We start from the raw sequence: 72,089 nt of genomic DNA, 5'->3' as shown, positions 1-72,089 counted from the left end.
TATGACTCAGGTATGGCCAATGAAAGCATAGTAATTAGTCCACAATATCCAAGCTACACCAATGGGGTCACAGGATTTTGGCTAAGCTGACACAGTAAGCTTGGAGCTGCCAGGAGACATCTTCCCTAACTAAACAGAAAAAAAACTCATCTGCAACATAAAGAAATGAGGCCAATGACAAAGGACAGTAGAGCTGAGAGAAAGAGAAAGCCCTGACAATAGCATTGGATCCTTGATCAAGCTGTACCTGAAGATGTCCCAAGTACATGAGCTTATTGATTATCTGTTAGGTAACTGGCCATTGCCTAATAGCTGGATTAGGTCTCACCTTTTCCTGCACTCCAGAATGAAGTCTCCTCTTGTTGGCATTGGATTGGTGGCAGTGACCTTCTGTTGACAGATGTTATACCTTTCTAAATATGTAATACTAAAATGTTCTTTTTTATTTTACTTTATGGAGTTGGTAGATGCTGATTGATTTAGTTGTTTGATTTGTGCTAGTTGCCTATAAAGTTTCCAAGCAGGAAATGTATTATTCAGGATCTTCTAAACTTGTCTGACTATACAACTCTTTTATTAAAAAGCACTTAATAGAAACTATTTTTCTATTAACTGTTTTTTTTCCTATTAACTATTTTCACTAGTTGTTTTGTTTTGCTCCACTTGGCAAAATAAAAAGATCGGAAAACTTCCCTCCCGAATTTTAGCAATATATATCTTACTGACCCATGATATATAATAACCTGGGAAACATTCATCTAAAATGTCTGCCAAAAGTATACCACAGGAAGTTAAATCCAATGTCAATTAAATGTGTTCAAAACAGATATCATTATGGTTAAAAGGTACTTCAAATGAATATCAAAAATAACTTCACAGTGGAGCATCTTAGCAGGTATAAAAATAATCCTTTTAAATTGCAAATAATGTACAAACATGTCACTCCTCAAAAAATTAGACAGGAAGAGTTCATGAAAGTATACCTGTTGTTTAAAAATCTATTTATTATTAAAGACTTTGGGCTTCATAAATCGTTTTCTTGCTTTAATAGTTTCAACAATCATCCTTTAAAAACCCAAAATAGCAATTTTCTTTTATTTTAGCAACTTCAGTAAAGTCAGAGCAAAATATTAATACACAGTCTAAAATTTTTCATTCCTGTGGTCAGAAAAATTGTATTTTACCCACAAGTGGCAATAATGCCAGTAATGGCATAAGTCTCTACACTTCCCTTCTGATACAGTTTAGATTTTAAGTCTACATTACTAAATGTTTATAAACTTATTTACCTGCATCTCTTGGTCCTTGCATAAAATTATAAAACAGTGATACCGAAATATTAGTGTGGTCCTTAAAGGATTAAAAAAATGACCTTGATAGTATTATAGAATCATGGTATTGAACAATAATTCAGGAATTTCTTGGTTCAGCATTTCTCAACGGTGTTTCTATTAAATGCTGTTCAATAAAAGAGCTGTAAAGTCAGGCAAGTTTAGAAGATACTGAATGATGTATATTCCCCTTGGAAATTCACAAAACATATTGGCACATTAAAGGTTCTGAGAAGTTCTGCATTCGTTTTTAACTTTTAACTCTTTAACTTAGTTTAAAGTTTCTTAAACTTTCTTTAGCATTTAACATTCATGGATAAAATGTACTTTGGGAAACAATGATCAAATACAACCTATTTTATTTGTTGAAAAACTAGGACCAGAGAAAGATTAAGAGACTTGTTTAAGATTACCCAAGTAGACAGTAGCAGTCAGGACCAGAACCCAGACCTCCTGAGTACCTAATATAGGGCACTTTCTATTATCATTCTATCACCTCATAAAAATTTAGGAAATTATTAACGAAAAGCCTGTTATGAAAATGAAACAGAGAAAACCCAAGTAGATATAAAGTGTGTTCTTATCAATTCCCATGCCTTTCCAAGTTGATGTTATCAGAACATTTTTTAAAGCATAAACAAAGAAAGGAGATTTGTAATTGGTGGATGGTGTGAAGAAGTTGCTGTTTCCTCCGGCTCGTGTTATTCAGATTATATGTTGTATGTACAAAAAACTGGGACAAAGATGTTAGCTTCTAAGTAACACACTGAAGCCCTCTGTATCTAAGGATCAAGTTATAATGGGTTGGACTAGTGTGAACTTGGATACTCTGTCAGAGATTATTTTGGGCATGTGTCTAACAACTCATTCATAGAATGCAAAATAATACACTATACAATATAAACTCCACACAAAACATATTGAGTAATCCCTAATACCTTAAAACAGATTTTTCATTTAGAAATCTCTTAACTTGGATTTAATAAACATCAGTTTAAAAAAACACTCTTTAAAATTTTTTAAAAATAATTGTCATGTAGCATTAGTGTCCCATATCAGAATAGAATTAGTCACAACTTCCTATTAGTTTGGAATATTGTGAAATGGTTAATTACAGTGTATCTGAATGATTTCCATTGGTCCCTTGAATAAGTCCTTAGTGATTTATTTTGTACCAATGGGATAATAAAAAGAAAAATAAACATAGTTCCAATTTGATTGTTCTTTTTATTTTGTAGAAATTACTTCTGAGAGATAGGTATCAAGAAAAATTTGTAAAAGTTTTTAAGAAATACATCTCCAAATTATGCCACATAAAAATCTTGTGGTAGTGAGAAAATAGAATTTCGGAAATCTTCATACTATTCACGTAATTATTAATATAATTGTTAGAAGTGGTTAGTGACACTTCGTTCAAAAAATGTGCAATTTAATATTTGAACTTCTAGCACACCCCTCTTCTTTTTGTTGTTGTTGTTGGGGTTTTTTTGGGGGGGAGGGTTTGGTCTTTTAACTCTTTTTCTTTGTGAGAACAATTTGTTTTCCACTCAGACTATTTTTAAATTACAGAGGAAGAATCACATGTTAAAATTTCTTTATAGACTCATGGTACCTCTCTATTTACTTTTATACAGACTGAATCCTGTTCTTGTTCCTCTAAACTTTGTTGCAGACAGAATTCTAATGGCCTCCATGGTCTCTGCTCCCTAATGATTCTCCCATGGTTATACTAGTTCCATGGCAAAAGGATTTTTCAGACATAATTAAGGGTACTAATCAGTGGCATAAGATAGAGTATTTAGGTAGGCCTAACCTAATCACATGAGCCATATAAAAACAGAGTTTTCTCCGGCTGGTAGTAGAAGTGAGAGAGCGATTCCGAGTGTGAGGAGGATTTGACATGCCATTCCTACCTTTGAAGATGGAGCAGGCCATTGGTGAGGAATATGAACAGCTTCCAGGAGCTGAGAGCTGACAGCAAGGAAATGGGAACCACAGTCTGACAACCACAAGGACTGAAACTACCAGCAACATGAGGGAGCTTGGAAGAGGATTCTTCCCCAGAACCTCTAGGTAAGAGCCTAGTCAAACTTATACATGACTTCTTTAAAAATATGTTAAGGAAATCTCTACCAATTCTTATAGTATTGTTTATTTCTTTAAGTCAACAATAGATTTTAAATTTTGTAAAATGCCTAGATGCATCTACAGTGACATTCTTATCATTTCTTTCCTTTTATCTTATTAATTTGGTTAGTTATTATTGTTTTCTTATTGACTGTCCTTGTATCCCTGGTACGAATCCAATGAAAGCATAGACTATGACTGCAATAATGTGCTACTAGGTTCTAATTGTCAATATTTTATTTAAGGTTTGTGCACTAATGTGTGAAATTACCCTGTAGCCTTCCTTTGTGATGCTCGTTTTGTCAGATATATTAACTGATGTTAATATACCTATTCCAACCTGCTTTTATGCTTATTGTTTGCATGATATATTTCCATCTACCCATTTGCTTTCAATCTATCTGCAGATAGTATACAGTTCAACTCTTGTAGATAGTATATAGTTGAGCAAGTCTTGCTTTTTTAATCCATTCTGATAATCTCTTTTAATTACTGTTTAGTCCATTAGTGTCTAATACAATTATTAATATGGTAGGATTTAGATCTATGAATGTGTATTTGAACATCTCTTATATTTAACATTTCTTTTTACTTCTCTTCTAACTTCTTAAGATGTATACTTAAGCTTACTAATTTTCAGCCTTTTTCTTTTCTAAAGTTCCCTCTAAGTAGTGTTTTACCAAATGTGATCAAAAACATATGGTGAATGTTTAAATAAAAAAAAATATTACAGTAAAAGACACATTGCCATTAATCTCCCTCAAAATACTCCCCCTTGCTTTGAACACACTTATCCTGTCATTCTTGACACTTTCTGAACCAGTTCTGGAAGTCCTTTTTCATGAGTGTCTTTAGTTATGCTGTCATGGCTGCCTCCATGTCCTGAATGGATTCAAAACATTTACCTTTCATAGTCATTTTGACTCTGGGGAGGAGCCAGAAGTTGCACGGTGCCAGATCAGGTGAATAAGGTGGATGAGGACACACCGTAATGTTTTCATTTGACAGACATTGCTGTACCAGAAGCGACGGAGCCTTTCTTTTTTTTTTTTTTTTAAATTTTGTTGGGGAAGGGGAACAGGACTTTATTGGGGTACAGTGTGTACTTCCAGGATGCTTTTTTCCAAGTCAAGTTGTTGTCCTTTCAATCTTAGTTGTGGAGGGTGCCGTTCAGCTTCAAGTTGTCCATTCAGTCTTAGCTGTGGAAGGCGCAGCTCAGCTCCAGGTCCAGTTGCCGTTGCTAGTTGCAGGGGGCGCAGCCCACCATCCCTTGCGGGAGTGGAACTGGCAACCTTGTGGTTGAGAGGACATACTCCAACCAACTGGACCATCCAAGAGCTCAGCGGCAGCTCAGCTCAAGGTGCCATGTTCAAACTTAGTTGCAGGGGGTGCTGCCCACCATCCCTTGTGGGACTCAAGGAATTGAACTGGCAACCTTGTGGTTGAGAGCCCACTGGCCCATGTGGGAATTGAACCGGCAGCCTTCGGAGTTAGGAGCATGGAGCTCTAACTGCCTGAGCCACCGGGCCAGCCCCACGATGGAGCCTTTCTGTTGTGATCAAGAAATACAGTAAATGCTGCTGCCCAGTGCCATCCAATGGAAAGGCAGGGATCTTCAATATGGGAAGCAGCGCATCAAACCTTAGTAACAGTGTGTGACAAGTTTCAACTTGTTCAGTGCAGTCAGTTGGGTGTGAACTATGGTTGAGAGCAGGTGTGTTTTAAAGTGTGCTGTAAATCATCTTCCATCATGACAATGCTCTGTGTCACACATTGCTTCTGGTATATGGCAATTTCTATCAAATAAAAACATTATGGTGTGTTCTCATCCACCTTATTCACCAGATCTTGCACCATGCGACTTCTAGCTCTTTGCCAAAGTCAAAATGATTCAGGACATTGAGGCAGCCAAATCAGCACAACTAAAGACATTCACAAAAGAGGACTTCCAGAACTGCTTCAGAAAGTGACAAGAACAATGGGATAAGTGTATGTGAAGCAAGGGGGAGTATTTTGAGGGGGATTAATGTCAATGTGTCTTTTATAGTAATACATTTTTTTTTAATTTAAACATTTACCGTATTGTTTGATCATACCTCGTAGCTGCATCCCAACAGTTTAAGATATAGTATTTCCATAATCAATTTATTTTCTAACTTGCATTTTAATTTCTTCTTTATCCCAAGGATTATTTTAAAGTGTGTATCTTAATTTGCAAATATATGGGAATATTTTCAGCCTTTGTTATTTATTTCTAGCACACTTGTGATTAATGAAGATATTCTGTAAGATTTGAAATCTTCAAAATTTGGTTGACACTTCTTTTATGTACCGTTTAGAATTCCTTTAGTGTAGGCCTACTAATGGTGAACTTTCTCACTTCTTACCTGGAAATGTCTTTTCAGAGCTAATAGAGGAATGCGACTTGTTCCTTCTATCCTTTTGCTCTGTAGGCTTAGCATGGAGCTTCCAGATGCAAGGTCACTCACAGTCCTAGAAAACGGCCGGTGTTCCAGCCCTCCTGTCTGCACTCCTAGAAGCATGAAGAAGGAAAGAGAGAAAGAACAAAAAGCACAACGAAGCTGTCTGTCTCTTTTTAAAAGAACTTTTCTGAATGTTTCGACCTAACAACTTCTACTTACATCTCATCAGCTAGAACTTCGTTACATGGCCACACTGAGGAAGGTGGGTTACAAAATGTAGTCTTTAAGCTCAGCATACGCTGTTCGAGATGAATCTGAGTATTGTTATTACGAGAGAAGGGAAGAATGAATTTCAGTGGGCAGACAATAGTGTTTGAAAAATTCATGGTTTTGGCTTAATGTAGCAATGGAGCTACACGTCACACATATATCATGATGTCATACATTGGGGAGATTGTCAGGTTGGGTCCCGGTAGAAAAATTTCTCTCTACACTCTCCCATAGTAAGTAGGGAAGGATGCTCATGGGAGGGAACACAGCAGACAGATCGTGGCCTGGCTTCGGGACCATTTACACAGAAGTCCACCTCTACTATACCTATTTGCAGTGTCTAGAACCCCGTTCATGGAAAGGTCATAGTAGAATGCTCTCAAGATGTAGCTCCCTCTATCTTCCTTTATTTCAAGCATCAAGGAAACAGTTTTCTTGAGTTTTAAAGAATCAGCTATGCTCCTGTTTGAAGAATCTCTGAATATTTTTGGATCCCATATAGGACAACTTGGGTAAACTTAGGGAGAAGACTAATTTCGCTTCAGTTTCCAGTAGAAAAGCTTTTGGAGCACTAAGGCAACTTGCCCAGGTTATTTTATCACCATTCGTGTTTTTCTACCACAGAATAAGTTATAAAACTGTGTTGATTACAGACACGGAAGAGTGCCATTATCAACCAGCAAGGACAGGCCACAATGACAATATCCCAGGTATGACTCCCAATCATCCCTGCCTCCTGGTATTCATGACCTTGGGTATCCCTCTCCCATAATGGGAGCCACAGAATATAATAAGAGTGTGACTTCTGACCCTAAGTCATAAAAGGTGTCGCAGATTCTATCTTGCTCTTTCCTGAATCCCTTGAGCCGGGGGAAGCCAGCTGCCATGTTGTGAGCTCATACAAGCAGCCTTATGGAGAGAAGAACTAAGGCTTCTTGCCAACAGACTTGTGAATGAGCCACTTTGGCAGTGGGTCCTCCAAACTGTGAAATTTTCAGACAACCACAGCCCCCGTCAATACTTTGCCTGCAACCTCATGAGATATTCTAAGCTAAGCCATCCTGTTGAGACACACCATTATTGCTTACCCACAGAAACTATGCAATAATAAATGTTTGTTTTCTAAGTCACTAAGTTTTAGGGTCATTTTTTTTACTCAGTAGATAATGAATACACCAAGTTTCATACGCTTTTCTTCCAACAGAATTGCTGAAAAGTACATTTCCAAAACCTCTCTCCTTAATGGATCTTTTCTAATTACTCTAACCATAAGATTGTTGCCCCTCACCCAGATTCTACAAGTGAAGGTTCCTCTTCCTGAATGAGGGTCTGCCCTCACTATGTGCTTGGTGACTACCTTCCCCAATAATGCCCACTCAGTGGGAAAAGTCTGGCCCAGAAAAGTATCATCCAGAAACCTGAATCTTACATAATTATCTCCCTATGATCATCTCTTTTTTTCTTCTCTGTCAAAAGATAAGTATAATGTGAATACATTGTTAGAGGCGGGAGCACATGTGCCATTATCCTTGGTTCTGAGACATAATTATACTCTAAAGCAGTTGTCCCCATTTGGTTACTGGAATAACCTAGAGTTTTATCAAATACAGACTCCAGGCCTAGGCCTCATTCTAATGGTGCTAATTCAGTGGATCTGAAATGAGGCCCAGGAATCAATGGATTTGTTTTTTGTTTTTGTTTTTTAATTGCTAAATTATTCTGATGATCATTCACTGTTGTTTTTCCTACTAAAACCACATGATTTCGTTATGTTTATCTGTTTCTTCCCTCTGGAATATAAGCTCCATGAAAGCAGATATTTTTGTCTATCTTGTTCCTGATATACCCCTGGCAACTGTTACTGCGCCTGGCACACAGATGATCAATAAATGTTGAATAAGTAAACAATAATTTTAGAAGTTGATGAGTGCTACGGAAAGAATTAGAGCTGGGTGCGGAAGATTGAAGTGCATCACGGGTGGACACTATTTAAAGGGTTACAGAGGGGTAGACCTCACTGAACAATGACTTCAGGAGGTTAAGGAACGTGCTGCATGGATATCTGGAGGGAGAGGGTTCCAGGCAGAGTGAAAGCAGTACAAAAGGCCTTGAGTTTGGAATATTCCAGAAAAATGAAGTAGACCAGAGTGCCTGGAGTGGAATGAACAAGGAGAGTACTAGGAGGTAGGAAATCAGAGACACGAAGAGGTAAATCAGATCATGTATAGTCTTTTATGCACACACACACACACACACACACACACACACACACACACGGAAGAACTTTGGCTTTTATTTTAAGTGAAGAGCTATTGCAGTGTTTGAACAGAGGCATTGCATTTTTAAAGAATCATTCTCGCTCTTTGGGTTGAGAACAGAGTACAGAAGGGCAGGAAGGAAGTATGGAGACAGTAGAAGGTAAGCTAAGCCTTATTGAAATGACTTAAAGCAAAAATTGGAAGAAAGAAATTGGATACGATGAGTGAAAACAACCTTCTTGAGCTTTTGCTGAAAGGGGCAACAGAGAAATTATTCAAGCAAAGGTTTTATTTTTTAAGATGGTAGACGTAACAGTGCATTTGTATGCTAATGGAAATGACCCCATAGAGAGAAACGCATGGGTGTTTCCCAAACCTGGGATTCTAAACTCTACAAGAGACAAAGAACCAGTGAAAGAGAAGGAAGGGAAGACCTGTAAAGATATAAGGGACTCTGAAGAACAAGTCACCGAGAATACTTTTACGTAGAGACACTAGCTTCAAATTGCAGAGAATTATGTGTCAGGAGAGAATGGTTTCCCACAGAAGAGTTTGCCAACCCTTTTCTCAAATCTCCATGGGGGAGGTATGGTTGACCTTCTAGTTCATATTAGCACCATTTCCCCCTTCAGTTTATTTTATTCTCTGGTAAACAACATGGCTTATATTCACATTTAATCCTAACTCTCCACTCCCTACGCTATATTCACTCAGCAAGGCACATGCCGGCTGCTCTCTTTATTTTGCAAATACCATAGCAGAATTAAATGGGTGGGTTATTTGCCTTATCTTTCTATTCAAGAGAGAGTTAATTATCTACATCAGAGTTTCTTAACCTGGGCAGTCTGACATTTGGGGCTGGATATTCCTTTTTTGCGGTGAGCGCAGTCCGGTGCGTTGTAGGTGTTGAGCAGCGTCCTTGGCCTTTACCCTCTAGACATCAGTAGTACCTTCCGTTTGCCCCCACCTCCTGCTCAGTGTGACCAAAAAAAAAAAAAAAAAAAAAAAGTCTACAGGCATTGCCATTGCCAACTGTCCATGGGGTAAAAATAGCCCCCAGTGGAGAACCACTGATATAGATGTAAAATTTCTCAATACATGAATAGATGCTGGTGGTGTTCATAATACACGGGATAAGCTGAGGGCTTATTACCTATGTCTTTATTCTGTGTTTTTATCCTAGACATCATTGTTAAACCTTTACTGCTTACCACTATTCTCAAAAAGAATGCAATAACTTCACCCTCGTTTTAAAAACTGATACCTTTCTACAAATGAATGGACTGAGAAAAATGAAGAAATGAGAACAGGTGAACTATGGAAACTTAAAATACTGTTGGTGCGATTTTGTCATCTGAGGCTTTTCAAAATATTTGCCTCAAGCATCATTCAGAAATTTTTTTCTATCAACTGATAGCTAATAACCTAAAGTTGGCCTTATTGCATCGGGTGCAGAAGTGTGTATTACTTTGACTTTGACTTATCAAAAAAAAACGACCAACCAAACAAACAACAAGAACAAAAAATCAGAACCAGAAGAGCTTCATCAAGCTTGGAAAACAACACATTTGAATTCAAAACCTAGTACAAAGTTACACTAGTTAAGAGTGGGATTGGCACAAAGATATACAAACAGACTAGTGGAACAGACTAGTCAGAAAAGTTTATGGCCTGTATCAATGTGAGTCTATAAAGGAATGAATAGTTTTTCAATAACTGGAACATCAGATATTGGATGTTCAGAATAGTTTTTCAACATTGGAACAAAAGAGGCTATTCAAATGACCAATTAGCATATGAAAACATGTTCAATATAACTATTTGTCACAGAAATAATTAAAATATAACACACTTACCAGAATGCCTAAAACTAAAAAGATTGCTGATATCAAATACTAACGAGGATATGAAGCAACAGTTGACACTCTTATATGTTACTGATTGGAAGGTACATTATTAGTTCAACCACTTTGCAAAACTTGCAACAGGAAAACTGATGGCACTATGCACTAAAGTGAAACAATACACCTATCCTACAATCCAGCAATTGTGTCCTAGGTACATACCCACAAGAAATGAGTGCACTTATCCACCGAAATGTATACTTTAAGAATGTTGACAGCAAAATTATTCATTACTCGTCAAAACCTAGAAGCCCAAATGTCCATCAGTATAAGAATGAATCAATTATGGTATAGTCTTATAATGGAGTACCACACAGTAATTTAAAAAAACCACCTAATGATACTTGCAACAAAATAGATTACTATTACAGACATTATATTGATGTATTTATATGAAATTTAAGATCGGGTATAATGATAGAAGACAGAATAGTGATTACCTTGATGGTGGTATTGACTAGGAAGGGGCATGAGGAAACCTTCTGGAGAGATGTTAATAGAATGTTCTATAAATTTATATGGATAGTGGTTTCATGGCTCCTATAGCGAATACAGAGACCTCTTTTGAGTTTTGCTGCAAAGCAGAGAATCAGGGTAGTCAGTAGCTGGCAGAGAAAGTGGGGTTAGAAGTTTCCTGGAAAATGGGGACATAACCTATTTTTATGCTCATAGGAATAATTAAGTAGCAAGGTACAACTGATGATGATGATGAGAGGATGATGAAGTAATGTCAGGGTGGGAGGGGAGGAGATGTTTGGCCCATGTGGGGGAACGGGAAGTCTTAACGTAGCAGACAAGCAGCCAGTAATTGTATAGGTGGGTTGATGTTGTGATTGGAGCCTGGGATAGTCCTTTTCTGATTGTCTCCATTTTCTCATAGAACTAGGACGCAAAACTGTCAAAATGAGGACTGAGCAAGTGACTTAGAAGTATGAGAAGGGAGAAGGGGAAATAATCAAGGAAGTAGCACAGTGAATGGACCAGAGATCTATACAACCATGAGGTAAAGTATCACCGTAAGTTTACGGTAATGAAGTTAGTTACTGCGGTGGTGTTTTCCTCTGGGTATGTCCAGCTACACAGGTGCAAGCACCTGAAACGTGGAGCAATGGATTTAACTGGCTTTGTAGTTTTGCCAGAGTAAGTGTAAATTTTGGGAGTGAGAACATATGTACCTGGAAATGTTATTTTTACCAGTTGTGGCATAATTAGTGCTAGCCTTTTTCCATGGGCAAAACTAGGAGATAATCTTAAATATTTTAAAATGAGTTCATATTAGTATTTATAATTTCTATTTAATATTACAGGGATATTTCTGAACTTTTGGTTTTATAACTGTATCTTTTTTCTCTGGCAGTGAAACTCTTGGGTCCTGATTAATTCTAATACCACTATTACTATCAGCAATAAAATGACCTAGTTAAGTTTTAAGATTTCTCTGCAATAATTTTTGTTTTTAGAATATATCCTATTAAGGATGTACAGATGGAATATTACGTTCATCGTTCACTTGGAATAATTATTTTCTCTGTATGGGTCCTACCAATCATGAAATAAGAATTAATTGCTGGAGTTAAATTTGGATGTTTACATTTCATATGCCTATTTTTTTAAACAAAACACATTGGTAAAAGAAAGTCAAAACTATATAAAAGGTTATACTCAGAGCAGTCTTGCTTCTATCCCTCTCTCCCCATGCCCTCTTTGTCCCTTACAGGTAACTGTTTCATTACTCTGTAAAGCAAAGAATTAAACATTTATCCTTACCTTTGGGGAAGAATTCATTTATCTCCTGTTGATGAGGGAAATTTCTTCTTTATAGAAAAATGTCAGCTAATAAATGTAGAAATTATTCTACTGAAAAAACTTTTTGCAAATCTGAAATAATTTAGACAAGGATATTAAACCATTGGGCAAAAGGTTGTTGAAGATGATATTGGCACAGAACCAAAGTATCATCTCACAGGTTACTTGCTTATTGCAAAGGAAAAACATATCTTACAATTGAGAGATCTGGCATTGTAGGATCTTAGCCACGTGATCAAACTTGACATTATGTACTCACTGATGGGATGCAATACAAAATACACAGCATTTAACCATGAAGCACTCTTGACAAAAAAAGTTTAACATGATTTAGCCAAATCTTTGGGCTAAACTTCCAGTAAATGGAAATATCGATGATAAAAGAACAAGTTAAACAATCAGACAAATCCAGAGTGTGGGCCATCCTACAAACAACTGATCTGATTTCTTCGAATAGGCAATGTCAAGGGGGGAAAGTGGCAGAGCTGTTCTAGGTTAAAAGAGAATAAATGAGACCAGATTTTAAAAAAAACATGACTCACAGACAGTAAGGTATACAAACCAGGTACAAAAAGTGCAATATTTTGTGATATTAAGCAACTCATTACTACTCTTAACGTGTGTGTAAAAAGGAAAAGTAACACATGTGAAGTATGTTACTGATGTTTTGAACTGGCAACGAGATGGACATTGAACATTAGCATTGCAACAGGTTTTATTTATATAAACCATTTAATAACACTTCATTAAAGTTTCAAAACACTAAAATTTTTTAATTTAAATTTTTATTTAAAATTGAGACATTAGATTTGTATTTTGCCTTTTGAGTTTTAATAATTTTGAATATTTAAGACAACTATTTTGAAAACAAAAATATTTTTTCATATTTATTTTATTTTACTTTTCGATTAAATATATTTAAATATACATGTGGAATACATTTTTAATAATTCACAGCACTGCCAACAGAAATTATGAGAAAATTCTTATTATAAGAATGTAATTAATAATTTTGCTAGAATGAAGGCAAGACAAATAAGAAAGCTTCTTCAAATAAAGATTTGAAAAGAAAAAATAAGCACAGTGGAAGAATAGCCAAATACATGGAAAATAGGATCAAAATAAATAGTATTCCTGACGGAGAGACCTGAACAAAAGAAACAGAAGCATTAATCAAAGATAGATGTCTTTATCACTCACCGAATCATTGCTGTTCAACACCCGGAAATGTGCAATAATTAAATTCATTATCTTTGACATTTATTTTGTCATATAAAAGTCATACTGCTACACATCTTTTTCAATGTTATTGTAATGAAAATGTATTTGCCAAGGTAAGAGGGTGGAATACATTTTTAATTTATTAGCTTGATTCCAACAATTTAAATATTGAGACATATTATATGTGGATCTCCATTTGAACTCTTGCCTTGGGCCCTGTAAATATTAGGGGTAGGCCTGACTGCAATTTTAAATAGCAAGAAATATTAAGCAATACCTATAAAGTTTTCAAAGAGAATATCCTGTAACACTAGAATTATAAACCGTTGCTACCTATTCAGGTTTCCTTTATATGTAAAAACAAACATAAAGATCATTTCAGCTATGCAAAGGCTGAGAAAGTATACCATCCATGAATCCTTGGAACAGTCACATAAAGATGTCCACCAAATGATCCCAAATTAAGAGCTCTTTCAAGATTGGGAGATTTCTGGCAAGATAGAAGTGTAAATGCATTCCTACTGCTCAACTCTCGACTCCAGCCCAAATACCAACTACCTCCTCCGAGTAGGAAGGCCGAGTGTGTGAGCTAAACCTGACGTCTGCTCAGATGTCTTCAGAGAGTGAACTCAGGACTTTCCCTTCCTGGCCAGATGACACCTGGGGGTCTTGTAGAAAGAGCAAGAGCCCTGCGATGAGGATTGAAAAGTCACTGATAAATGATATCAGATCTTATGACTATTCCTTTTCACATCTCTGGTCCTTGGTGAAAAGTGAGAACTGAGAGACTGACTGAATCCTTCCTGCCCCAGAAGCTGAGAAGTCAAGGGAGCTGAGTTCTCAGGAGGAGATAAACAACCTTCTGGCTTGAGTACCAGCAGGTGGCAAGACAGAAAACGCCAGTGCCTCTCACAACTAGTGGAGTTACACTAGAGATACACCAGCAGCAGACTTGGGGGGGGACACTGCAGAGGCAAAGGAAAATACCCAGGCCCCTCACCTGGCAGCCTGAGGGAGGAAGAGCAAGCAGAAGACCCAGAACCAAGATCATCTCCTGAAACTGAACTACTCAGGGGCAAAGACGTCACCTTAAACATACAAAATGAAAGTGTGTAAGGAAATCTGATTATAAATCACAAACCATGGATCTTAAATTTTTTAATTAAGTAGATAAATCCAAGCATAAAAAGATTACTATTTTGACATCCATTAATTAAAAATCAAATCAGAGGCCTGTCTCAAAACACTCAGCAAGCACGCAAAAGAATGGAACTTGAGAGAAAAGATGACAACTAACCTGTAGAGATCCAAGGACATCTCTCAAAAACAAACAAACAAACACTACAGGAGTGTCAGCAGAAGTTAATGAAATACAGATGAAGGAAAGATGATAATTAAACAAATTAATAGAAGGAAACTTAAATCTGTAGATTGAAGGGGTAAGGAGCCCATTAGGATTGTTTGAGAAAAATATACACACCTAGATTAGCTTCATAAAACCCCCTATTTCAAGAATAAAATCACACAAGCTTCTAGGCTGAGAGAAAAAGAGAAAAAGAACCATCTCCTCACCCCATCCCCCACAAAGATCAGTATTGAATTTTTTTACAGATCTCTAACATACAGGATAAAGTCAGCTTAGCTTCTTTCTTAATCAAATTTGAGTCTTCTCTTGAGTATGTGGCTAAGATGGTTTAGATAGCTGGTATAGTCTCTGAATATTTCCCTACCTGGGAATATTTTTTCACTCAGTCAGTGAAGGATACGTTGGCTGGGAAACACTTGTATAGTACATAGCGTGCCAGGACTGCTCTGAGCACTTCAGAAGTAGTAACTCTCTTAATCCTCATAATGACCCATGAGGTAGATGCCGTTATAATTCCTATTTTACAGATGAGAAATGGAAGTACAGAGAGGTTAAAAGGCTTGCCCAAAGTCACAAGCTGGTAAGTTGCAAAATCTTCTCTGCTGTGATCAGCCAATGTGCAATATAATATTAAAAGCCATCAGCAGAATAGAGACATTATATAAGTAGCAGTTCACGCAGATACAATGGTTACAAATCTGTAAGCACTAATATGTATAGATTTGACTTCAAAAAAATTCAATTTGTAGATGAGACTAAGCACCACAACTCATGTCATGAAACGATGTACTTGTAAAAGTATTTATAAGGCAAAACAAATAGTTAAATAACACTTAGAAAACAGCAAAATGACAGCAAAATGGACTAGGGCTATAAATATGCGGAAGAGTAAATATTAATAAGCCAAAGAGTCAATCCAAATACACATATGAAACTATTTTCAAAACATTACAGAGACATATCACTTTACATCCATCAGATTGTCAAGAATTAAGGGCCTCTTAACACCTTACCAGTCTATGGCTGACAAGGCCTGTTGTAAGCTAGCCCTAGACTAACTACCTCTCCTGCCCGCCCTTTCCACTCTTCTATCACCGTCCCGAAGTCACAGTACCTAGCTAGTCATCTTCAAAAACAAAACACACTGTCCCCTCTGCCTGAAACATTCTCTTCTTAGATAATACCATGCCTGCTTTCACGCAAATCTTTACCCAAAAGTCAACTGCTCAGAAATTGGTCCCATCACCCAATTTAATATAGAATTCCTGTCCCATAATGCTCCATCTGCTTATCTTACTTTATTTTCCTTTAGAACCCTTATCAATTACCTAGTGTAACTGTTTGTTTTATTGTATTTGTACAATATTTATTAGATTGTATTAGTTTTAATGTGTTTGTTCATTGCCTGTCTCCCCCAGTAGACTCTAAACTCCATGAGCGCTGGAACTTTTTCATTCGAGTGCATGAAATAGTATAAGACACATGGCAGAGATACTCAATAAATATTTGCTGAATGACAATGAACAAACACCTAACACTAGTAAAGGTATTAATAAAATGGAACTCTTCTACACTTGTGGGGGATATGTGGATTTTAACAGCATGTTTGAATTATGTAAAATTATGCATGTGTAGGACAGCAATGGGTCACCACCCCTATAACCTAAATAAAGCTCCAAAATATAAGGACATGTGCATTAGAAAGATGTCTATAATGACAATACTTGTAGAGGAAAAAAACTAGAAATATGAATGCTCATGACAAGGATATGGTTGAATAAAATGTGGCACATACACAGCATAGATTGTGCAGGCTTTACAGTAACTGAAATGAGATCTGTGCCTGTTGACTTAGGAGGATTTGTACTACAGAGTAAGCAAGAAAGGCAAAATTCAGATAAATATATATAATGTGAGTCCATATTCTAAAACAATGACTAAACCTCCACTCTATACGTGGTACATATTTAAGCAGAGGGAGAAGTATCAGATTTTTAATAGTGGTTATGTGGGATCTGGGAATGGTAAGGAAAAAATTCTTTTGAAAAATGTCCACAGCAAAATAAACACAAGACATGGACCCCTTATGTACAATTTTATATGTGAAAAATACTGCAGATTGTCTATCTAACAACCATTCCCCATCATTCTTTTTTGCTATCAATGTCTACCTCTCGATATAGAAGCAGAAAATGCCAGAAGCACTCTTTCCCAACTTCCCTTGCAGAAGAGACATGACTATGTAAACTGACAAATGGAAAATAAAAATCTGCTAGGGTCTCCTGGGAAAGACCTTTTCTCCTTGAAAAGAGAGACACAAGGAGTACTACTTTTCCCTTTTTTCCTGTTTTTGAACATATTTATCTGAGGAAGTTATGGCTGCAAATGTGAGAGCTATCTGGCGACTATAATAGAAAAGCCAAGAAAATCAAGAGAAGCCAGTCCAAAGCCCTGACTTTACTAAGCGGCTGTAAATCCTGTAACTGTCAACATCTAGTCTTCTTGTTATGTTGCAGACTTAATAAACTTCTAATGTTGACATTACTTTTAGTCTAATATTTAGGTCAACTGCAGTCCAACACATTAACTAGCTATGTTTATGTGATTATGAATACATGAAGATTTGATCAAAATAGTAACCGCGGTCTTCATATGTTGATAAAATTGTTTGGATTTTAATAACCAAATATCATTTATACAGTCAGATCAAATAATAAAGCTGATTTTATTATTTTTAAAATGATGACTTTGAGGTCAGGCAGTAGCTAAGACAAAACAGAAATATTTAGATGTTGTAAATGTGATTATAAAACACAGGGCAAATTGTCAAAATTACTACTCATGAGAAAACAGACACTGTAATAAAAGTACGGAAGCAATCTAGCTTTGTCAAAAGACTAAACGGTAACAGTTGAACCATTTTCTTAAACCAGAGGGGCTAAAAATATTACATGTTATGGAATGGTTCACACTGACAAAGAACGAAGAGTACAAGGATGTTTGGAAACTTAAGATATCGACTACAAGAATCAAAAATAAAATACACATTTTAGAAAGACAAAATAAAAAAAGTTAAAGCAAAACACTGAAAAAAGTAGCAATCAAGCATTAAAAAAAAACCCTAAAAGATACCTATCACTGAAGATATAAATTATAACAATAATCTTTTGTATTAAAGACAGAGGATCTCAGAAAGGATTAAAAAGGACCGAATCTGGATTCCAATTGAAAATAATAGGCTGAGAATAAATTTAACTCCCTTCCTTCCCATAATCTTAATGAAGTAACAGTGAAGAGGAATTGGGCCTCTGATGTGAAATAACTTTGCAAATCAGCATCTTTCCCTCTCTTCCAGGCAACTGGTCAAAGCAACAATATAGGGAAAGGGAAATCCTGTGACCTTTCTCATTGAAATATAGGAGAGGTATAATCCAGACACCAAATCACAGAGTTCCGCCCAAAGCACCTGAGACCATACAGAAGAAATCAGTAAGACAGTCCAGTGGTGGCAGGTCTCAGAGAGCAGTAGCCAAGATACACTTGTACCCTAAAATGCCTGTCCTTGACAACAGCCAGTGCAAGAACTAAGTGAGGGCTGTCACAGGCAAAGGCAGTAAATAGCTGAGGTGGTATCAACAAGGCCCAGCAACAGAAAATGTGAGAAATGCCAGAAAAGTACACTTACATTTCAATTCACTTAAATAACTTTTTTAAATGAGCACATCAGAAATACTACCAGAAATAAAATGAAAAAGGAAACAGCAAAAGTGATCAACAAATGAATACTCCTTCAGAGAATATGAAAATTATAGTAAAAAAGAATAAAATGGTTATGTTCTTCAGGCTATTCTGGCAGCAACTGAAACCTGACTAACTTAAGTAAAAAAAGGGCGGGGGATTTATTTGTTCACAGAATGTAGAAATCATTGAACAAAAATTATGAAGAGCAGGGAAATACACAGGCTTCAGGAACAACTGGAAGCAGGAACCCAAAGACACCAGGTCTCACATTCTTCTTGAATCTGTGGTGAGTGCACGTGTGCAAGCACGCATACACACACACACACACACACACACACACACACACACACAGCCCTTACAATATATCCAGTATCACTCTAAATAAGAGAACATTAAAACTATACCAAAATAGCATTTCTTCTCTTTCTATTGGCGAATATTAAAATATTAACATACTCTGTCAATGAGGCCAGAGGGAAACAGGCACTCTCATACACTGCCCGTGGCAATGCACACTGACTGATACAAACCTTAAGGACTAACAAAACTACATACACACTTACCTTTTAAGCAAACAATCCCATTTCTAGTTGCTTAACCTGAAGATACATGAAAATTTAACTATACAAGATTATTCATTACAGCACTGCTTGTAATTGCATATATTGGTACGCGTATAGTGATACACTCGTATAACAGAGTGGTTGAATCAACTATGGGACAGACAGTGGGGTGGGTACCTTGTAGCTGTAAATAAGATCTCTGTGAACTGATGGGGAACAATTTCCAGAACACATTGTCAGGTAAAATAAAGTACCAAAGACGTCTGTAGCATGTTACTCTCGGTGTAAGAAAGAAGAGGAAATACGAAAATATACGTGTATCTACACTTTTGTGCAAAAATAAAGGAAAAGACCCAGAAGACGCAGGAGTTTGGTTAACTACAGGAAGCGGGTAGGAATGGGGTAGAAAAGACAGAAGGAATTGGGGGAGGGGAGGACGTCATTCTTCTGAGTATTAACTTTATAAATGATTTTGACTTTTGGAATCATGTTTGTGTTTTACACATGCAAAGAAAAGAAAGGGAAGGAGGGAGGGGGAAAAAAGAGAGAAGGGGAAAAGAGTGGGAGAAAAAAAGGAGGAAAAGGAAAAGGGAAAGGAAGGGAAGGAGAGGAAAAAAGACAAAAGGAAAAGAAAAAAGGGCAAGAAAGGAGAAAAATAGAAACGATAGGGGCAAGGTGACCTAAAATATGAACAGAAACAAATGAACAAAATGATATTTCAAACAATAACATAGCTACACTGAAGGAACTGACATTTTGAACACAGTATCTGAACCAAAATGAACTCTAAAAATATCTTGAATTCTTAGGTTTCTTTTTTGCAAAGACATAGGCTAGCAATTATGAAACTATTTTCTATTTATTCTAGGATTGAACAAGTAAATATATTGGTGATATCCTGCTTTCTCACTACACACAGCAAAGAATTTCACATATGGACAGAACAGAAAGAGCCCTGTGATGTTGGGTTGGAATTAAGAGATATCAGTGTCAATTCAGGGGTATAAGGTATAAATTATTATAGAAATAAGGATGTGTGTATGTATATATGCATCAATTTCCTAGCTCTGTCTGCTGTGAGAACTTAGAAGCAATGACACCCTGGTAGCAATGAATACACCAACTGCCCAGATCTTGGTTACTAAATTCCATTCTCCATTAAAGGAATCAGGGCTCCATGGAGATACCATGTTTCCCTGAAAATAAGACCTAGCTGGACCATCAGCTCTAAAGCGTCTTTTGCAGCAAAAATTAATATAAGACCCAGTATTATATATTATGTAAGACCCGGTCTTATTTTAATATAAGACCGGGTCTTATATTATTTTTAATATATTACATAATTATATATATTATATATATAAAATGTATATTTTTTTTGTTCCAAAAGATACATTAGAGCTGATGGTCCGGCTAGGTCTTATTATTGGGGAAATATGGTATCACCAACTTCAGGGCTGAAGAAGAGAGTACAAGATGAGTCAAGATATGCCTGGGACTTACTTTTGTACCCCAAAGTCAATTCCATCAAAGAATGATGCTACTATGTCAAAAGGACAAGCCAGCTTGAAAGGGCTCTCAATGGCCAAATTTGGGACACTATGAACATCAAAATAATGACGGTAAAGGATTATCATCAATTGAATAAAACAGAAACCATGAGTCCACCATAAAATTAATTATATAAATAAGAAGCTCTTCCTTACAATAGGAAATCAACTAATACAGAAGGCCGATGGAAGTAGAAAAATCACCATTTGTCAATCAAAACTGAAGGCCATCAGTGAGTACTAAAACTTTGTGGGTAAATTAGTAGAGAAACAGGAAGTATCTGTAGTTAGATACTTATTAACTACAAAGGGAAAATTAGTGTATTTATAATGGAGAAACCGACAGACATCACCTTAATTGAGTGATCAGTTACCATCACCAGTAATGCACCCAATTGGTATCATGTGCTCCCTGGCGTGATGCCCTAAGAAAACCACTTCTGTTCTTGCCAAAAAATTCACGTTAACCTGATTCTGATCACAAAAAAACACTACTTAAACCCAAACTGAGAAATAGTGTACAAAATATTGGCACGTACTCGCCAAACATGTTAAAAAAAAAAAAAAAAGAGGACTCAAGGACCTGTTCCAGATTAAAGGAAATTAACAGGATGACAACTGAATGCAATGTATAAACAGGTTTCCATTTCCTATCAAGGAAATTATTGGGACAGATGGTAAAATGTGAATATCTATAGATTATACTAATGTATTCATACTAATTTCCTGATTCTGATCATTGTATTACGGTTATGTAAGAGAACGTCCTTCCTTTTAGGAAATATGCACTAAATATTTTAGGACACACACACTGAAGTATTTAGGACAAAGAAGAATGTCAGCTTATTCTCAAATGGTCCAGAAAAAAAATTGAGACAGATACAGTAAATGTGCTAAAATGATAACATTTGATGAAACTAGGTGAAGGGTATATGAATATTCTTTGTAATAGTCTCACAACTTTTCTGTAACTTTGAAACTATGACAAAATAAAGTTAAAAAAAAAAAAGCTTATCTGGAGTTCACACATAGATACTCTACTATCTGGATGGAACCTACTATTTATGATTCTAACCTACACTAAAGCCATATGGACTTCAGGAAGTGGAGAGAAGCAATAGTTCTTAGAGGGAAGGTTTCAGGGCAGGTAACACTAGTGATGTCTACTGCAATGAGAAATATTAGCCATTTCTCTATATGATATAGCATACAATTAACAATTGTCACCTTCTAGCAACAAATAACTGCATTAAATTGTATAAGGCAAAAACTGTTAGAAATACAAGGGGAAAATGAACTTATCTACAATCTATTAGAACAAAAGCTACATCAGGTGAGAGTTTTTGTTCTGCTTTGTTAGTGTTAACTAGCCTGGCATATAGCACACATTTAATAAATGCATTTAAACATTTACATTATACAACCTTACAGACTATCATCATCATGAGGGTGGAACCATGTCTATTTTGTTCTCCAGCCTATTCAACACTTAGCAATGGCTAGTACATAATAGGTGCTCAATAAATATTTCTTGAATGGCTAAATACGGTCTGTTCTTTTATACCTGTGGGAGACTGAGTAGTAAGAAATGTCTTTAAGAATAGAATTCCAGTGGAACAAAAATATTAATGTACATAATCTCTACCTACTTTTTAAATTTGTAACTTGATACCACACTTGGGTAAAAGGAATATAGGCTCTTTTATTACACAAAGGTTAGTATTTATGTTACTATAGATGATGTGGGTTTACTGTAATGAATTGTGTGACCTTAAATGGGCAATTAGTCTTGCAACATAATTATTGCCCCCCATCAAAAGAACATAGTCCATAGAGTACCTATCTAAAACCAGCATTATTTCTTTTGGCAATGTCTTAACTACTGAGTTTCCCCGAAAATGAGACCTAGCCAGACAATCGGCGCTAACGCATCTTTTGGAGCAAAAAATAATATAGTAATATATTTAATATAATAAATGTAATATAATATGTAATATAATACCGGGTCTTATATTAATTTTTGCTCCAAAAGATGCATTAGAGCTGATTGTCCAGCTAGGTCTTATTTTCGGGGAAACGGTATTTAACTTATTAAGAGTTAACAGTGCCATATGGAAAGATAACTCATTCAGTTATCTAGAAATATATTTTATATTTGTTAGATTAATTAAAAGTTAAATCATGCTAAGTGAAGTAAATCAGAGAACGACAAATATATGATTTTACTTACATCTGGAATCTAAAAAACAAAATAAAAAAGAAACTCATAGATACAAACAACAAACTGATGGTTATCAGATGGGAAGTTGCGGGGCTGGATGAAAAAGGTGAAGGGACTAAGTAGTACCAATTGGCAGTTAGAAAACAGTCAAAGACAGGGATGTAAAGTATAGCTTTACAAAGTACAGGAATATAGTCAATAATACTGTAATAACTATACGTGGTGTTAGGTAGGTGCAAGACAGATCAGGTGGGATCATTTCATGTTACATTAAATGTCTAACCACTATGCTGAGTACCTGAAACTAATGTTAACACTAAATGTGAACTGTAATTGAAAAATTAAAATAAAAAAATAAAGAGGAAAAGAATTAATCAACTGTAAACAAACAACGGAGGCTTTAAAGAGCCATTTTTATAGCAATGTGGGAAACTGGTTATAAATTGCTCTATAATTTTAATAGGATCCCATTACCAAGGGTACTTTTCATGGTATTTTTTTAAAATTGTGACTGACTAGATAAAGATGGAGACCAGAATAAAAAAGGAATTAGACTAGCAGAGGAAAACCTCAGAATGCATTCCCATATGGTAAAGTTGAGTATATCTTTATGAAACTTGTTTTGGTATACACATAAACTGAGCCACAATGTAAAGCTTAATTTTTATTATAGGTTGCAGTAAGAATGTTTTGAAAAATGATTTTTATGCTCTTTCAGTAGAACCTAGAACCATCTCTGCAGATTTGGTGACATTCCATTCAGGTACATGTCTTTATCAAGCTCAACTTTCACAAAAAGAATGGCAATCTTATTCTAAACTCTGCCCTTAATGCATATGATTACACAATAACTAGTTCTTCACACTTGTCAGAAAGTGAAACTCGCTACTTAAAACTGATTATAAAGGACTGGCTCTCACTGGGCACAATACCACTGGTATTATTAGGGATGAGCAACACAGACAGATGCACACACCTAAGAGCCAGTATCCCAAATGACATCCAAATATGCCAAACATACATATAACATTTTAAAAAACCTGTAATATTGAAATTGAGCCTCTATTATCTAACATTATCTAACACCAAGTAATTTTTGCAAAAATTTAATATACTCTGAATTTTCCAGAAATACATGAAAATTTAGAAAAGATATACTTTATCCGAACTCTGTTAAGTTTATTGTTCACCATTTCAGAGTAACTTAACTGTTGTTACATTCACACTGATACTAGTGTAGGTTCAATTATCAGACTACTTCATTATGTAGTTACACTTGGGCTACAGTAATTTTACTAAAAACTACTTCCTTCTAATTTCCCCTCTCTTATTATCCTATTATTATCTCTATTACTCTCTAGTTAAGCAATTTGTTAATATTTTTTTATTTAAAAAAGTGGCTAAGCAAGTTGTATTACCAATGAATTTCACTTCAGAATAATAAGCGTGTACAATGATACATTTGATTTTACATATGGGCTGTTGTATCTGACCGATTTAAGAACCACTGATTTAAGGATTTATGCACCCCTTACCATCCCCCTAGATCAGAGGCCCTTAATTTGGGAACACAAGGACACTCTGCCTAACAAATCTATGGAGTGGCTTCAGATCAACAGAATTCCCAAATAGTACATACAATTATACACACACACACACACACGTATATATATAATATCAACCACCCTGGGGAGACAACATATAACTTTATTCCATCAAAACTGTTAGATTAAGAACCATCACATTATACTCTGCGACTGTATGTAAAGGGCTGGATTATAAACTTGAATCTCCAAGTATGGCCGAGACCCCCACCCAATTACATTTGTGGAAATGTAGTATGCATCACTTCACCGGACTGCACTGACAAACTTTTAACTAACTTGAATAAATTTATACATCTAATAGCTAGCAAAACTAGAATCTGAACTCAGATTGTCTGACACCAAAGCATGTGTGTGCTTTTCTGGAGCAGGTGGTTTTTTTCTTTCATCTTACTGTGGACTATCTACTGGATACTGTCTTCCTTCAGCATAGCCTGTTAAATAACTTATAGCAAAAATTATGCCAAACAAATGGCAGTTGCCCAAGCATAGTATTAGCATTTTTGAATGACTTGCTTTTCCCTTTCGACTGGTCACTAGAATAGGCTTTATGGAATGTATTTTGCACACTAATCTTAGTTTTGGCTTAATCTTTTCTCACATTTTCTCCTTTTACTTTTTTACTTTCTGTAATAAAGGAACAAACATGCATATCACATGTAATACAGGAAATATACTAGGCAGACAGTCCTAGTACAGAGTGAGAACAAGCTTTGTTGCACAATTCAGAAACCACTTTGCAATCCTTTTTATAATTGAAAACACCAATTATTTTGATAACAAGTACATATACATAAGCTCCAGTATTTTCCAGTTTGAGAGAGCCCTGGTTACGTTGGCTTTCTTAAGAGCAGTAAAAGAAGTCTTAACTTGCAGATAAACAATGAGCATTTGAGGACATGTGCAAAAAGTAGGGAGGTCAGGTATGATGTCTTTTAGCATAAGAAGCCAAACAGTAACGGGGACAAAGGAGAAACGGCAGTGTACTCAGACACTAAGTGGAAGGTCAGAGGAAGAAATAATGGATAATGATGTGAATCACTTAGTTGATTGTACTGATGATAAAACACCAAGTGGAAATGGGGTTAGGGGTTTACTGAAAGGGAAATGGAAAGAGGATACGGTATTTGTTTTTTATCAACACCATCACTACAAAACATTTAGAGTAAGGGGCAGCAAACTTTTTCTATGAAGGGCCAGGTAGTTAATACGTTAGGCTTTGCAGGCCAGTTCCCAGCCAACTCTGTCACTGCAGCCAACTCTGTCACTGCAGCACAAAAAACAGCCAGGGAAATACGTAAACAAATGGGTGAGGCTATATTTTAATAAAACTTTATTTATAAAACAGAATGCAGAACAAATATGGCCTGTGAACTAGAGTTTGCTGACCCTTGACAGAGAGGTCTAATAGGCAGGGAGAGGAAGGTCATGGCTGAAGACAGATTTGGAAGTCACTGTCACAAACAGTGTCAGGATGGATAATCCAAGAACAGCAGAGATGGAAGATACAAACATTTAAAGACAGAATAAATAGCAACACTTTAAAAAAAACATGAAGAGGAGGTAAATAATTAGTCATTTCCCAAAAGGAGAAAAAGTGTGTGAAATAGGAACTTACGATTCCCTTAAATATCATTCTGGCTCAATTACAAATTCCTATATTTGGAGAAGTGCAGGAAGCTGCAAAATTTAAAGCCCCAAATGTGTATGAATGCATCAACACTCTGACAGAACAAGACAATGCAGAGCAGAGTCAACCTGGGACAAACCTCATGCCACACGTATCTTACAAAGTCCTCTAAGTCAAAGAAAATGCAGGAATCACTCACAAACCATTCACCCAAAACAGAGTCAAAGGTTGAAGACAAAAATAAAGCAAAAAAAATAACGTCCTTATAAACAAAACAAATGCCAAGGTAAACTGGCTACACAGTATCAAGATGTGTCTGGGAAATCTTCTCATTTCAAAAATTGTGAAGTTCATTACAATAAGGCTTAAAAACAAAACAAGGTCCAATATCATTGTATTTGATTCAAGCTTTTTCAATGTTTACAGATAAAATAGAATTACTAGCTTATTGCTTGTCTTTGGGAGAAGTACAGTCTGGCAAATAAAACTATTTTACTTGTACTTATAACAATGTTGGCTCTTTAAAATAAAGCAATTAAAACCCAATCAAAAAAAAAATCACGAAGGCCAAAACTGTAAAACTTATAAAGTAGCACTGTAGAACACAATTATAAAACTGATTTTGATTCATGCATATGAATTAAAAGTCTGGGTGTGGAAAGGGTAGAGAGTAAGTGCCACTTAGTACTGCTAGAGAAAAGCTGTTTTCTTTACACATACCAGTAAGTACAGTGCACACAGATAAGACTACATGTACTGGAGGGCTGTAAAGGCAAAAAAAAATTAAAAAGGGAGGGAGGAAAGGAGGAAGGGAGCATGGGAGGGGGGAAGGAGAGGGAAAGGGGAAGACAGGCAGTTCTCCAATAAGGTATGCATTCATGTAACAGACCACTAGACAATTAACAAAAAAAAGTTCTATATGTGCTTTGACATGTAAAATATCAACGATTATTACATGAGAAAACAATGCTAGCAAAATTACATGTCCAAAGAAAAAAGTTATACACACATGCACACACACATATATCTATCTGGTGTATGCACAGAAAATGTATAGACATTTACAAGAAATTTGAGTGGTACCTTGAAAAAGAGTAGGAAATTTTGAAGGAGACAGGAAATTTTCACCTTCTACTCTGCTGTAGTGAAAATACAATAAGCATATATATTATGTTTGGTCAAACATTAAAGAAAAAAAATCAATCAGTATTTTGGGAAAGTGGCTAAAGAGAGAATTTGCTATCTATAAAACCACACTAAGGCAGATATAATCACATTTAATGTTTCCCCATACTCAAAAAGTATGTTAAACAGTAAATTTTTTAAAAAGTACAATCACATAACGAAAAAAGAGCCACAAAACTTTACTTGGAAAAATCAAGAGTCCAGTAATATTAAGTAGAAATTAAGTCATGCAAAAACTGTAATTTGCATGTGAGGGTTTGGCCGAGTCCTCCTATAATGTGATCTGTTTACATGCAATGTTACAGCTCTAAGGGTCTTCAGAGCAAACAACCTCATTTTGTATTTACCTCTAAACGAATCCTTAAAAATATAAACCCTAGGACTTCTATTTCAATAACAAAAAACTATTTGTAGAACCTTATGGACTTATTTTGAATGTCTGCTTTTAAAACTTTAGAGCAGGGGCCAGTTCATTTTGTTTTCTGCCCACATCTAGAGCATACCGTGTTTCCCAGAAAATAAGACCGGGTCTTATATTAATTTTTGCTCCAAAAGACGCATTAAGGAGTATTTTCAGGGGATGTCTTATTTTTTCATGTACAACAATCTACATTTATTCAGTCATGTCATCTTCTTCTGGAACATTGTCATAACATTACGAAATGCATCAGTCTGGCTGACGATCTTAACTGGGGCTCATTTTCAGGGAAACACGGTAGTAAATAGAGGTACTCAATACATTATTTTTTGGGAGAGAAGGTAGGAATATGCGTGCATGTGAAATGCAAAACTATGAGGAATTACAGGTTCTAAAGGGGCGAAATTAAAATGAGGAAATTGGTTCAATTGAATTGGAAAAGACAGTCCCATGATTGCATTCCCACAATTCCATTTTTTGCTTCTAGCAGTGGAACAGTCACAAGAATATTAAATTCTAAAACTACCTAAGGTATTAGGAAGGCTGCCTAATGCCAACTTTGCAATTTATAGCAAGCAGGATACCACAGAATGTTACTGAAAGATGCTACAGATAGGACTAAAATTTTGACACCAAGTCCATTAGTTGTGAGGAAATGAGAAGTGGAGTGATAACAAACCAGTTGCTTTAGAGATTAATGGGCCATTGAGCGGCTTTGGCTATTAAGGAAAACAACCTAAGAGTAGTGTTTCTCAAACAAACTGCACTCTGTCAAAAACATACTTTTGTAAATATATGAAAAAAAAACCAATTTCTACAAAAATGATCATACTTTAATGTCATAGCAATATAAAATTGCTGTATAAGTTGCTAGACACTCAATTTCTGTATTAGTCCACAGAGACACTGGATAGCACTGACCTACAGTGTTTTTAAATGTGAATCTGACCTAAAATCTAGAGGGTCTGACTGAGAAAATTCAGTTGTTTTCTTCTCCTACACAATAATGAAGACAATCCATAATAATTAAAAGGTAGCAGAGACTTACCATTATCTTGTTTTAATTTTGAAATGTAACACTGCCTTAGTAAATTAAAATTATCCTTTTTAAATGCAAACTTTAGCATTTAAAAATCTCAACTCCTATCAATCTGAAAATTTTATTTTGCCGTATATCCTAGACGATAATAGGATATAGACACTTAAAATTGTTTATGAAAATATTCACTTCACCTATATGCCGATAAACTCCTTTACCTGTCTCCATATTCTCAAAACTACCCCCAAATGATTAGTTTAGTTCATTGCCAACAGAGTGAACCTAGGGGGACTCTCCATTTAAGTTTCATTACCTAAGGAAGAAAAATGAAATGCTTATATGCCTAGCCTATAAACTGACTACAATCTAGTACAATTTACTATAGCCTATCCGATAGGAGCTACAATATTTAGAGTATTAATGTGATTTACAGGACTTCTGGAACCAAATTTCCAGCATTCAAATCCACACTTTGCAACTTACGAGCTGTAAAGTGACTTAAATCCTCAGTTTGTTTATCTGCAAAATGGGGATAATAGCACCTACATCAAAGGATTCTTGTCTAGGTTAAAGTGCATGTAAAGTGCTTAGAACACTGCTGGCAGATAGTAAATACTATGTAAGTGCTATGTAAGTGTTGTAATTATTGAATTCCGACATAGTATGCCTCAAACCCTTCTGTAGAATTGGGATTAACAATTAAATTGATTAAATGTAATATATCACATCCCCACAATGAACTACTATTCATCTGTTAAAGATTATCTTCTCTATTATGAAAATATATTTATTTATAATATCCTGTTGGGTAGGGAGAAAAAAAGTTAGAAAATCAGGTACAGTCTAATCTTACACTGAGAAAAGATGCTAATGAAATTACGAAAAGTTGAAAGTCACTGTAATCCTTAAGTGGCATGTGCCAAAAATGACTCAGGTAATTTACCATTTCTCCCCACCAACTGGGAAAAAGATTCAAAATAAAACATTGTGATTCTAAAATAGCAATGATAAGAATAATCAGAGGCTATAAATTAGGGTTTTTAAAAATTTAGAACTGTGTGCATTTAATGCATTACTCTTCCTTCACCCCCAAAAGCTGATACTTCTTAAAATGGTCTGCATTTTAGAATTCAGGAAATAGAGCATTCATTTCTAATAGATATACTAACTCCAATCCCACTGACCACACACCACCACCACTTTTAAGCTCTTGAAGTGCTCACAACTATACATATCAACACAGACAATAAATCACCTTAACCAATCACCCAAGCTTAAACAGCAAATATTAGATAAATTGAGATTATAAACACAAGAGGCAATATTTCTAGAACACTGAACAAGAGGAGTTTGTGTATTGAATACTCAGCTGATAGCTTGTGGTACCCTTTAAACTGTTTTAAAATTCTTCAATGAAATCAATACTATTAATTTCATGTTTATTTTTAATAGAATTTTTGTTAAGCTTTTCAGTTTTTAAATGATTGAATTCATATTCACCATTTAAAGACAAATTTTCCTCTCAACTAATGATTTTCAGCCTACCTATAGTTCAGCTTACCCTTTTTTCTATGATAGCCATATTTTATTTCACGGTATCTGAAATATGTAATTGTGTATTATAGGCAAAATGTTTTCAAATTTGCTTTCAAATTACTACAAAGAGAGTAGATCAACTTTTCAAGTTTACATAAAACCATACTACACCAATTTACTAATATAAGTCTTCATACCTGTTTGTTCCATTCTATTTAGACAGCAACACTAACAAAATTCTTAATGCATATGCCCCTACCAACCTGTATTCTTTCCCTATGCTAATATTTTGACACTTACAAAAGAGCATCTCAATTCAGCAACCAAGTTTTACAACTACTATTCCTACCAATCAAATGGTGATGCACCAAGATCACAATTCTCATAAGTTATAACATATTAAGAGTACATGATTCATCTGACTGAAGGACTATGCCTTACTTTATAAAAAACAAAGATAGCGACATCAAATTAATTCCATATGATGCTACCTATTCAATTTATTAAAAATTAATAAACATAATAATCAAACTAGTGCTCCAAACTTATGCTGTTCACAGGGAAGACACTACAAGAGAAGGTACAATAGAGACTGCCTTGCAATAAGAAGTACAAATTCCTTCTGTAGAGATGGTGAAATAAAAGGACAAATCTAGTTGTCTAAAAGACAATTCACTGTACACATTTTATTTACAGTTTTGTACACTGTCTTAATATGAATGGGACCGCTTTTCTATTTGAGCCATTTTGTAACCAAAGCAAAATAACCTACGTAATACAAAGTGTTAAAATACAACATAAAGATACAAAAAACAGATATACTAATTCTAATTAGGAATGTAATTATGATGTTACATTTTTTATAATCCACAATTACGTTCAGGAAATCACACAAACATAGATCACTGATTTGAATGAAATGCATAAATTTGTAGCAAAGCTTTGTAGTTATAAAAAAACAAAAAATTACCAAAGAATGCACAAAATTAATGTTTATTCCACCTTTGTGTCATATTCCTGGATCCTTCACCAATGTTACATGAGGAAAAAACCAAAAGCAAAACAAATGAAAAACTGAAATCAGAATCACTAATGTTATCAAGTAGGGAAACAAATAAATTAAAATCTAGCAGCCATCAGCAAGAATACAGCAAAGACACTGCTGTAAAAAGAAACAAAGAAAATTGCTAGAAAACTGTATGCATTATACTCTTTCAAACCAGCAAAATATGCTCCTGCATACAATGGAACATAAACAGAATTCTTTTCCTGTAAGGTATAAAATGCAGGTTCTTTTTTAATATTGTGGATGAGTAAAATGTGTTTGTAATGGTAATTCTACTAAGCTATTACAGAGTGGGCCAGGAACACATTTATGGATTCTGGGGATGATGTGTACGGTAATTCTTTGATTGGGAAAGTAGACACTCTAGCCAAAATTTTTAAAAAAATGAACACAGAAGTACAAGACAAAGGCGAATGAGACTTCTCTTATATCTTAGCAACATTTAGATGGAAATCAAATTTAAATGCAGTCCACTCTGCTTTTGAAGAGGCTTTGGTTCAGCTCCCAAATCTCGATTGCTTGACGCAGTCTCCTATGAGAATACTCAGAAGGTGTCTTCTTAAACAACAAACCTATTTTTAGTGGTGGAGCCGCTCTTAGTAGCTGTGTCTGCATGGGACTGATAACCAATTACTATCTTTGGAGGAAGTCCTAACCTTTCCTTGTATACCCTCCTAGAAGAAAAAGAAAAAAAGTGGCCATTAATTTTTATTCTCATTCTCATTCTCTCTCTCTCTCTCTCTCTCACACACACACACGCACACACACACACACACACACACACATCAAATTCAGTACTAATATACTTTATATTAAAAAAATACTTAGACTAGAGTGAAATAGGAAATTACACAATCTTTTCCTTTCAGCAAAATTTACTCTTCATTTTCATAATAATCTTAATCACTTAACCAGTATTTGAAAGGTTACTATGTATCATGTAATGTCATAATTATTAATAAATCAACAATAAGCAAAGCAGAGACAGTCCCTGGACTCCGTGTTCATAGTGTTTTTGATTATTTACAAAGAAAGATTCACAAATACATATGGTGAAGCTATAACACATATAATTAAAATCAAAAACAAAATCCAATACATGAACATGTCTATTTTAATTCTGATCTAAAATGCTACAATTATTTTTTAAATATAAACCCTAGTAAATACTATTATGTTACTGCACAATTATATTTAGCATACCAATTACTGACAAGATTGCAGACACAAAATTAAACACGTTGAAGGCAATCTATGATATTTTCAGGATAATTTAGAACATACATGATTTCTGCCTTATAATACTAACTCTACAACCCAACTTTCAAATAGTATTTTAGGAACAAAATGTGTTGAGTGCCAAAGAGGTTAAGTATAGGCGCTGTGATATTTTATAACGAGGAGGAGCTAATCTCATCTGTGAAATCAAAGAAATTTCGCCTTTAAAAATCATGAAGCCAAAAGTATAATGCTAAAGTAGTGAAGCACAGCTGAAGGCTGAGGAACAAAACTAAGGCTGTGTGGCTACAGCTAATAAGGAAAGTAAGCATGACAGCCAAGACGACAAGGTAAAATTTGGGACAGATCACAGAGAGTATCACAGCTGAAGTCAGGAATCTGGTTCTTTATTCTAAGAAAAAATAATAAATTTCAAACATAAACACCAAAATTAAGATAAAAATAAAGGGATAAACATTTTTATGGAGCTAAATTCTCCAATATGACACTAAGACAGTTGTATTCATACTCTACCCTTCAGAAGATTTCACTACTTCCCTCGATTAAGGCATCTAAAAATAATTTTATAACTAAAATTATAACCATTATCAGACTTAAATTATGATATAATGTATTCCTTTCAATTATACTTAATCGTTTAAAATGCCAGAAAGCAAGAGCACTGAGCCATGTAACTTGGATGGGTGGGGGAAACAAAAATCTGTCCTTAAAAAACTGAAGTAAAATGTTTTATAAAGATTTCAAAAGTTTTAATATGGACGCAAATACAAAATGTTCTGAGGAAAGAAATTCATACTTAATTTCTTTAACTCATTTTCAAATAAGTATGAATCTCCCACAATAACTTTTGATGCTGACAGAAAGATTAGGAGTATGATGACAAATCAACAGTCAACTCCTTTCTTTTGTAGAAACATTCTGTAGAACAAAACCTGTAAAATTCCCATACCTTTTAAGTTAGAAAGGATTCTTAGGAGAATTTATGTCTGAAAAATCTTACACAAAGGGGCAGGCAAATCAGCATTTTATGACCTACGAGCAGTATTTAATTTTAACACAAAAACTGAAATAAAATTTTATTAATGTAAATGTAGTAAAAAGAAAATCCTAGTTGACACTGACTGATGTTTGGACAAAAGAAAAAACAGGCAATTTTTGCCAAGAATAATATTTACCAAAAAAAGTTTAAAGTTTACACATGTGCATTTTAAATATGGACAAAACCAAGAGAGTGTCACTTAAATTGCAGTAAAAACTTTATGTACAGAGTGCACACATGCTCAAAATAGACATATAATATTCATTGAAAAACGTTCCATTATTATGAGTATTGTACAGTAGCACATTTTTTTATTAGCACCTTTTTAAAGCAGAAAAAACTTATATTCTCATTTGATAAATAAAATGGCTACATGCTAAAAATAGGTAAGTGTTTATATAAACAATACAAGGAAAATAATGATCTTACAAATCCAAGTATTTCTAAAGCTATAAATAAAAGTACTTCTGCATTTAGTTATCTTAATATTTTAAAAGAAATGCATTAACAGCAAAACTTACCCTATATGTGTAACAGCGTCTCTGTTTTCACACTCAGTAGTCCATATTGCTATCTTATCACCTTTAGTTCTAACATTAACAACAGCTCCACATACATCATCACTGTAGTCATCAAAAGATTCTCCAATAAGGCACAGCAGCTTAAAAACAAAACCCAATCCCTAATTACATCCAATAGATTATAAACAGCTTATTCAACTGCAGAGGTCTCTTATACATTTGCATATACAAAAAAATGGAAAAATAGTTTTTAAATCAAGAGCTGGCTTTCTGAATGTCTACATTATATTTATGTATATAGTGCTTTGTCTTGACTTGTAGAAGAATTCATTTGTTTCTTTAATATCAAGAACATTAACAGCTGTTTTAACGCTCTTGGCAAACTGGGCAATTGATATCAGGACACGTATAAAAGATGAGTTATTTTGTTAATATTCACTTGCTATGCTGCTGCTTAGATTAATTACCTCTTGCTCTTATTTTTCATGAACTTTTTTTTAATTGCAGTAAATATACATAACATAAAATTTACCATCTTAACCATTTTTAAGTGTACAGTTCAGCAGCATGAAGTATATTCACAACATTGTGCAACCATTACCACTATCCATCTCCAGAACTTTTGTCATCTAGCAAAACTGAAATGGCTTTCTAATGTAGAATTCTAAAATGGCATTTATTGATAATCTCTCTCAAGAGTAAAATTAAGTCTCTTTTTTACAAAATAATCATTCGCTCAGATAGTTATTGTTGAACTTAGTAACTGCTAACTATAAACACTGTGCCAAGCACTAGAGATGTAAAGAGACTACAATTCCTGCTCTTAAAAGGTTGGGGTTTAGAACCTTTCACTATAGAAACTGCCTATTATCTCATATTTAAAGTACGTCTTACAAAGCCAAAAGTTCCAGGTTATGTCACAATAAATATGCTGAATATCAAGCTACAATTTCATTGTTTGCTTCATTGATCTAAAAAGTTTAGTATACTAAGCAATAACCTAAGAGGGTTGTGAAAACATACATTATACAAAATGTGAGGTTCTATAATTTTGAAGTTAATGAAATGAGCTTGCTGTGGAAGGCTGAGAGTCAATTGCCAATCACTTTATATCTGATTTGTAATGTGACAGGGGGTTTCACTGTACTAGTATGGAAAATATACAGGATTCACATGATAGAATAAAATGAATTGTTCACTTCGATTTTCTAGAGTGGGCACCCTTATCCCTCATTAAGTAACCAATGTAAAATGTAATGTAACTTAAGTTTTAGTATTCCAAAACTGATAATTTTAAAACCTTACTGTCTCTAGCCAAAAGCGATCGAGGTCACTTCGTCTCTGCTGTTTATTCAATGTAATTAGCCATCGTCCTCCTCGTTTGTTTTTCTCATCTTCCCACATAGGTTCAATACCATCCTAGGAGGTGAGAAGACAGTATTAGACAGTATTGTTACTTTAACTTGAGAGATCACTAGAAACAGGAAGCAACACCCTGTCAACTTTTGACTTCATTCCCCATAAAACTGTCATTGATGCAGTGGAAAAAGGATACAGTAGGATTTAAGGCCAGAGACATGGGATTACAGAATTAAAGTCCTGACTTAGGTACTTATTAGCTGTCAAAGCATGAGTTTGATTTAATTTAGAGTTTCTTAAACATTCCAAGTAATGTAGCTTTGAGAAGCTACCTACACTTCTATACGTAGAAAATCCATGCAAAATTTATGTACAGCTTATGCAAATTCAGCAAATTAGTGACTGCCCTATCTTCTATCATCTGACAAAAACTATTTATAAATCTGAAGGATCCACATTAAGAATTCCTGACAATTCTGGACGTCGGTCTACTCAAATATATAAAGAGATTGGACTGAAATCAATCATAGCATGTGCCCATTGAGTAATATGCTCATTTAATTTCAATTATTTATACTAAAATAGGACAAAATGTATTTATGCTAATGCCTAATAAAGCTAATTTAATTTTTTGTCAAGCATTAGAGCATTAACTATTCTAAGTTTGTGGCAAGATTTCTCAACAGGGCCAGCCTGGTGGCTCAGGCGGTTGGAGCTCCAGTGCTCCTCACTCCGAAGGCTGCCGGTTTGATTCCCACATGGGCCAGTGAGCTCTCAACCACAAGGTTGCCAGTTCAACTCCTCGAGTCCCGCAAGGGATGGTGAGCTGCGCCCCTGCAACTAAGATTTAACACAGCACCTTGAGCTGAGCTGCCTCCTGGATGGCTCAGTTGGTTGGAGCGCGGGCTCTCAACCACAAGGTTGCTGGTTCAACTCCCGTAAGGGATGGTGGGCTGTGCCCTCTGCAACTAGAAACGGCAGCTGGACCTGGAGCTGGGCTGTGCCCTCCACAACTAAGACTGAAGGGACAACAACTTGAAGCTGAACAGCACCCTCCACAACTGAGATTGAAAGGACAACAACTTGACTTGGAAAAAAGTCCTGGAAGTACACACTGTTCCCCAATAAAGTCCTGTTTCCCTTCCCCAATAAAATCTTAAAAAAAAAAAAAAAAAAAAAGATTTCTCAATGAATACCTGAATGGTCTAGTCTTATAAAAAATACGTGAAATCACCAATTAAGCATACCTTAAAAAGTGAGTAGTCACAGCCAGGCATTAAATTACTAGACAACTGGATATGGTTGTACAGACTAGGTAAAAGAAAAGGACAATTATAAACACAGAATATATAACATTGAGTTTAGGTGGTTATATCTACAGTTAGAAAATAAGATAAAAATACAGATTTTTCTATAGTCAATTTCTGAAATGGACTAAACATATCTTAATAATGGTCAGCTCAAGAATCAACATCTGATGATTTTCAAGAAAATTTTAATAATTTTATTGACAAAAATATATTTTGATGTATTAGCTCAATGCATACATAGGTACACCTAAGAAACAGAATAGAGGTATGAGGTGGCTTTAAGTAGATGAAAAATTTATGAGTCTAACGAGTTTTAAATACACAAAAAGACAAATCAAGAGAAAGCAAGATGAATTTTTTGACCATCAGCACTGCATGACTGAAATAAGCCAACATTATTATCCTTAAAGGTATCCAAGAGTGGAGCAGACAATGGTTCCCAAATACCACAGACTGTTACTAATCAGTGAGTATAATAATCATTTTGAGAGCTTAAAAAACAAACAAAACCACTAGTTCGAGGCCTCACTCCTTTGGATTTTAAACCCTTAAATGTGGGGTGGAACCCTGGAATCTGTATTTCTAAATGTAATGGCGCATTTAACAGAATTTTACTACAGATTGGATGAATCCAAAAGGATTCAATGGTTGTTTACTAATAAATTTGCCAGAAAAAAAGTGAGACACTAAGAAGTGACTTAGATATTTACAGAAAGCTGAAGGATTCCTTCATAACTCTAAACTATGGTATGAAAATCTACTACATAACGACATTGCTTACACATAACTGAAGTGTAGGGCAATGTTTTAATTAGAAACACAATTACGTAAACTGATGAAAGCCAAACAAACTAAACAAATGCAAATCTGATTCAGTGGGAGAAATGGTTCAAGACTCTCTTGCTCCTCCTCCATAGACGGGAGACTTTTTATGTTTTAGAGGACTCTTGAATAAATTAGAGAAGAAACCCACGATGTTTTGATGAAGGACAAAACAGAATAACCCGTTAGACAACCAGACCTATGAATTACTGGGGGCTTAGATGTAGTTCTATTACTTAAAAAAAAAAAAAAAAAGTCAATGCTTTCAGTAAAAAGCAACCATTCAAAATGGCTAGCTCACAATTTATAGTTTTAATTATTCTATACTTTTTTTTCCCCAGTGATTCAAATGTATACTAAATGCCCATTATGGGCACAGCACTAGAAATATACAGAAGAATTCTGCTCTGGAGGAAGTATACATATATAAATATTCTGACTATAACCTGTTCTTTTGTGTGGGCAGAATACATTCAGGGGGTTACATTAAAACATAAGAGTAGCATCAATTATTCAGTATATCTGAGATTCAAAAATATACCAGATGCAACAAATCAGAATATTTCAGATAACTGCTAGATAATGTACAGCTTTTAAAAATGTTTTTAACAAATTTTATCTTCCACGTTCTGTTTCTCCCTTAACATTTTCAAGTATGACACACTAAATTAACTTTGTTCTTAGAAAATCAATATTCCAAATCTTCTTGAAAAAGACTTTACAATTTTATATTATATTTTGAAGTCATACAAAGGTTTATGACTCCCAATCTTAACTTTTTGCTAAACCTGAAACATCTTGAAAAAAAATTTCAACTACTCTTGAAGTTGATCACAAAGTATAATGAAATTAATAAAAGATCACTATAGAAACTGTCATCTTTGACAAACCCTTCAGCCTTTGAAATCTCAGAATTTCTGTAACAAGAAATCCCAGATGTTAATACTGAAAATAATTTGCAGAAATGAAGACCTAACAAAGCTCTGGAATATCCCATTATAGGGCAAATGTATCTAGGCAACCAAGAAAGGTGACAAGCTCCAAGAAGTTGTCAAAAGTTCTAGGGGCAATAAAGGGTTCTCAAGCGAAGAATATCTCAGGACAAGGAACAGAGAACATGGAGGGTTAAAGGATGACAGTTCTGAAGCTTTCTAAAACTGATGAGGAATAATCACCAATTCAAACAGTTGTTGAGGAGAGGGACAAACAAAAAGGTAATTTTATAGACGAATATTAACTTTTCATCTTTATTTTCATTTTGTAAATGTGAGGTAAAATGAAAAATTACACACTAATAAAACAACAAACATCCTAAAATGAATGGTTACTTACGCCCAAAAGTCTTCAACAGTATCAAACTTAGAGATCAGCCGAAGGTTTGCTTGCCAAGTTTTGCTTTTATCATTTTTAAAAAACCAGAGTGCCCATCTAAAAATAAAAAGTCAATATGAAAAAATGGCAATATTACATCCACGTTCATTGCAGCATTCTTCACAATAGCCAAAAAGGGGAAGCAACACAAGTGTTCATTGACAGATGAATAATAAACAAAATGTGGTGGAAACATACAGTGTAACTAACATTAATCAGCATTAAAAAGGAAGGAAATTCCGACACTTGCTAAACATGGATGAACATTGAGGACATTTTGTTAAGTGAAATAAACAAGTCCAAAAAGACAAATACTATGATTCCTCTTGTATGAGGTACCTAGAGTCCTCAAATTCATAGACAGAAAGCAGAATGGTGGTTGCCAGGGGCGTGAGGGAAGGGGAATGGGGAGTTGTTTAACAGGTAGAGTTTTGTTTTGCAAGATGAAAGGAGTTCCAGAGACTGATTGCACAACCATGTGGATGCACTTTACTGAACTGAGCACTTAAAAGTTAAAATGGTAAATTTCATGTTTTGTGTATTTTACCAAAATTAAAAGTAAATAAGTAAAAAATTTTAAATGGTAGTTGTTAGTCAAGTGGCAGAAAATAAGTAGTGTTCTCTATTTCTTTCATTTAAAATAGATATGTATTTTGAGCCTAATAAATAAGATTCTCCAGAGACTCATTGGAGGCTCATCCCTCAGGGGAACCTACAGAAATTTAGTAGAGGGATAATTACAGTGTGCTAACTGCTACAACAGTCAAGCACAGGTACTTAAGAAAAACACAGCAAAAACACTTACAACCTGAAAGGAAAATGGGGAACAGCAAAGGTAAGTTTTCAGAGAAACCAAAGAATATAAGCCGAGAGGAAGAAATGGGAGTACTAGAAAGGGAAAAATTATTAAATGTGACTACTCACACACAAATGGGAAAATAACAAAATAAAGCAATTTATTGAGTAATGCTACCACAGATGTTCTACAACAGGTGTGTAAGCTTCTGTATATCTGTATATACTTCTGTTTTAAAAAGTTTTACTCTAATACCTTGAAGATAAACTCATGTCACATCAAAGTCACACTTAAATGTTATCATCCCAAGATGATTCACCTTCAGTAGAATTATATTCTCTGAATTATTATACCAAAAGTAATTCAAAAGGAAATTTCACTTTCGTATCGATAAAAATGTTGTCCGAAGACAAAGTTTCCAAATGGATGTAGTTCATTAACTCTATAACTAATGCTTAATAATCTCAGACAGAAAAATGAGATATATCTTATCATCTACTTGATAATTTTTATTTGTCAATCTACTATAAAAGAAAATAATATAAAAGGCAAAGGCAGAAAATCTATTAAACACACACAAATATTATCCAGCTATAAAAAAGAAAATCTTGCCATTTGCAACAACATGTATCGATCCCAGGGCATTATGCTAAGTAAAGTAAGTCAGACAAATACTGTACAATATCACATGTGGAATCTTAAAAAAGAGAGAAAGTTCATAGAGAACAGATTAGTGGTTGTGGGAGGGGGCAGTGGAGAAGGTCAAAAGGTACAAACTTCAGTTATAAAGTTGGGAAGATAACATCTTAAAAGTTCTCATCACAGGAAAAAAAATTTTGTAACTATGTTTGGTGATAAATGCTAGCTAGACTTACTGTTTTGATCATTTCAGAATACATACAAAATACCAAATCATTATGTGGTTGGTACACCTGAAACTAATATACTAATGTTATATAATATGTCAACCACACTTCAATTTAAAAAATAAAATTAGTTCAGTCTTTTTCTTTACTTCATTCAGCCATTAAACACAAAAACATTTATGCCAAGAAAATAACTAGAAGACTAAGCAAAAATGTACAAGAATGGTCTTAATTTTGGAAAATTTGCAAACATCTTAAAGTGACTCTCAACAGGGATTTCCAAATCAGCAGTTCTCAGAGTGTAGTTTGCAGACCACTAGAGGACCCCAAGACACCTTTCAGCAGCTCTGATGAGTAAAATCTATTTTCCTAATAATGTCAAACCATTTTATTTTCCATTGTGTTGACATTTACATTAATGGTGCAAAAGTAATGATGGTGCTTTAGCAAGAAGGATACAGTGGAACCAAATTGTACAAATATCCACTGTAGCCTTTATTATTACCAACTAGCACAGTAACGTCAGTTTCAGTTAAGAATCCCATTGATGAAGCAGTAAAAACCATTGCTTTCAATCTGTGTACATACGTTTTTCATATTCTGTACAAAAAATACATCCACTGCATACCAAAATACAATTCTTAGGCAATTCCATTTTGAAGCGAACCGGCCACTTTTTTCATGAAATACCATTTTTACTTGAAAGAATGGCCAGCTGATAAACTATTGTTATTTCTTGAAAAATGAACAGCGTGAGCCTGTTGGTTAAAATTTGAGCTTTCAGGAGAAAATCAGAATTTTGGAAAGCCTTGCATGTGTCACTGAGAGCCTGACAACTTATGAAAATGTAAAGACATTTCTGATGAGTTTAGAAGTGACATTAATAAATGTTATTGTTTTTACACTGTATAATAAAAAATGTCAAGTATTTGGGAGATCTACATAACTCATTGAACCAATAGTTTCCAAATGACCAGTATATTGCAAAATTGTGTTATTGGTAAAAAAAAAAAAAAAAGTCAATTTCAGTTGCAAGATAGACCAATGGATTCTAATGTAACAAAGCAGGAAAAGTTCTTGGATATGGTTTCAGGCTCCACATTGCAACTAACCTGTAACAAATCTAGTATCAACGGAAAATATCCATAGTTATTTTGAAAGACTTAAAAGTTTTCCTCCCTTTTCCAACCAAGTAACTGTGTGAGGTCATATTTTCTTATACTTTGAAACAACTTATTTCCAGAGCCTGGATGCAGAAGCAGCTATGAGAATCTAGCCAATTTCTAAGTCACTTGAAGAGATTCACAAAAATACAAAAATGCTCTTCTTCCCACTATATTTTATTTTGAATAACACTTTTTCATAAACCCATTTAACATGTAATGGATACTTTAACTGAATATATAATTTTAGTTTTCTCAGATTTATCTTCTAAGAAATGAAAATAGGTAAAAATCTTCATAACCAAAGCTCTGTGGAATCCTCCATAATTTTTAAGAGTATAAATCAGTCATAAGTCCAAAAAATTTGAGAACTGCTGATTTAAAGGAAACCAAATATATTAATGCAAGAGACTACTATGCAGCTGTTAGGATAATTGTGTGGGTTCTCCTAAAACTGACATGAAACTCAGAAGCCATGAAGGAAAGGTGATATTTGACTACATGAAAATAAAAAGCCTCTAAAAAATAAGTCCATACACAATGTTAAAAAACAAACGATTTTGATAACTCCTTTTCAACCTAATTCCCCTCTTGGATAGGTTAGCATCCATAATATACAATGCTTGGAAATAAACTCCAAGGATAACCCAAGAGAAACAAAATAGACTTAAGAACTAAGCAGACTGTCCACAGTTTGTTTAAAAACACAAATGCTCAATTTCAATATGAAATTGTTTTGAAACTTCAATGAAAGAAATGTAAATTTAAAACAATAATAGTTTTCTCAAATCAGACTAGGACCAATCGAATTGGCAATAATTAGAAAGACTGAGTGTTGGCAAGGATGTAAAAACTAGAAACTCTCAAATTGTTAAAAGTCCAAGCTGGTCAAGAACGATAATTTGGCAGTAACTTACCCTATATATTGGGTACAAAACATACATTATAGCACTGATTTGTAAATAGAAAAAAAAGATCATTATACCTATTTAATGTGAAGCCTGGTAAAATACATGACTTTATATTAATTTACTACAAGGCAGTAGTTTACAATAATAATGCAAAATCTGTACATACAGAGTTAATAGTATGGCCATGGTATAAAAAAAAGTATATATATGCACATTAAAAAGTTTTAGAAGAATACAAATCAAATTTAACACTGACCACTCGAGGAGCAAAGAAAATGGGGAAGAGAATATCTGAGAAAAGCACAGAACTTTTCCTTTATATACTTGTACTCAGCTAATTTAATCATTCTTATAATTATTAGAGGCTATTTTCAAGAATGCAAAATAAATTTTGCAGTATTTTTGAAAAGTGAGAAAACTACCAAAATCTGAACCATAAACCATCTCAGAATATTTTTCCAAATGATATTTATAACTTCTAGAAGTAGAATTGGTAGATCTAAGACGGCACAGTATACCAACACTGTGCTTGCCTCGTCTCCTGAACACGTTAAAATTACAACTAAAATAAACAACAACCAACCTGGAGAACCAACTGAAGTCTAGCTAAACAGAAGATTATAACTAAGGATATAAAGAAGCCACATCAAAACTGGTAGGAGGGGTGCAGACGTGAAACAAGCCAGCTGGAAACCTCTATGTGGCATTTGAAAACTGAGAGGACTATCTCCACCACAGAGGTTCCCCCCAGAGGAGTGAGGGATCCTAGCATCACACCAGGCTTCCCAGCCCAGAGTGCTGGTGCTGGGAAGAGGGGCCTCTACATCTGCCTGTGAATAACAATGGGGAGTCTGATCATCTCAGCAGGAGAGAAGGCTGTGGGAAACCCAGATGTCCTCTTAAAGGGTCCATGCACAGACTCACTTGCTCACAGGCAGAGGGACAGTGACTCCAGGGGCATCAGAGATATACAAGGAAAGACTGAGCTGTGTGGCTTCAGGGTGAGAATTCAAGGGATAGTTCCCTTGAATTGTGGGATTTTTCTCCCATGCAGCCAGCAGGCAGGTGCCATCTTTTCTGTGTTGAGCCCTCCCCCCAACGCCATGGCCAAATCTTAGAATCTGAGTTGGTCTGGTGAGCTCTGCTTGCTCCACCCTGGTGACTCAATGGGACCCCACCCCACCCAACTCTGTTTAACACAGAAGGCTTTATCAGTGGCTGAAGCTTATGGGAGCCAACCACTGACAGCAAACCTGGACGTGTCCTGGCTTTTTACAGAGCTACCCCAGGCCTGGTACTGATAGTAGCTGCCCTCAGTTCAAAGCATGGCCTCTCCCAGGCGTCTCCAAGTTCGGCACAGGGACCAACCATGGATTGTTTTGTAGTTCCTACCAGGTAGTCCCTGGCCAGTCACAGGCAGTGGCTGACCTTGGATTGCACTGGAGCCCCTCCCTAGAGGCCTTGAACCAACATACTTGGAGGCTGGCTTCACATCACAGCAGAGCACCACCCATTTAGCCCCACAAGAGGCACACATAAAGGGCAATCTCAACAGGCACCAGAGCCTGCTGGGGTAAATCCCACTCTATGGAATAAACCCCCTGCATAGCGGCCCATAAGCTGTGATGTAACCAAACCCCACAGCCTCAGGGTCAATCCCACCCACTGATGTGCCAACAGCAAAAACGGCTCAACTACAACAGGAGAGCACACAACCCACACAAGGGATACTCCTGGAACACCTGGCACAGGTGACCAGGAAAACTGTTGCCTCACTGCATAAGGCCACCACTAAGACTGGGAGACGGAGCAGATCTACTTAATACATAGAAACAAACAGAGGCATCCAAAATGAGGAAACAAAGGAATATGTCCCAAATTAAAGAAGAGGAGAAAACTCCAGAAAAAGAACTAAATAAACTCGAGGCAAGCAACCAACCAGAGACAGAGTTCAAAACAATGGTTATAAGGATACTCAAGGAATTTAGTGAGAACTTCAACAAAGAGACAGTAAGCATAAAAAAGGACATAGAAACCATAAAAGAAAAGCAGTCACAAGTGAAGAATACAATAACTGAAATGAAGAACGTAGTAGGAGGAATCACCAGCAAACTAGATGAAGCAGAGGATCGAATCAGTGATTTGGAAGACAAGGTAGCAGAAAATATCCACTTGGAACAGCAAAAAGAGAAAAGAATCCAAAAAACAAGAGGAGAGTTTAAGAGGTCTCTGGGACAACATCAAACATCCCTACATTTGTATCAGAAGGAGAAGAGAGACAGCAAAGAATTTAAAACCTATTTGAAGAAATAATGACCAAAAACTTCCTTAACCTGGAAAATGAAATATACATACAAGCCTAGGGAGCACAAAGAGTCCCAAATAAGATGAACCCAATGAAGCCAAAACCAAAATACCTCATAATTAAAGTGCCAAACGTTAAAGACAAAGAATCTTAAAAACAGGAAGAGAAAAGCAGTTAGTTGCCTACAAGGGAGCTCCCATAAGACTGTCAGCTGATTTCTCACAGAAACTTTGCAGGCCAGAAGGGACTAGCACGAAATATTCAAAGTGATAAAAAGCAAGGACCTACAGCCAAGATTACTCCACCCAGCAAGGTTATCATTTAGAATCAAAGGAGAAATAAAGAGCTTCCCAGACAAGGAAAAGCTAAAGGAGTTCATCACCACCAAACCAGAATCACAAGGAATTTTGGAGAGACTTAACATGGAAAAAAAAAAAAAGATAAAAAATATGAATAAAATGACAATAACTGTGTATGATCAACAGTTTAAATGTGAATGGATTAAATGCTCCAATCAAAAGATAGGGTGGCTGAATGGATAAGAAAACAAGACCCTTATGTATGCTGCCTACAAAGGACTCACTTCAGATCAAAAAGTCCACACAGACCAAAAGTAAAGGGATGGAAAAAAAAAAAAGCTGGAGTAGCAATACTTACACCTGACAAAATAGACTTTAAAACAAAAGCTATAACAAGAGACAAAAGAAGGACCCAATAATCCCACTTCTGGGTATTTATCTGAAGAAACCCAAAACACTACTTCAAGAGGATGTGTGCATCCATTATGTTTATTGCAGCATTGTTTACAATGGCCAAGACGTGGAGGCAGCCTGCATGTTTGTCAATGGAAAAATGGAAAAAGAGGTGGTACATGTATACAGTGGAATATTGCTCAGCCATGGAAGGGAATGGGTTCTTGTCATCTGTGGCAGCACGGATGGACTTGGAGGGTATTGTGCTCAGTGTCAGATAGAGAAAGACAAATGCAATGTGAAATGTGATTCTGTTTATAAGTGGAATCTAAAGAACAAAATAAACAAACAAAATAGAAATAAACTCACAGAAATAAAACATTTTGATGGTTGTCAGATGGGAGGAGGGCTGCGTGGGTGGGTGAAAAAGGGGAAGGGATTAAGTACAAGTTGGTAGTTACAAAATAGTGATGGGGATGTAAAGTTAAAACACAGAGAATATAGTCAATAATACGGTACTAACTATGTATAGTGCAAGGTGGGTACCAGACTAGTCAGGGGGATCACCTCTTAAATTATACAAATGTCTAACCACTATACTGTGCAACTTAAAATTAATATAAAATTATATTGAATGTCAACTGTAATTGAAAAATTAAAAGGGGGGAAGGTGAAGGGCAGTAAGAGATCCAATTTTCCAAGGAGATGTAATGTCAGCATGGGGAATACAGTCAATAATATTGTGATAGCATGGTACGGTGTCAAATGGTTGCTGGTCTTATCACAGTGATCACTTCTTTAGGTATATGAATTTTGAATAACTATGGTGTACCCCTGAAACTGATATAATGTTGTATGTTAGCTATATTTTTAAAGAAAAATCTTTTTTAAAAAGCAGAAGAATAGAGAAATTATAGAGAAATTGAAATCCTCAGAGACTTCATTTAAGGATTTAATCAGTTTGTTTTCTGATGGGGACACTTTTCAGAAATCTCAAGATTTCACTCAAGCTATGAGGAGTACCTGCCTTTATTACTTCTTCCTACGATAACAGCAACACTAAGAACTGTGTTCACATACAGCCAGAAGGCATACAAAGGTAGCTTTTTAAAGATACCACTGAAAAGATGAAAAAATACTAAGGATTTTGTTGTTATTGGTTAGGTTGAACTATATGAAATTCCCACTAATCAATTGTTCCACTTAATACCTTTGGTACAGTGTTTTCCTGAGGAAGGATTTTACCCTTTATGGAGTATTAGACCTTTGATCCCTCACTCACTCGCTGACAATCCCCAATGGCTAAAGAACTGATACTTTCCTCACTAAAGGATATACTAAACCATAGATCTCCTATGAAAAAATGACGTAAGACACGTTTGGACTATTATTTCAGTAGGTCTATGATAATGAAGAATAGATTAAAAATATCCAGGTTATAAAGGGAAAATATACTTTTCAGATACATGAAACTAAACTATAGACAGGCTTATGGAATCTTTAAAGTAAATAGAGTAAAAGGTGGGAATGGGGGAATGAAAGAAATTGAAATACTTAAATACCTTCAGAAGTCAATTCGAATTTACTTTCCTCCAGATTATAATACAATGTTTACGTGTTGCCATTTTCTTCCCACCATCAACTCTCAATGAATTCACGTTAATTTTCATTATATAAACCAGAAAGGCAATTAAGTAGAATTACAAACATACTGGGAAGGGGTAGCGTGAAATTGGGGAAACCTCCAGAGTCCAAATCTCCTAGCTCTCTCTTTTCTCCTTTATAGTCCAACTTCAAGTTGCCTATTCTTGCTCTATATATTTTTGTATACTTTCTATTCACCCTTGAAACTACTCCAATCTTTTTTCCATTATATACACGCTATTAAACTTTCTCCTATGTTAGCAAGGACTTTTTTAAATCATTCAATTCAATGCATATTTGACCTTCTGTGACATACAATTTATGTAGTTCATATGTCTATATCCTTCATGGGCATTCTCCCTCAAAAAAAAAAAAAAAAAAATTCCCTATATGCTGATATCCCAAGCCTCTGTCCTGGGTCAAGTTCACTTCTTAAAAGAACTCATTTATTAATGTGGTTTCAATTACTATCACCAATTACTGATGAATTTCAAACCAATTATCTCCACCAGTTCTCCTTTCTGAGTTCAAGACTCACATATAAAAATGCTTGTTAGACATGGGTCATCCAAGTGAAAATGGAATCCTCAACCTGACATATCTAAAATTACTCTCATCTAACCTTTTCCTCCAAACCTGTCTTGTTTACCATTTACCTTGTTGCCTATGTCAATAAACATATGCTTCAGAAAGCTTACCTGTTCTGTAAAGGATGTTTAATATAGTGTTCCGGGTTAGCAACCTCCTGATTAGACTCTGTTTTCTCTTCTTCTGTAGGCGGGGGATTAGGAGTAGGGGTGGTTTCCTAGTGGAAAATAATAAACATTATTTAAAATTTCTTAACACATTTATGACAGCAATACTCTAAACTTAAACCAATAGTGCCAACATTTTAAGGAGAAGAAATTACAACAGAAGCATTTCACACAATAGACCACGTACCAACCTTTAAGAAAAGCCCGACTCCCCATTCTAGCATACCTTCGTTAACAGCAAAGGGTTTCTCAAATTTAAAACATACTGTGTTTGCCCGAAAATAAGACCTAGCTGGACAATTATCTCTAATGCGTGTTTTGGAGCAAAAATTAATATAAGACCCAGTCTCACATTGTATTATACAGTAATTTATGTTATTATTATATTGTATATATTATAAGACTGGGTCTTATATTAATTTTTGCTCCAAAAGACACATTAGAGCTGATTGTCCAGCTAGGTCTTATTTTCAGGGAAACACGGTAATAACAATACTATATATAGCTACCTTCCATTTACAAGTTTTAACAGCAGAAAGATTATTAGAGACCATGAAGAGTATAGTAAGTACAATACAGGAGCATTTGAGATCTTGCTGTCCAGCATATGTCATCAGTTTGGCCCAAATAAACTCATATATATATATATATATATATATATATATATATATATATATATATATATATATATATAAACTGTACTACAATAAGAAAAAACATTTTATAAAGTGTCAAGCCAATTCTACACATTAAGGTCCTTGCCTTCATGCCATACTATTATGACATATGGTAACTTAAAAGTTCAGCAACTTCTGTCATTTCCAATTGGCCCTATGCAAAAAAGCTGGACATTGGTTTGAACTTAAATCTTCTTCTAGGTTAGACATAATTAATATTGTCATCTAATATCAGAAAAGAAAGGAGCCTGGGTATAACAGACATTCTCCACGTAGCTCAATGTAGCTCTTCATCCTATTATAAAATTGGTGTCAACAGAGAGCCAAGGAAAGTCACCAGAAGCTGAAACAAAAGCTGATATAAGTGGCGGGGTGGGTGAGGCGGGGCACGGTGGTACTGAAACAAGAGTTTAGGCATCAGATTTAAATTGAACCAGCTAAATAGATATTTTGTTTACATCAACAAGATTGTGTAATCAGAGGTGTATGATCTAAAAGATCTCAGCAGATAAGCAGTAAGTACTTATTTTACAAAGTACATTTTTCTTGCCAACATGACATGTCCAGAAACTACTTTCTGCTAGCTTATAAAGTCACTCATAACAGGGAGCTGTCTTAAAATTAATGATGGTCTCCAGAGACACTCTCAATGAATAGAGAAAATAAGGGACAGTTAGAGCTTGACAAGGTAGGGGGGCTTTGTGGGACAGTGTAAAAAGTGAGCTGCAGTGGAGAGAGCCTCAAAAATCTCTGTAAAAAAATCCCTTATAGGTCCTTGGCTGACTCCTAAAATGGGATGTTCATAGTGCAACTCTGGGGGTGCCTAGCAGAGAAGAGTTGAGTCAAGACTTCAGAGGCTGAACATGATTAGGAAGACTGAGTTCAGACCCAGCCAGAGTGCGTGGGTGGAAACCTTCAATTTTCAAATGAAATTCTAGGAATTTCATACCCTAGGAATAAGGTGAAATACATCTGCCTAATAAATCCTAAAATCAATCCCTGACAGGAGATCAAAGGAATCTGCCTATAAATGCCTTCAAGAACCAAACTCTACACTCTTCAGAGGGTGATTAAAACAATCCTGAGCCTCTATGAATATTATCTACAATACCCAGCAAACAAACATTCCTAAATATTCAAAAAATTTGTTTAAAGTAACTAATATTCAAGAGATTCAATTGTTCATTGAAAGATACTCAGATATCCAGATAACAGAACTGGCAAAGACTTAATAACTATGATTACTAAGGTAAAACAGAAGAAAAGATAGTATAAAGAGATGAAAACAAAAATGAAAGCATTTGAAAAGGAACTTGAAATCTATTTTTAAAAAGAATCAAATAGATATTATGGAACTTCCAACTATAATCCAAAATTAAGAGCTCATTGAATGAGTTACAACAGACTGAACTCAACAGATTGTAGGATTGAATTCAAAGATGGGCCAATAAAAAATATTCAAACAAACACAGAAGGGGGAATAGTAAGAAACAGGTGGAAGATGATTATAAAGTTCAAGGACAAAAAGAGGAGAAGAGAACAGGACAGAAGCAAGACAGAAAGAAATAATAACCAAAACTTAACCAAATCTCATCAGAAATTCCAAGTCACGGATTTAAAGAGCTCAGGGAACTCAAAATAGTGTAAATACAAACAGAACAACACCTGAGCACATCTGACTCTACTGAAAACTAAAGATGAAGAGATAATATTAAAAGCAGTCAGGAAAGGAAAAAAACACATACACATTACATTCACAGGTACAGTAAGAATAACAGCTAACTTCTCAACAGTAACTATGCAAGTCATAAGACAACAAAATGACATCTTGGTGCTGAAAGAAAAAACTGTCAACATAGAATTTGGTGCTTAGGAAAAAAAAAAAATCCTTCAGAAATGGAGAAATAAAGAGATTCACACAGACACTGCTGCTCCCCCCCCCCCCCACACGTCCCACCACCACCTACCAGGAAGTCCAAAAAAAGAGGAACACCAAAGGAAAGTCTTTAGGCTGGGGGGGGGGGGGAATCCCAGAAGGGAGCATGGAAGTACAAAAAAGAATGAAAAACACTGGTTAAGTATTGGGTAAATAGATAAACGGCTATTAATAGTTTAAAGGAGCAATAATGATGACTATGGAGTTTTTTAATATAATAACAATGATCCTACCAAAGGGTTGGGCATATATGATTTTGTGAGGTTGGGTGTGTGATTAAAACACATTCTTCCTCCCAAAGTTAAGTACTGTAAATTCTCTTATCTAAGGAAAAAATAAAAAGGCAAAAAAAATTTATTCGTAAGTTCAAAATCCTCATTACAAGCCAAAACTTCACATTTACTTATTCCTATTACCTCAGCAGTATATTAAAAAAACAACAACAATGAACTACATACAGCCTAAGTAATTACAAGTTTCATGGGGTCCAAAATGTTACCCTCTAACTCTTAGTATTTTCCTGTCTTTTCTGTTACTCGACTTTTCACCATTGGAAGAATGACGGAAGACTTAGATGGTATCAAAAAGGTCTCTGGACACAAAGGAACTAAAAAAGCAGGTAATAATCTCAGGGGGGAAATTATATAATAAGTTCCTAGAATTAAAAGTTTACTTTAAAAAAAAAATCCTAATTTAATTGACGTTTTGATAATATATAATTTTGAGTTTTTCCTGTAACTCAAATAAAAATAGCTGCTCATCTTTAAGTAAATACATGTGGATGTATCAATTGATAAGTATACTGATTTAAAATCTTTCAGTCTTTACTTTTAATATTTTAAATAAACATTTTACATTTTAAGACAATGTTCTAAAACACTGAAAAAAATGTTTATTAACCACAATTATTTTTTCAGTATTTGAAATCTTTTCAAATCTTTTAAATAAGCATAGTGTTGATGTTTCTTTTAGCCTTTTAAGTTACTATCTACAGTTTAATGGTCTTGTGTTCAAATTTTTTAACTTACACAAATTTCTCAAACTCTCCTCCTAAAGCAAAACTGTTTTATTAGCCAACTGTTTACGAGGATACAAAATACTCATATACTCTATGAAAATACTCATTCACATGGCACGGAGACCAAATCAAATAAGATTTAGAAATCAATTCCTGATGGAAATTGCTTATGAACACATTAATATTAAAAAGCATATAATGAGGGTGTATTTTCTCAGTACAAATTTCTCATTTAGGTCTCATTTTGCTATGACCAGATTTATTTCAACAATTCATTCTTAATCAGCAAAAATTTAAACCCAACACCATTCACCCTGTACGTTTCTGGATTTTGTAATTAAGTTGTAAATTACTGCAAAGGAAAAAAAATTGTTTGAGACTGTGGAGGCATGCCTCATTACCAAGTCATTTTCTATTCATTTCTTTCAACTTATTATTTTGTTGTTAGAAAACCTCCTAACTTCAATTTAAATAATCAGGATGCTTTTTGTTATTTTCAACTTAGATGGAAAAAACAAACAAACACCCAACAATATCCATTTAGAATGTTATTTAAAACTTCCAGGCTAATTCTATGGGGGTGGTCCATTCTATGGGGAAAAGTCCAGTTCCTATACCTTTTGAATCTATGGTAACATATACAATGAGAAATGATGTGCAGAATGATGGTCATGTTGTAGTAAGTTCTTCAATCAAAACGTGATTTATAATTATGGGCCAAATATATATAAAAATAAAAATACTTTATTTTTAAAAGAACCATAACAAAAATGCTTTCAGGTTAGTCCTCAGTTAAGCATAAACCTCAATTAACTATAACAAATCTTCAATTTTTTTCATTATGTCTTTAATTCACTAAGTATTTAAATATAAATTGAACTTCACATAAAATTATTTTGAAATTGTATCTCCTCTTAAAAGTCTTTGTAAGGTTATTAACTAATGAGGTATATGAGACAGGATCAACAGGATCACCACTAAAAGGAGGACTATGTGATACTTATATCACCAACTCCACAAAATTTTCCCTGGTGTTTTTATGGAATATGTTAAAACAAAACCTGACTTAATCACACATTTTTCAATTATGTAAGACTGTCAAAAAAATGTAAAGGGAATAATGATATAATCTGTATGGGAACTAAAAATTATATTTTACAAAATTGTTATTTTTATAGTTACTTCCTATAGAGCACACAGTAAAAATAGTTTTAAATTTACATTCAGTTTAAAACAAAATTCTTACAGCCAAGTCACACAACATCCCTCTCTTCTCTCAGCTTGGTGATCTCCCCCATAAGAAAATTTCACTGGAAATTACATCTGAAATATCCACGAAATTTCATTGAAAATTGCATCTGAAATATCCACGTTTTACCAGTATTTCTAGGTTAAAAAATTACCCAAAGCAGGAAATGCTAATTTGACAGATATGGCTATTGTCAAATTAATTAAACACATTTTTAATGCACTTGAAAAACCACTGTAGAACACATTTCAGGTGGGTAGACTAGAAGATGTAAAGCCTTGAGATGGTGGCGTGTTTATCTAGAAGGTGGTAAGGCACCAGTGAGACTGAAAGGGTACCTGAAATCAGACAGAGCTAGGATGGCAGGCTGGGGTGAGATTGTGAAAGGCCTCAAAGGTCGGGCTAAAAGTACTTTTCAGCTTGTGAGCAATGGAGGCCATTAACTGACAGGTCAAAGTGATTAAATACAGATGACAAATAAGGAAACAAAAAACAACTAGTTTAAATGCAAAATATTAAACCTGGTTTTGGATTTGCTGAGTTTATGAGATTCAAATAAAAAATGTGCAACATTACAATTTAGTGGTCTCGGGATTCAGTAGCTGTTAACAACAGAAAGCTGAGGAAGAAAAAAAGCTGAGCAAGGGTGGGACGAGTCTAAACAACTAGTTGTAAAGAATCTCAACTTTGTATACATTGCAAAAATCAACACATGTATCAGGCATAATATTAAGGTTGTGAGACACTCCTAATATTATAAAGCTAGATATTTCCCAAATCTAGCAACATTTCGGTGGGTTTTTTCCTAATCTGACTAAAGTTTAGATTCTTGCTTCTCACTATGTCAAATTTACACAGCTTAAATTCCAAAACCATGGTGTGCTTTTCCATGGTTATTAATATTCAGTATTTCTCAACCCAAAAACACAAACTATCTCTTTTATAAATAATAATGAGTCTTTCCTTCATGACACCCAACTTTTGTCCTCCATTACTTCACTAAAAAAAGATTTACTTCGAAAAATTCCCAGGACTTTTTCCCCAAGTGAGGACATCACTTAAGCCTTAATTTGAAGTATGCAAAAATCAATTGTTTTCCTGACACTAACAATGGTTTGAAGCAGTGACTCAAAGTGTGGTCCACAGAATTCTACACGTTATAGCCTACAGTCAGGTTAAGTATAGAAACAGAAAGTAAACATTTGGAAAATTTTCCAGCAATTTGACAGTACTTTTATGTCTATCAAAACAAACACCAAATTCAAGTTTATATTTTGTACGCAATTTTCATCTTTATCCTATTTTTAACATTTTACAAAAACACTATATTGGAAATTGCTTAAAAACAAACTAGTTTTTTACCAGAGTATACAAAGCAGTGGTTTAGATCACATACTCTGGAGCCATGCTAGCCAGGCTGGAATCCCAGCTCTGCCATTCATAGTTGCATAATTTTGGGCAAGTTCAAAGTCACAGCACTAAATAATGGATAACAATACTATTGGTAATCCACCTCCAACAGCACTTCCTTTTACTCCTCCTTCCTTGCTTCACTACTGTTTCAACTGAATTGGAAAGACCATTTGTAGTCTAAATAGAAATGTAAATGCTGCAAAAAGACAGATGCAATTATCTCTACAGGTTACTAATCCAACATTTCAGTTACGGAAAGCACCACATACATTAAATAAAGATATAAAATAATAAGGATAAGCAAAGTAAGAAAAGGATGATGGCTTTACGATTTTTTAAAGTGGTAACACTAGCGCTCACACATCCCCCCAAACTGAATTTGTACTCGATAGGCAACATTTACAAACTATCAAGCAAGGTGCTATATATTTTTATATACATTATTTCAACATATTATCTCAATACATTCAATCTTCACAATACTGTGAAACTACTATTCTCTCCACTCTTCAAATCTAAGCCCTTGGAGATTCAAATCCAAGACCGTCAGTGTTTGTGGCTAGGGCTACCTTATGTCCTAGTTTTACTTGTTTGTTGCTTCAGCATTATTATTACTAGCACCCTCTTCACTCTCAAAAGTACCCAGACTTGGATGCTTGTATGCTGTTCTCCAGGTCCTCTTTCCCGCCAGCATAACCCCACAGCACGTACTACTCAACTGCACCCCAGCCTCAGGCTCAGCACCTTCGCCATCTTACAGTACACACCACTGCCAATATCGACTGGAAAAAAGGTGTGAAGGGTACCCCTCCACCTCCCCCAACACACACACACACACAATCCCACTAAGATAACAGCAAGTGAATGCCAAGATTAATTACAGTGAGTAGTATGCAAGACGCATACTAAATGCCTATGTGGTCAAATGTCTCAGAAACACAAGTAAGTGTAAAATGAAAGCCTCTCTCTTATGGATACAAATAACCAATTCTGAGGAGATAATTATTTAATACAAGATACATAAACAGACTTCATATTTTACTCTTCCTTTTAGTTTCCAAACATTCAGTTCCCAGGTCTCTTTTCAGCAAAAGATGAATTTCCCCCAGCGGCCTCCTATATGTAAATGAGTATAATGAATTAAGTAGTACACAAGAACAAGTAGATTCTCACCACGTGCCTTGTAAGGAATGAAAAATTTAGTGTGAACACTGAAAATTAGCACAAATAATTAAATCAATTGTCTTGGTTTTTAGTTTTCAAATATGTATCTATAGTAAAGGAATACCAACTAATCTGACATCACTCATCAAGAAAGTGTGGCTGTGGATTCTGCACGTCTTCTTCCTTGTCTGTAACAAAGATTAAGATGGTGATCTAAACTAAAAAGTTGAAGTAGAAAAACAACGTAATGGAGATTTAGCAAAATATAAAGACTTTAAATTTAATGTACTGCTCAGATGGAGAATGTTTTCATGCAAAGGACTGTGAGACCCCCATATATCAATTCTGATTCAAAAGGCAGTACTTTTTAATAGCTGTTCAATCTACTTAAATAACAATAACCCAATTAACTGACTAAAATTAATGAGTAGCACCAGATTCTTAAGTGAACAGAGTTGATTAAGTTTGTTGCACCACAGCTAAAAATTTACATTTCTGAAGAGACAGCAAGTTATCCTTAACTACATTTTAACAATATAAAAAAATCCCTACAGACCACACTTGAACTTCTGACCTTCTAGTACAGAATTTTAAAACTTGGATGCACATATCCTTAACTCTTAAATACTAGAAAGACTTATAAGCATCTTGCTACATTTAAAATAAACTAATTCTTAAGGTAGCACTAATATCTGTCAACCAAATTACTCTGCACATCTTACGTAGCTTAGGACAAAATTACAAATCTAGAAAGTAAAGTGTGGTAATAGAGACATAAATAAACATGTGATCTAGAATAACAAGGCTAATTAAAAAAACTTAAATGTCAATGCTACTTAAACCAAAGGCTACCAGAAGACTCACATTTAAAAATAACTATGGAAAGGCTTATAAAAAATAAATAAATTTTTGGGGGAAAAAAGAAAGGCTTATGTAAGTTCAACATTATACAAAAGTTAAAAGTACTTCAAAATATACTAAAATGACGCCAGGACAAGCATTTACAGTGCACAAAATTATACCGGTTCCAGTAACGTGGTAATTTCTATTTCAGTTATTCTTTAATAAGGTTTATAATTACGATCTGAAAGGCAAACATTTTAACAAATTTAACTACTGCTTCTAAGTTTATTCCTTTCAAAATTTTGAAAAGCCTAAGTGAAATGTAATGATATTAATGTTAGTTTTAAAAAATAAATCTTTACATGTCAGTTAAATAATCAGTTAAATCATTCTAAATTCTATTAGTTTTTTAAAAGTCCTACAATGTTAAAAGTTAACGGTTAAAATTTCAATGTAAACTACAGTTTGAATAAGAAAAATTGAATTTGTCCTTTTATACGACAAGTATTTAAATCATCTTTCAAACGAAATCAACCTATTATTTCTTTAAAAAGTTAGAAAAACAGGATATAGTCAGTTTCCAATGTCCCCAGGTTTACAGTAGATTAGATCCTTCCACTGACTGAGCTTAAGTAATGATCAAGCTTCCAAGTATAAAAAGATCTACATTCTTTGGGCCAGTAATTACACTTCTCAGGGATTTCTTCAAAGAAACTGTCAGGACAGTGTTTCATATATTGTATAGTAGTAAATGAAAGTAGAGACAATATCTGTATCAAAAGACACAACCAAATGGTAACATAAACCATGGTGTTCATGATGGCACTAAAAGTGATGTTTGGAAAGTTATTTTAAAATGCTAATGTAAATGTGGGGGAAAGCAGGTTACATAAATTATAAGCAGTGAGCACTTTACTTTTCTGGGGAGAGAGATCCTTTATTTTTAATGTAAGAAGTCCTAAATAAACTGTAGTCCAGCCAATGGAATATCCCGCACTAAAAAGAAATGCGCTATCAAGCTGTGAAGACACAGGGAACCTTAAACACGTATTACTAAGTGAAAGAGGCCTATCTGAAAAGGCTACAAACTATATGATTCCAACTGTATGACATCTTGGAAATGACACACTTATGGTGACAGTAAAGAGATGAGAGGTTGCCAGAGGTTAAGAGGGATGACTAGGCAGAGAACAGGATTTTCAGGCAGCGAAACTACTCTGTATATGATACTACAGTGGTAAATATATGCCATATACACTTGTCCAAACCCATAGAATGTACAAGAGTTAATCCTAATGTAACCTATGGACTTGGGGTGATAATGAAGTGTCAATGTAGGTTCCCCCAATGTAACACATGCACCTCTCCAGTGTGGGATACTGACAGTGGAGAAGCTGTGCACATGGGAGGCGTGAGGTATACTGAAACCCTCTGCACCTGCTGCTCAAATCTGTAGTGAACCTAAAACTACTTTAAAAAACAAGGTCTATTTAAAAGGAAAAGAAAAAAGGCACAGAGAGGGATATGGTGAGAAAAAAGAATGCACAAACAAGTAAGCCAAAATACTAAACACCTAGTTGTTGGAATTACTGATTTTTATTTTCCTCATACCAACTTAAATGTTTCAAATTTGTTATAACCAAATTATACTGAAGCTCAAATATATACTTAAGTCTACAAGGCACAAACAAAATGGTGAAAATTTAAATTAAAAAAATTATTACAGTGAAAGACACATTGCCATTAATCTCTCAAAATACTTCCCCTCGCTTCGCACACTTATTCCATCATTCTTGCCACTTTTCTGAAACAGTTCTGGAAGCCTTCTTTCATGTTTTTAGTTGCACTATCATGGCTGCCTTGATGTCCTGAATCATTTTGACTTTGGGGAAGAACCAGAAGTCGCAGGGTGCCAGATCCGGTGAATAAGGTGGATGAGGACACACCCCAATATTTTTATGTGACAGAAATTGCCATATACCAGAAGCCACGTGTGAGACGGAGCATTATCATGATGGAGGATGACTTATGGCACACTTTAAAACTCACCTTCTCTCAACCGTAACTCACCCCCAACTGACTGCACCAAACAAGTTGAAACTTGTCACACACTGTGACGAAGGTTCGACAAGCCGCTTTGTGTACTGAAGATCCCACCTTTCCATGGGATGGCATTAGCTGCAGCATTCACCGTATCTTTTTGATCACAATGGAAAGGCTCCGTGTTACACATCACTGCTGGTATGGAAATTTCTGTCAAATAAAAACATTCCAATATGTCCTCATGTACCTTATTCACCAGATCTGGCACCATGTGATTTCTGGCTCCTCTCCAAAGTCAAAATGATCATGAAAGGTTTTGAATCAATTAAGGACATCCAGGCAGCCATGACAGCGCAATTAAAGACACTCACAAAAGAGGACTTCCAGAACTGCTTCAGAAAGTGGCAAGAACGATAGGTTAAGTGTGTTCGAAGCAAGGGGGAGTATTTTGAGGCGGATTAATGGCAGTGTGACTTTTACTGTAATATTTTTTTTTTTAAACATTCACTGTAGTGTTTGATCACACTTCGTACTTCTGGACTGCTCGTCTGTTCCACTGATCTGTCATTCCCCACTTGCACCAATATCACATTTTTGAAAGTTACCTTTGTCCAGTAATTTTTTTTCTTTTTTTAAAGATTTTTATTGGGGAAGGGGAACAGGACTTGATTGGGGAACAGTGTGTACTTCCAGGACTTTTTTCCACGTCAAGTTGTTGTCCTTTCAATCTTAGTTGTGGAGGGTGCCGTTCAGCTTCAAGTTGTTATCCTTTCAGTCTTAGTTGTGGAGGGTGCAGCTCAGCTCCAGGTCCAGTTGCCTTGCTAGTTACAGGGGGCGCAGCCCACCATCCCTTGTGGGACTCCAGGAATTGAACTGGCAACCTTGTGGTTGAGAGCCCAATGGCCTATGTGGGAATCGAACCGGCAGCCTTCGGAGTTAGGAGCATGGAGCTCTAACAGCCTGAGCCACCGGGCCGGCCCTAATTTTTTTCTTGTTGTAGAGCAAGTTCCCCACTCCCTTATCTCCTTCTTTTCAGAAAGTTACTGCCAATTCTCATTTGTTTATTCTTTCAATTAACCTTCACGATCATTTTATAAAGGACGAGCTTGCAAACTTTTTCTATAAAGGGCCAGAGAGTAATTATTCTAGGCTTGTGATCCTTTTTATTCTTTGTTTTGGTTTACAATCCTTTGAAATATAAAAACCATTCTTACCTAGTAGGCTATACAAAAGTAGCCCCAAGGCCAGTTAGGGGACCCCAGCATAAAGTGTAGTTCCCACTTGCAAAATTTGCAAAATCCTGTAGAGATTTTGGCATTTTGATTCAAAATGTTTGTACTGAATTTAAGTATTTGAGAAAAATTAACTTCTTTCCAGTATTAAATTTTTCGAAAATAAACCGTGATCCTTCATTTATTAAAGTCATTCACTGTATTCCTCAGTGGAGTTGTATAGCTTTTATTTATGAATCCTGCAAATTACTTGTTAGATTTGTAATTCCCGGGCATTTGAAGGTACTGGTACTTGAGTACATGAATGCTGTAAACTGCCTGGTAGGTTTATTATTCCTGGTACTTTTTGCCTAGAAAAACCGTAACACTGTATTCTATACTCAGAATGCATCAATAAGTTACTTCTAAAATATCAGGGTAAGTGTTACTTACTTCTTTATTTCTTTTCTATTCAATAACTCAGTTGCTTTAAGTCCAGAGAGAGTTGGGTTAGGCACTCAAATGTTTGAATAAATAATTCCAATTTTGTCCCCTCTCAAAATTCTACTAAAGCTATAGTAAAGTGATTTTTTTTAGCACACAACTATGGGGAGAGCAGGAAAAAAAGAGCTGGAAAGTAGATGGAGGGCAAGCAGTAACTGGTCAATTACTGGGCAAGCAGGATCTGGTACCAAGTCAGATCCTTAAAGTCTCAGGAGCTGGCAACACCTTCAGAACTGGGAGTGAAGGAAGGAAGAGGGTAAATTAAATTCTGTGAGAGCTGTTTGGGATATAACTAGAAACCTCATGTCCCTCTCCCTACTCCAAGTCACTAGGATTGCTGCCATATGGGTTCAAAACTGAAAAGAAAATAAGCAACTTGGAGGAAACAGGCAGCAAAAAAAAAAAAACTTTTAAAATATGTACCTATATATATCCTCAAAATGGTAAGTTAAGATTTCGTACGCACAGAATTACTGGAAGCTATAAAAGTGAATATTTAGAAAAAAGCGAGTGAGAGAGAGAACATCTGGAAATTAAAATTATCAGGCAGAAAAGGTTGGAAAATAAATGAAATTTCCCATAAAATAAAGCAAAAAGAGACAGAAAATTAGAGCAAGATTTAATTTTAATTTTTTTTTGTAAGTCAGAAAATCAGTCCAGGAGACCCACTACCTGAATAACTGTTTCAAAAAGGAAAAAAAAAAGGGAGAGAGGGGAAAATAACAACTATGTCAGAAGTGATAGATATGAGTTGTTGCCATATTAAAAAATTCCAATGAGCACCCAGAACAATGAATGAAAATAGTCATACTAAAGAATGTCATTGTGAAATGGGGACAAGGAAGCAGTCTACAGATTTCTGGGGAGGGGGAAGGGAACTGGTCACATTAAAGAACAAAAACAGCCATCAGAATAATTTCTGACTTATCAACACATATAATAGAAGACGGCCGTGCAACAATGATTTTAAAATTCTAAAGATTTCTACACCCAGCCAAACAACAAACATATGATATTCTTTAAAATGTAAGGTCTCAAAAATCTTCAACTTTTATGAAATAATTCTTCTCAAAAAACTACTGGAGATGTGATCCACCAAAGCGAACAAAAAAAAACAAGTAAGAGGAAGAAAAGGGACACAGAAAATTGAGAGGTGCAACACAGAAGTCAGATGAGGGAGCATCAGGAGCGCATAAACGGAGATCCAAGAAAGACAGGTGTGAACTAGATATACAGAGCAACAGTCCAGATCGGAGCAATGTGATTCAAGCTACATTCATGGCAAGATGCCTATTATTCTACCCCCTTTAAAAAAAAGAAAAGAAAGAAAAGAAAAACGCCGATTGCCATGGTGTGTCTGGCCCTAACTTTTATCTCTACTTAGCTTAGCTTAACCATGTGCTAACTGAGCTCCTTTTCTCTCCTTTGTGCGCTGTTCCCTGGAACAGCTAAGAATTTCACACTAGAAGAGTTCAGCTTTGACCTATTCTTAAAACGAGAGGCTCATTCCCCCAAACCACCCTCCAAGCTGAAGGTTTTCTGTGTGGCTCCACCAGAGCCCTATGTTTCCCAGAAAATATTCATGATCTTGCCCACTGGTTTCCCCAAGGGGGGGCTCTACTAGAAATTTCAGGAAGATGAAGCCAAACTATAACCCAGAAACTGTGTTACCTTCTCTTGGGAATCTTCAACTAACAGTAGCAATACTATCCTTACGTATCATCTAAGTTTTTCAAACTGAAACACATAGCTAAGAGATACATACACTGGACAGTAAACTCTAAAGATAATTATACTATCAAAAGAATCAACGGAATATAACACAAGCCAGGATGGGGGTAAAAAATTATGAATGTGATCATGAAATATAAAGTTGGCCTACTGATGATGTCTCAGTGATGGGTACCATGGCTCGTCAGTTTACTGCTCTAAAACTTATACACATACGTACTTTATATTGTCTTTATATAAACATTTCACAATTTGAAAGAGGAGCTCTGAAAAAAGTAGTCTAATAGTCAACTATACTTGCAGAAGTGTTGTATTTGATCAGTAGTTTTTAAATTTTAAATTTGTTGCCCAAACATTTACTTTATATATTTACCTTATATACTATCTACCTCAGGTATGGAATGATATAGGTAAGTCATTCATCAGAGCACCGAAAGAGCAAATGGTTAGAAATAACCTAAATGTCAATCAATATAGAAGTAATTATGTATAACACCAAACCATGTAACACATACCATCAGAAAAAAGTGAAAGCTTTATGTGTTGATATGCAATGCACTACAGAACACTGAAGTGAAAAACAATGTGTCAGAATAGTGTATATAGTTGACTACCAATCATTTTTAAAAAAATAATATACATGGGGGCAGCCGGATGGCTCTCTGAACAACAGGGCTGCCAGTTCAGTTCCCACATGGGCCAGTGCGCTGCGCCCTCCACAACTAGACTGCTGCTGAGCTTCCAATGGGGCAGCTGGTTAGTTCAGTTGGTTAAAGTGCGAGCTCTCAACAACAAGGTTGCTGGTTCAATTCCTGCCTGGGATGGTAGGCTGTGCACCCAGCAACTAAAAGACTGAACATGGCAACTGGACTTAGAGCTGATGGGCCCTGGAGAAACACACTGTTCCCCAATATTCCCCAATAAAATTAAAAAGAAAAAATATATGTATCATATTTGCTTGTATACATAAAAACCTTTATGGAAAGATACAACATGACAATGCTAATTGCCTCCAGAGGTGATCAACCTGGATGGGATCAGCTTGAGGAGGCCCCACTGTATATTCATACTGTTTTGTACAAAATTTGAGTTTTGAACAATGTAAAGTACTGTCTATTCACACACATTTTTTAAATAGCAAAAAAAGGCCATAGGACAATTTCAATTCCATACAAGACCAAATAATTATCTTTGAAACTTTAAAATATAGAGAGAAGTTGTGCTCGCGTCGGCAGCACATACACTAAAATTGGAACGATACAGAGAAGATTAGCATGGCCCCTGCGCAAGGATGACAGGCAAATTCGTGAAGAGTCCCATATTTAAAAAAAAAGTTTTCCGAGGACAAAATTAAACAATAACTTATCCAACCTAATTGGTCATATTCAGTTGTACTTTACAAAATTAGGCCAAATACAATATGCATATGTTTGTATATGTCAGGACTCTAGAACTATATTGTCCAATTCAGTAGCCACTAGCTACATATGGATTTAAATTTGAAGTAATTAAAGTTACATTTAAGTTAATTAAGTAAAATTAAAAATTTTTTTCCTTGGTTGGACTAGTCACATTTCAAGTGCTCAATAGCCATGTGTGGCTAGTGGTTGCCATGTTGGACAGCACATATATAGAATATTTCCATCATCACAGAAAGTTCTCTTGGACAGACCTTTTCAGAAGAATCCTCAAAAAACCTGGTTAACAGAGGACGCTTTGGAGAGAGGACAGGACGGCTGCAGACAGTAGGAAACAGGGGATTCACACTAGTAAGACTCAGCCTGTGCCAGGAGCGCCCTCAATGTCTCATGTTAACTGTACACTTAAATAGAACTAAATTCCTTTGTAATCCTAAGTGTTTTATTTAACGCATTTAAAAACATTATTCTGAGAATGCGGTCATCACCAGATTGCTAGAGATCCATTTAAATTTTGGGCCATGAGCATGTATTACTAATTCAAGAACAAAGTTACAAAAAAATAAAATAAAAGTTAAATACCATTAAAAACCCAAAATCCAAGAGATTTTACAATCCTAAGCATTACTAAAAAATTAAAGTGTACAAGTTCAAATGAAAAGAAAAAAATGTATCACTTGTAATCCACTATGCCACTGCCCACAAATCATCTAATACATCCTCTCAGAGATATGATTTTATATTTATTTGTGTATAATGATGACCTATGCATTGATTTTATCCTTAAGGTAGGAGTTTTACTGAAGATAAAGAGTTGGACTATTTAGTTTTGGTTGAATTTGTTTCTTTTTTGAACAGAATAGTAATAAAGCTTGAGGCCCAAACTTAGGTTTGATTTCCAGCTCTTTCACTTGGGAACTATGTTGACTTGACAAAAATTAAAAAAAAAAAAAAAAAAAAAAAAATCACTTTAAGTATGAACTTCTAATCTATAAAAAGTACTTATCCCATAACATTGAAAGGATTAGAAAAGAAACTACAAGAAAAAGATGTAAGTTTTATCTTTCCAATTAAGACACCAAATTTTCTTGCCTTAATACCTAAATAACTAATTTCTGCATAGCACTTTATAATAAGTTTAAAATATACAACTAAAAATATACATATGTACATTTTGTCTTTAAAGATTATTGTAAAGCCATGACTTTCAGAGAAATCTTACGGTCTTATTACTACCGTCCCAAAACAATTTAGCTTTTAAGACAAGGAACATATTATAACAAAACTTTTCAAAATAACTGTTTAACTCTTTGCCAAATTTCTCACCAAAATTGCTAAAAGAACAAAGGTAGTTGAGAATAAATTCAATATTCACATTTTGTAAAATTTTACTATCCTGTTTTCACCAGCAAAATATTTTTTTTTTTTTTTTTTTAAAGATTTTATTGGGGAAGGGGAACAGGACTTTATTGGGGAACAGTGTGTACTTCAGGACTTTTTTTTTTCCAAGTCAAGTTGTTGTCCTTTCAATCTTAGTTGTGGAGGGCGCAGCTCAGCTCCAGGTCCAGTTGCCTTGCTAGTTGCAGGGGGTGCTGCCCACCATCCCCTGCGGGAGTTGATCCGGCAACCTTGTGGTTGAGAGGACGCGCTCCAACCAACTGAGCCATCTGGGAGCTCAGCGGCAGCTCAGCTCAAGGTGCCGTGTTCAATCTTAGTTGCAGGGGGCAGAGCCCACCATCCCTTGCGGGACACGAGGAATATGAACTGGCAAACTTGTGGTTGAGAGCCCACTGGCCCATGTGGGAATCGAACCTGCAGCCTTCGGAGTTAGAAGCATGGATCTCTAACCGCCTGAGCCACCGGGCCGGCCCCGCAAAATATTTTAACTGGCAAAGGATCTGAATTGACAAGGTCCAGAAATCAAATGATAAGGGGAAAAAGTAAATAAACTGACCATTTTCTTTAAAACTCTACCCACGAATTTCTGAACCAGTTATTAAAATATGACCAGTATAACTATCGTGTTTCCCCAAAATAAGACCTAGCCGGACAATCAGCTCCAAAAGTTGTATTAGAGCTGATTGTCCAGGCTAGGTCTTATTTTCGGGGAAACACAGTAACTTATTTTTCTGACCACATTCTCAGGTTCTAGAAGTGATTAGAAATGACTGAGAGAGAAAAGTGACCCTTTCTTTTTTTTTCAGACATATACAGGAACTTTTGATGAAACACTAGTGGTTTTTATGGTAGAGACAGAAGTGGGACGAGGATCTGAAGGTTATGGATCATAAGCTTCGTATTTCTTGCTAATGGCCAAGGATTGACAATCAAAAGGCAGCTACGTAAATTTCCTACTAAAGAGAGGAAATAGTGTATGTAAGTAGCATGGATACACCTGCATGCAACACATTCACGGAGAATGAACTTTATCTAGTCCTTTATAACTGACCAACTGTCATTTCAGAATACTGCATTAGAACATCAAAATCACCGTAAGATATCTTATTCCCATTTTTCAGCTACACTTAAAATTTTTAGTCTTCAAGGTCACACACATTAGACTATAAACCATGTTTGTTTCCACTTCTCAAAAGTTTCTATAACAAAGATGGAGCAAGTCAAAGATACAAAAAGAGCCAGAAAGTTTCCAGTAACAGTAGGGAAGGAAAAATAGAAAATATCATTGCAAGAACAACTATTTCACAGGTTCCTTGTTATACTTCCATATTCCATACTTCCATACTTCCAGGACTGTTGATACTTCCATATTCTTAATCATATACATACAGAATATTTTATAAAAAAATTTTGCCTAGAATTTTGTCCAAATTGGATTAAGTACATAACTGATTTTACATTCCATTCTCTGCAACTTCAGTGAGTAAACTGCATCTATTTCTAAACTGAATTTCTGTAAGTCAAACAATTATGCATACTATTAATTTGAAATATAAAATGAAACTTAGAATATAAATACCAGAACCAAATTTAGTTGGTTTTTGAATGAATTATGATATACTGGATTCTTTCATTAAAGCAAGAACACATATATTAATTTGCAAAGCCTGCTTGTCAATCAACAGTCTTTGGTTAACTAAAAGAACACTGAATTATATAAACATATTTGTCAATATATATTTATAACTTACTTTTAATAAACTCTGCAATACAAAGCAAGTCTCTAAAGGATATAAAAAAGGAAACATATCAGCTGACTATGCAAGTTGATTCCACTTATGAAATTAATGTACAGTCTAAAAAAATCAAGACACAATGTATAAACAAGTAAAATTATATACCTGCAGTTAAAAAATTTTTTAATTTCTTACCTTGAAAAGAACTACAAATTATAAAAACAGCGCAAGAATGCAGAATGAAGATACAGCTACAAAAAAACATGACCCACTGGAGAAGATGGCCTGGGGAAAATGCCTTGCCATCTTCACCAACTAAGTCTAATTCTGACCTAGCCACAATTCAAATGCCAAAAGAACAACAGGAAAGTACTGTTTATCCCAATGTTCAGAATTTTGCCATATTACCTGTAAAGAGGGAAAACGCTTCCTTTAATTTGCCCCATTTAGTTTCTCAACAAATATTTGAATGTTAACTCATACACACACACTTGAGAACAATAACACAATGTATCAAATTTAAATAACTGATATTTGTTGTCATTCACAGATAAAAAGCCCTCAATACCTACGAAAGGTAGGACAAGCAGGAAAAATCCAAGGCTGTTTAAGTGCTTATGATTATGTCCAGCAGAAAAGGAATAAGGAAACTCACCAGCTAGCTAAAATGTCAATGAACAAATATGTTTTTTGTAAGCTTCAGCATGGATACCTCAATTGCAACCAATACTAATCAGCTGCTTTAAAAAAAAAAAAATCACGCTATTCCAAGTTCTCAGAATTCTAAATAACCTCTGGATAAGGGCACATTAATAGTAAAAGTCTGCATTTTCACTAAAAATGAACACTTCAATTCTATTTTACATACATCCTCAAACTACTAGTTTCAATCTGGCTTTCCATTTTCACACACTTTAGGTTTTTAGGTTCCCTGCTCCCCAAATTTAAATGCAGTATCCAAATTTCCACAGGGTCGGCACTAGAACAAATTCCAGGCTGCATCATTGACCTCATCACTGGGAATTAAGCTCACTAAAGCGTTTACACTGAACAAGGTATAGAATCACATCTTGTATAACTCTGTATACTAAAGAACAGTTGGTACAATGTCTTAAACATATCAGGGTCTATAAATATTTACTGACTCAAAATAGTCCTTCAACACTTTGTAGTTCTGTTCTGTGCTTCTGAAACAAAATTGCATAGCTTTGCAAAATCCAAAGGACCTTAATGTTATTGAAACTTCACAGAATATTGTTTAGAGGTTTTAGCCTTGCCCCTAAATTACCAGTTCTAATGCTTTTTAATGACACTGGTACAGTAGGTAGGAGCGCAGATGCAGTCAAAGGTGAACATTAGAACCCATTAACAGGGGTTTAAGTTCAATTTTTACATTCTTATTCTACATCTTTACCTATGTAAGATTAATGTTCTAAAGTCAGTTAATTACATAATTCTATCAGCAACTTACGGAGCAGTTTTGCTGTCAACCTAATTTCCAGGAACATAAATGAAAACTAGTACCCATAAAAGAACAAGTAATCAAGCAGAAGAGCTGCCTTAAATTCTGATAACAGTAAGAGTAGTTTACATCAATGTAATGAAAAATAAGCCTTTTCTACAGGCCTTTCCATGACAAGTTCTGGAAATAGTTATAAAAGTCCTTAAAAAGTCAAAGCAAACTGGTAAACCATTATCAAAATTACAAACTACCATTAAAGATATACAAAAATAGGTTTTCTGGTTGTTAATAAACTCTATTATGCCTCCAAAACAATGTCACTTAGATATGACATTCCTAAACAGGCAACATAGGCCTAGAAGTTTCAGTGAGTCAGTACCGGGAAACTCAAACTATGAAAAAGATACCTTCTCCTTTGAGCAGTAACTGCTAACTTTCTGCTCTGGGATCAGCTTGCTTCAACTAAGTTTAAAATGGTGCCCAATTTGAGAGAGAAGCCCGTAGGACGGATAAAGAGAAAAATAATCCAATGGAAAATTTGTTTTAAAAGTTCCTATTTCCAATAAACTGTCTTAGAAATGTTTCAGACGATAAAGACTCGGAAGAATGGCTCTAGATCCATTCGCATTCTCTGAGGCGTGCGCACAGCGCGAAAAGGATGAATGAATGGAAGACAGGCGCGTGTGAAATGCAGCGGGTCCAGCCGGCAACCAGACCCGCAGCAGCGATCAGTAGGTTTCGCTCCTCCCCCTTCCCTCCTCCATGACAGCCCAGTCTCAAGCATGGAGGGGCCAGGACAATGTGATCCCCCTTCTCACCACCACCACCCTTCATCCGACTCTGAGAGCTTTACAGCCTGACACGAGGTTCTCCTCCCCAACCCAAACCTTTCTCGTCTTCCCCGCCGCCAACCCCCGCAACTCTCGGGCGCGCTGGAGTAACATGCGCTCGCCCCTCTCGGCTCCGCTCGGCGAGGTCGAAGCCTCTCCGCGCGTGCCGCGGCACCACTCCCGCCCAACCCTCCCTCCGGTAACACGCGCCCACCGGCTCCCCGGCCCACCGGTCTAATGAAGACCCGCGCGCGCCCCGCGCCCGAGCGCCTGGCTTGGAGGAAGGGAGGGAGGGGAAAGGCCACCCCGAGGCTCCCTCCTCCATCTCTTTCCAGGCAGGCACGCCGCCCATCCTCCCTGCGGCTCCCGGCGCCCGCTCGCAGCCAGCCCGGCGCCCTCCCATCCCGAAGACCAGCCGCACACACCTATCCCTGGGGCCGGATCACCCTCCACCCAGTGGGCCACCTCGCGGCTCCGCAGGAGGCGCCACGCCGCCCCTCCCCCACCCTTCTCCCCCAGCTCTCAGGCCCCCACCAGAACGTGTGCGCTACACGCCGCCCTGGCCAGTCTCCGGGGCGTCCCCAGTTGCCCACGGGAAAGTCAGGCCCAAGAAGAGGGGGAGGGGGCGACAAGGGGGTAGCGTGCGCGCCGGGAACGCCATCCCGCGGGGTCCCCCAGTCCGAAGGGAGACGGAGCGCGGGGACCAGTGGGGGTGGGGGCCAAAGGCAATACTCACCGGTTCCACAGTCGCCATCTTAGATCGATCTGATCACACAACCGCTCCTGAAGGGGGGGTGAGAGGAAAAAAATGAGATTCAAACCGGATTGGCCGGTTACTGTCCACGTGACGGACGTGTCCGTTTGGCTTTGGCGGCGCCTGCGCAAGACTGCGGCTGCGTGGGTAACGAGAGGCTTCTGGGAAGTGGAGTCTCTCTCTTCTTTTTTTTTTTAGTGCAAAGAAATTAAAAAAAAAGACTTGTCACGTGGTCGATGGGTAAGTTGTGTGGTTCTCGGCGCCGCAGACACTCGCGTGCTGGAGAGTGGTTTTCAGTCCTCTGTTCTACCGCCTGGGTAGCTACTGTCGCATTTATTGCCAGGCATGCCTGCTGTGCCCTTTGTTGCCCTGTCCTCCCATCTTTCCCGAAAGGTGGGGAACTGGAGACTCAGCACGCACAATAAGGCTTCATTTGTTTAGTTGAGGTCCTAGGACAAGTTGCCTGTGTGTTTATTTAATTTTCTTTTGACTTCCCACCATTTTCTCTGTTTCCAAAAGAGGCGGCGGCGATGGAGAGTCGTTGTTGAAGCAATCAACCCTCCCCGGACTCCCGACTCCGCTAACGCTGGTGGGCACTTGCCATCACTGCGAAAAGGGGTGGCGGAACCGCCCACAGTACACACTTGCCACAGGTTAGGGAAGGGGAGAGAGCACCCGACAGCTGTTCTTGTCCGAAATCCTGAGATTAAGACCTCAGGGCTAAATCTTGCGTGGAGGTAAAAATTATTTGGAAGTTTTGTCCTCTTGGTTCCACTATTCTGCTTTAACGTGAACCGAAATCGCCTAAGTCCAGGTGCCAGCCAGTGAAGCCACGCCGGGCCCCGCTGACTAAGCCCTGGACTGACGGGTCATGAGTCGTTAGGCCGGGTCAACTATGACTCGACGTTGACTCATTCTCCTTAGGCGAGTGACTGAATCATTCAGTGCCTCAGCTTTTTCATTTATGAACCACAGGTGATAATGCACTTACCTCACAAGGGTGTGCTGTGGTAATGATTGCAACCTGCTTTGAAAATGCATCAGACTCTATAAATGCTTCATAATAAGCAACCTCCTGCCTTCCTAAGGATCAGCTGCTTCCCTTGCTGTTTTTTTAACAATGTTTTCAAGTTTTTGTTACATGCTCGTGTACACCAATGCAATTTTAAAGTTTAAAGACTTTTTCCCCCCTTTATAATTGTATAACCCCTCAGTAGAGGTTTTTATGTTCCGGAAAATATTGTTATATTCACAACAGTCACTGTCAATTAGAAATGCATCCCCATGCTGGCATCCTGCATTTCCATTCCCTCTGAGATACTGTGTTATCATCTCTCAAGACAGTGTTATTCCGGCCAGTCTGGTTATTAGTACAACCAACAAAGAAAGAAATCTAGTAGAGCGCTACTATATCATTCTAATGAGAAAGACACTATATTAGTACTAGTTTTCATGCTTCTTAGGAATGTAAACACCAGAAAAATCAGTATAAGCCTGTGCCTGCCTGTTTATGCTGTTGCTGATGTCCAGAGCTGTGTCATCCCTATTATTGAGTACATAATGGTTGCTTGAGTTGACTAACACATAATTGAGGCTAGGTTAGAACTCAAAACCAATTCCTGTTCATATGTTTTGGTTATCAGAGGTGACTGATGAAAGCTTTTATCCAGTCAGCTTAGCTCTAGTAGGTTTAAAGTAGCTGGAATTCTAAAAAAAATTAACCAATAAATGGATTTCTACTTAACAGAGACTATCTGTAACTTGTAACTATTATAGTTACTTAAACTATCCAAAATAATTACAGTTGATCTCAGAGGTATTTTCTGTTGGTTAAAAGTAGTCTCTGCTTATCTTCTTTAAGGAGATACTAGCATAGATGTCCCACTTTCACGATGCTGCTAGATACCAGGGCAAAGAATTAAGGCAATTTCAGTCCCTATATGGAATTGAAACCCAGTGATTTTTCTTAAAACTTATTTTTAATGATACCTTTTATTTTATTAACATTTCTCTTGATCAAAAAACTCCCCACTTTTGTCAATCATCCTACCTAGTACTTTTATAACACTTTATACTGCTTTTTCTTTATAACTTCATTTCTCTCCATTTCGTATACATGTTTTATGGCACATTCATGTGTCTTTGACTAGTATCACCATTAGATTCTACCATGTCAAAGATTTGGGGATTAGGATTTTATCTATGTGTGTATGTGGTTGTTTGATTTTTGCCAATCAGATATACAGAGCAGAAATTTTATAATTTGTTTCTCTGTTCCACAAAAAATTACATTTGTTACCTTACTACCATATTTGTGTTTATACTTAAAGAAAATAAACAGTAATTAAAAAATATATGAAATGAGATATGGTATTGTAATACTATTCTACTTGATCAAGTTATCTAGTTTAGTACATAACTACTTATGGCTCAGTACATTATCATAGAAACCATTATTTATAAGCCTGGAATAATTGGTTATCATTTAGCATCTGTAAATAGTCATGAACTTTTTTCTACATAATATATTCAATCTGTTATATTATTAATCTTTATAGATTTAACTCATAGTAAAAGACTAAATAATTTGATAGAACACAAGTTGTTTTTAATCATGTACTTACCTCTTTGCCATTGGAATTTTATTTAT

The 72,089-nt window shown here is 35.8% G+C and overlaps 1 protein-coding gene and 1 non-coding gene across 2 annotated transcripts; one reads left to right on the top strand and one right to left on the bottom strand.

Moving 5' to 3' along the window:
• Nucleotides 1-30,849: 30,849 nt before the first annotated feature.
• On the bottom strand, nt 30,850-69,474 carry EIF4E (eukaryotic translation initiation factor 4E). The gene is made up of 7 exons (XM_019741140.2): nt 69,422-69,474; nt 47,996-48,102; nt 38,882-38,977; nt 36,665-36,728; nt 35,364-35,477; nt 34,059-34,198; nt 30,850-31,933 (listed from the first exon to the last, which is right to left on the bottom strand). Exons 1-7 carry the CDS (start codon nt 69,437-69,439, stop codon nt 31,819-31,821), a joined length of 654 nt encoding a protein of 217 aa, XP_019596699.1. The 5' UTR covers nt 69,440-69,474; the 3' UTR covers nt 30,850-31,818.
• LOC141570338 (U6 spliceosomal RNA) lies at nt 63,061-63,167 on the top strand. Its single transcript, XR_012494331.1, has one exon. It is a non-coding gene; the product is annotated as a U6 spliceosomal RNA (small nuclear RNA).
• Nucleotides 69,475-72,089: the final 2,615 nt, after the last annotated feature.

Source organism: Rhinolophus sinicus, linkage group LG02, assembly GCF_036562045.2.
Source record: "Rhinolophus sinicus isolate RSC01 linkage group LG02, ASM3656204v1, whole genome shotgun sequence".
In the NCBI taxonomy this organism is placed as follows: Eukaryota; Metazoa; Chordata; class Mammalia; order Chiroptera; family Rhinolophidae; genus Rhinolophus; species Rhinolophus sinicus.
Note: the sequence above shows the minus strand (reverse complement) of the source record. Positions and strands in the feature narration are given on the sequence as shown.

Bases quoted from the DNA above. Each gene is read 5' to 3' on its own strand.
- EIF4E (XM_019741140.2), bottom strand. The intron at 38,978-47,995 runs GTAAGCTTTCTG...TTTTATTTTTAG, and splicing joins AAACATCCTTTACAGAACAG to ATGGGCACTCTGGTTTTTTA. The intron at 34,199-35,363 runs GTAAGGTTTTAA...TTTGTTTTTAAG, and splicing joins ATCGCTTTTGGCTAGAGACA to CTGCTGTGCCTTATTGGAGA.